Source organism: Artemia franciscana, chromosome 17 (genome assembly GCF_032884065.1).
Source record: "Artemia franciscana chromosome 17, ASM3288406v1, whole genome shotgun sequence".
In the NCBI taxonomy this organism is placed as follows: domain Eukaryota; kingdom Metazoa; phylum Arthropoda; class Branchiopoda; order Anostraca; family Artemiidae; genus Artemia; species Artemia franciscana.
The window spans coordinates 44400642-44472730 of NC_088879.1; the positions used below are offsets into that span (position 1 = coordinate 44400642).

Here is a 72089-nt window from a genome sequence, read left to right on the forward strand (position 1 = left end):
CACATTCTGTCCATTTTTGGGAGTTTATAATCTTAAACATCAACAAATAATACGATAGTTTAAAGCGACCTTGCATTATTAGAGAGGGATTTTGAATATGTAACGCCAGTGCTTCCCGTGTTTTCAAATACACCTTACAATTGCCCCAATAAAAACCTATTTAAGTCATTGCCATATCATGTTTCGTTTTTATTAAAATTGAAATTCAATCGCTAAGTAAATCCCTATTTTCTTTTTTTCACTGATAACGTTTGACTAAATGACTGAAATATTATGGAGGTAACATGTTAACAGACCCATTCAACTTGATTACAATAGCATCTTGAAAGCAAATACTTTATTCATTCGCAACTCTATGGCAAAATTGTTTTAGATGAAGCACATGTTTTCTAAAATAAAATAAAATGGTACATTTGAAAATTATACAAGAAATTGGCGATTATCGATTTCATTGTTCCAAATTATAATTTCAATTCTATAGAAACACATCACTTATGGCAAAAATACGCCAATCAGTTCGGAAACTCAGAAAAAATTTCAATTTTCAAGTACTTGAAACACGACTGTTTTCATTAGAATAGAAATTATGGCCAGAAGAAATAGGCTATTTAGAATCGCTTTAAGATTATTTTTTTTTCATTACATACATTTAAAGTTATTAATGACAAATACATCATTTTATATTCAAGATTTACCATTTACAACTACAACATTTTTTAAAACAATATTAATGTTGCAACTTTCCTTTTAATTGACTTAAAATTAAGATTAAATTATATATTAATTTCAACCGCTTAATAAGTCTATATTATTTTTTTGGCCGTTTTAATGTTTGAGTGACTATTTGAATCATTATGAAGGTAACATCCTACCACATCTTTTTATAAAATTACAATTTGAACTTGCAAATGAACGATTTATCCTTTCGCAAGTCGGTTGTAAAATAATTTGGTGAAACGCCTTTTATTTTAAGAAAAAATGATAATACAGATTTGGTATATTGCGCACATAAAAAAATTGGAATTGTATCAATTGAATTGTTCAAAACTAAAATTCGAAGTTTCTAAAACAACGCAGCACTTAATTTGGCAAATCAGTTCGGAAACTAAATAATTTCTCTTCCAATTTTTTACTGTATGAAGCAGGAATGTTTCCGTAAGCATAAATAATACGGTATGAATAATTAAGATAATTCATATCATTCTTAAATTAAATTTTTCAAAACATGTTTTAACTCTTTAAATATTAATATAATTCATTTCAAAATCAGGCTTTAACATTCGGAACTGAAACATTTTTATCCTTACCTTTTTCTCTTCCAGTCGACCAAAACTATTGGATTCAGATAATGCCCCAATCTCCTCGTCAATCTGACTTCTTTAGCCGGATTGTAGGAAATCGTCAATTAATTGCAAATTCATTTCTTTATTTTTATCATCCTACAAATTATAACAAATTGATTAGCTATTTTCTGGATACGACAATCCTTCTACAAAATGCTTAATCACGCGTTTTGGCCTATAAGAGTTCTTCTAAGGGAGGAGGGGTCTCAGGTATCCAGTCATTTAATTTTTTTGAAATATTCAACTATAAATCTAGAAAATTATTCCCAATTAGAATGTGATACCCTTTCTTGTAACTCGCAAAATCATGGAATACTTTCTATAGTTCTTAGAATTGGGGGTTATTTTACTCATATTATTTGAAATTTTAACTTTTCTACATAACATTAGCCATTAAACATTAAATAAACTAGGTACTGATGTATTGTCCCGACCCCACTCAAAAAGTGACGATATTAAACAATTCTTACTTATGAATATACAAAACAATCGTAGCTATCGGATTTAGCATGCAGTCCAGCTTTACTTTTCCCCAGACTCCCCTAATGTGCGATATATAACTTATTATTTATTTTTCTTGTTTTCTCGCATTGCATCTCTCTTACCCTTAGTTCCCAATGCTGCGTCAATCCCGAAACGATTTTTTGTCTGTCGGAAGAGACGTACGACAGAATTGGATGGAGTATTCACAATGAAACGCAGACTTTTGCGTCCCTGCGGCAAGCTCTAGCCCTTAGTTCCCACTGCTTCGTCAATTCCGATTTTTACTGGATTTTTAAGGTAAAGTAGGGGTAAAATTTTACTTTAGCTACTTTTAGCTATCTTTGAAAGAGGTTAGGTTAGGAAAATGAAACTGTTATGGATGTGTCTACAGGCTAAAGTATGTCCCAGGAAGTTATTTTGAAGCACCTACATCCACTTCTTTTCCCTCTAGAGGGTCTTGAAATTTTAGGACACCTTTATTTTGGTTATCAGTTTCTTTTACTCTGGCTTTAGTTCTGAAAAGACAATTCCTGTTGATTGAGCAGAACTTTAAGCCATAACACTGGGTTTTTTCTAAATTTAGAAATAATATTTTATGCCACCTCATTATAGGTTAAATATATGGCTGATATTATTTACTCTCCGCTAATTTTTGTTTTATTTATTTCATTGATGTCAGTTGCTTTCATTTAAAAATTAAATTTATTTTCTTACATCAATCTTCTTCTTTTGTAAAAAAATGAATTGTTTTTCTTATTACATGTTGTATGAAATGTAAATTAATTCCTGGCCCTTCATTTCATATATTTAACTAAAAGTCTGTGAGACATCTTATATCAAAAAATACATCTGACACATTTTAATGGTAATATTTAGATGGCATAGGACACCATTAATGTTTTAAATTTCCTTTGGTAAAAAATTGTCTTAAAGATTGCCAAGTTTAGAGAGTTACGTTAATATTCTTCTTGCTGATCAGTGTAATTGTTTTAAAATGCCTTCTGTTTGAAGCATTTTAGAGAAATTCTAAGCCAACCATGATATATTGTTGTCACAAATGATTTTTCTCAAATGAGCTGGTGGAAAACAAATAAAACATATAATTTTTCTTTTTTTATTATATCCAGACTAGAATATCACAAAACTAAGCATTCATATTGCTTATTGTATCTTAAGTAAATACAATCCCTGATGGAGTTTTGATGAAACCTGTCTTAAAATTTATTTGTCTAAATAAAATACATATTGTTTATGGGACAGCAGTGAAAAATGGCAGCAACTATGGCTTGAGGTGTTTTTTTTTCAAATGCTTTTTGTTCTCTTTTCACATTTGTGTTCCTTCCTGAGTGGCTGGCACTCTAGGTTAAGAATCTCTTATCCAAAGGGCACAGGTTTAATTCGTGGCATTACCAGTTTATTTGGTTTGGGACAAAGGTCAGTGATGTGACTCCGTAAGTTCAGCCACAATTGGCCCCAACCTTAAAGGGTTACCTAGAGAAATCTGGGGTCAGTAAGCAGGAAGGACATACTAAAGCATAGGATACCGGCCCCTGGCTAAATGACGTCCTGGTCCTTTACTGGGCTTCTGACTTAGCCATAGAAGCTTTCTTTTAAACCCATTAAATATAAGTACAAAGGAAGAAATGCCAGTAAGGTTCTTCCTTCTCAATGAAATGCTGATGTATAGACAAGAGTGTAAGTAATAACAGATGGCTGGTGAATGTATTGCAAGGTTTAAAAACCTAGGGCAATTGCTCAGGTTGGCAACTGAGCACAAAAGTGAAATTTTGTGTATGGATTTTCTTTTTGACACTGTTATATTTATGGAATGTCAAGTATTTAATGTTAATCTTTATTGTTTTGTTTTAATGGCCTTGGCAATAGGACTTTAGTATATAAAACCTACTTGTGTCCATCCATTTTCTTTTAAACAGACAGGAGTCCTATGTTTCCTAGCTTCAATAAATTTATGTGCAATTTTGAGACCAGAGGTTACAAAGTAGGTCAAAACTTGCAAATGGCACTGTGATATGACGAATTAATTTGTAAGAAATATATATCAATTTAAACATTAAAAAAAACAATCATGTAGAAAACAAACAAGTCAAATAAACTATCCATTTACAACCATTTAATGAAGTGTCACAAATGTAGGTCACCATTAAGATTGAAATAAACAAAGCTTCAATTATGAATCTGTTTTCTTTAAACAGACTGAAGGGGCAAACCTCCAAGCTCTGATAAATTCAATCTCACTTTTGGGCTCTTTACTTTTCAATGGGAACTTTCTTTGGATTTTTTCAACCAAGTAAAAACAATAGGGACAGGATCAGGTATAAGTGACCGTTCACTTAGCCTATTTACCCAGGGGAAAATCATGCAGCTCTAGACTAATAATTGGTAAATTTGTTGTTGTTCATATTTTTGACTTACAAATAGTGAGCATTCCCCTTGATGCCTTTTTTATGTTCTTTACAAATATGATAAGTGCTTCAATTGCAAGTTCAAATTCAAGCACTTTTTGAGTTCTTGAAAATGACCAAAATATTTCTAGTTTCTGGGTATAAAAAAAGCTTAAAACATTGGTCTCAAACTTACTGTTTCATTATCAATCAATTTTTTTAATGTTATATAATCCACAAGCACTGATTTTCCACAATTAAGTCGGATTAATAAACTTTACAATATCATGCTGTTTTCTTCTTTCTTGATGCCAAATTTTCAATTAAAGTATGTGTTTTTGGTCATTTTTGACAAAATAATTCATCTTTTTCACTGCAAAAAATGGTTAGGTTAGGTAAGGTCAAAAAGTGCTTAAATTTGAATGAGCAATATAAGCAATTATTACATTTGTAAAAAACATACAAAAAGGCATCAAGTGGTATATTCACTTGAATTGTAAGTCAAAATATAAACAACAACAAATTTACCCCTAACATGCCTAATTTGCAAATATATAGCCAAAATTATATATTTCCAATGTATTCTGCCACCTGTTACTTTTTTTTCCAGTTCTGGTTTTGCCATAGTAGGTAAAGGTAAAATGTTGGGTTAAATTCTAGTTGTGTGACTTCTTGCTATCTCAAAAAGACATTAGGTTAGGAAAATGAAACTTTCAGGGATGGGTCTATAGGCTAAATTATATCCCGGGAAAATATTTTAAAGTACATTTTATCTTAATTTTCAGTTACCAGTTGCTTTTTCTCTGCCTCCAGTTATTTGAGTAGAATTCTGAGTCATATCAATGTTTTTTTCCAAATTTAGGAAATTTATTTGCTTATCTTTAAAACCTTATAAATTTGGATTGAGTAATATAATATGGGCTGGTACCTAACAGCCATGATTAGTTTTTCAGTCACCTCCATTATTTTTTTTCTTTTTTAAATCAGAACAACGCATGCGACTTGTCGTATGCAGTTGAAATTATTGAACTCATGCGATTCGTCATATGAGTTGAAATTATGAACGCATTTGACATTAAAGTACCCACCTTTACTCCTTCTTCCTCTAGAGAGCCTTGACATTCGCCTACATGACAGGTCTATACCTATTGAAATTTTGACAAAACAACATTTTATCTTAATTTTCAGTTACCAGTTGCTTTTTCTCTGCCTTTAGTTCTGAAAATGCAATTCCAGTTATTTGAGTAGAATTCTGAGTCATATCAATGTTTTTTTCCAAATTTAGGAAATTTATTTGCTTATCTTTAAAACATTATAAATTTGGATTGAGCATAGTTGTGAAGCTGAAAACAATTTTGTTGTACTTCGTTCAAGCAGATCTATTTTGCAAGATTTCACTTTTATAACACACATATTTTTGAAGGTCATCAAAGGTCAGGGCCCTCTAGAGGAAGACGCAATAGAGGTAGGTACTTCAAAGTACCTTCCTGGAACATAATTTAGCCTGTAGACCCATCCCTGAAAGTTTCATTTTCCCAACCTAACCCATTTCCGAGATAGCAAGAAGTCAATCAATTAGAATTTTACCAAATGTTGTTTTGTCAAATTTTCAATAGGTATAGAACTGTCATGTAAGCAAATTTCAGGGCTTTTTAAAGGGAGAAGGAGTACAGGATAGTACTTTAAAATACCTTCCCAGGATATACTTTTGCCTGTAGACCCATCCCTGAAAGTTTCATTTTCCTAACATAACCCCTTTCTCAGATAGCAAAAAGTCACACAACTAGAATTTTACCAATATTTTTGTACAAGGAAAGTAAAAGATAACTCACTTATGGTTCCCCAATGATAATAGCCTACTGAGTATCTCTAGCTCCCTATAATAGCAAGACTTGTTAAGGAAATAATTGTATCAATTACCAAGTGTTAATTATTGACTTACACGAATAAAGATAATCACTATACAAGGATTCAACTAAAAGGTGGTAAAGTATATGACAGATCTTATTAGTCTAAATAATCAAGGCCTATAAAAACAACTGCTTTCTAATCTCAATTCTTTGTGTTTCTGATTCTTAGCAGTAGCTTGGCAGTGGAAAATATCAGTTCTATTGGCCTACTAGATATGGTGTAAACAGGTCTGGAGACATTTACATTTTATTTTCTCTTGATAGATTTAGTGTAGGCTATCAGGGGATATGCATTATGTTACAAATCTAGTGATCCCCCAATTTGCGTGATCAATAGATTTCAAAGGTCAAAGAAAATTCATTCCTTGAATCTACTGAAGACCTATGATCTTGATTGCCATCAGAAGAAAGTCCTGGACCCAACTTATTGTTAGGCATAGGCCTACCAAAGAGTATAGTCTAGGTATAGTAAATGCTCGATATACCCAGTGTCTGACATAGGCACTATTTTGTTGTAGAGCCTCAGAAATTTTCTGCTAGTGAGCCTCAGAAATTTGAACTAAATATAGCCTACAAAAATTAGTAGACATGGTTACCCCTAACACCAATTTCCCCTGAGACCGTTTCCCAGGCCTTTAAAACAAGGTATTTTTTGCAGTGGTCACTCATATTCTTTGAAAATAATATGGGCTGGTACCTAACAGCCATGATTAGTTTTTCAGTCACCTCCATTATTTTTTTTCTTTTTTAAATCAGAACAACGCATGCGACTTGTCGTATGCAGTTGAAATTATTGAACTCATGCGATTCGTCATATGAGTTGAAATTATGAACGCATTTGACATTGCAGCAAAACGTATGGTTTTGCTTCGTATGTCGCATGATTTTTATCATTATCATCAACATCGCAGGATTTTCGGCGAAGTCGCAGCAGTGGGAGCTAAGGGTTACACAAATTTACCTGTTAATTGAATAAACTGTTATTAAACAAACATCCAACATTTTTACGGGTCTCATTATTTATTGACAATATATAAAACGATCTACATATACAGTTTATAATTTATATTTATACATAATTAAATAATATATACTATTTAAACGATAAAATCTGACATTGTTTTGGTAATCCTCTGATTTGAGGCCCAGGATAAACGTACAAAGTATTAACCCTTTCAGGACGGAATTATGATAGAGCTAAAGAAAAAAAAATCCATTTTCAGGTTTTAGCCTTAAATGACCTCACATATGATGAGTTTGATACAAAATATCAATTTCATTCATTCATTCCAGACTTACAGTCATGACTCCAGTTGACATCTTCCGCTGTCACACGTCACTAAATCCATATAATGATCTAAAATGGAAATTTATTTTTAATGCCAATACAAAGAAGAAGAAATACAAAATAGTTATTGGGTATGAAAGATTTTGAAACAGTTTCTGTTCTTCACCAGACACAATGAAACATGACACTTGAAACACTGGATTCGAATATAAGCCGAGCAGAGCCGGCATCGCTTCTTATCAGCCACTGCCTCTGGCCAATGCTGGATGCCGTCATAGCGAACACTATCGTATGGCTTTGGTTTGGCAAGCTTTGGTCTTTTTCGAGTGGAACAGTCTTGGTCTCTGAGGGGTCTTCCACGAGGCTTTGGAGTTCCATCATTTGTAGAAGTAAGGTAATTGGCGTTTTCGCTCTTGAAATCTAAGAGGCTCTTATTGTGGGTTCGGCCTTGCTGACCCATATGACGCCGATAAAGCAACCATGCGTTGACGACTGAAAGATCCAAGAAATAGTAAAAGAGACGCATTTACCATTTTTTTCCACGTATATCTATCCTATACAGCTCAATGAGCATGTCACTGAGGTCAACACCACCCATGAATATGTTGTACTCAGCAATACATAGGGGACGGACAACGTCGACGTACTTCTTCGAACTACGGTCCCAGCGTTTGCAGTTATCTGAAGGTTCGGCGCCGACAAATGACGAAGCAATGCAGACGCTCTTGTTGTTGAACCACTTCGTAACCACTATACCGCTATTGGTCTCAACTCTGTAGTCAAAACTTCCTCTTCCCTTTTTTCAGTAAATCGTCAGCTTCGATATTGCAACCTTTCAGTCTGTTTGTCCTGACGGTGCCAGCTGAATGAATCCCGTGTAAAAGGAGCTCGCGAATCAGTGGTATACTTGTGTAATAATTGTCAAAAAAGAGCTTGAAGTTTTTGCTTCTTGGAATCTCCTCTGCTAGTCTGAGCACAACCTCTGCTCCCTGACCAAGCTCAGTGACCGGAATCGAACCTTTCCCAGTATAGACCTCAAAGTCGTATATGATTCCACTGGCCCGTGCACGACTGAATATCTTGATTTCCCAGGAGTGGGGTTTGTCCTTGAGGTATTGCTTGAACCTTAGCTTTCCTTTAAAAGGGACCATTTGCTCGTCAATACTCTGCCTTTACTCTGCAGGGATTTTTGTTAGATTTGCTCGCAGTCCGTCTATAACCGGCCGAAGTTTAAAAAAAGTCATAGCCGTCTTGACCTTTTGGAACAGCAAGATGGTTATCGTTTGCATGGAAAAATCTTCGAAGTGTTTTGAACCTGTCTCTGGGCATGACATCTGCAATGAGGGGACACCTTGTAGCTCTATTCCAGTGTTGAGACATTGTGGGCTGTTTTATTATGCCCATGAGCATATGGATTCCCAGGAACTGTCCCATCTCTTTATTGGTGACTTTCAGTTGGACACCCTACTTCTGCATCGCATACAAATTGGACTGAAAAACAAGGCGTTCGACCATGTCATCGTCAAACATCTGCTTGAAATATTCAATAGGGGTTGGAATTTCCAGAGGAGGTGGAGGAAGAGAGAAGACTTCCAGGTTACATCGGGTGATTCAAAGTTTTGTTTTCTCCGTCGAAATTCTCTGGAAGATGAAGATTGGAAAGGTGTTGCTGTACCAGAGGTAGATGGGTCACTAATGACAGGGGCAACCAAAGGGTATGGTGGTGGAGATGCACTTCGGTTGACGATGTGTACGTGAGTCAGTGACGATAAAGGTAAATCATCTTCATCAACGTCGTATTCAAGGGAGGGGTAGACAGGGGGGTTCCATTCAGGATCGTTTTCATCTTCCTCATGCTCAAGGTCCTCATCGTCTTCTATTTCCAGATCAGACAGTTCTCCATCTGGTTCATGAATATACTGAACAGCTTCGTCCCGTGAAAAGATGTGGTTCGCATTTCGTGTAGTGTGGCTTCTGAATAATCTTTCCTCCCTCTTTGACATGATAGCACTAAAAATAAAAAAAATCATTAATTGTTGAAATTAATTTAAATTGTTGTTTGATATAATGCATGTCAATAAAAAAGGAGGTGTAATATTTATCATTTTTCATTGAAATTTACAAATATCAGGCCGGTCTCCATCAAATTTGACCAAATATTTAGATAAGTATGGTTTCTTGGACAAAAGAATTGTTCAGGTTTTCTTAGCTTTCTCTATATCAAACACTATATCTTTATATCTTTCATCAGATTCAGCACACAGATAATAAAACAGCAGAAAAGAATCCAACTTTTTTGCTTTTCTGCATCCAGACATTTTGCTTCAAGTCAAAAGTTTGATAACATTTAGTCTTCTTAGCTTTCAGTAACGTTTTGACTAAAATATCCCTTATCCTATAATTAGATTCAGGGCTAATCTATTTCACTAAATTTTTTATGCTTTACCATTAAAAATTACCAGAACCATGAAAAATCACTTGTTTTTTGAACAATAATCACTAAAAGTCACAAACTAGATAGCACAACTACAAAGCTACCACAACTAAAAATTCTAAGGTTACAAAGAAATAACAAAAACATGCGAAAACTTCCGCTTCATTGGCGCTTTACTGAAAATTTTGCTTTATTACAAACATTTCCTTACGTACTTATTATTGTACAGTCAAATTTTGAACTGATGGGCTTTTCGGCAGTTGATATAATTATATGTTGAATATTTAGTTAAACCAAATTTCTTCCAAAGACCGTTCTCAACAAATTTAGTTTAACTACAAAACAAGAATTTAGCCACTGGTTCATTTCCTAACTTTAAAAATCTAAAACCTAGAGGCATTGGCTTTTCCTTATTCGATCTTTTATTATAGGAAAAGTTTTACTTTTTCAATTTTATTTATTCAATTAGAATTAAACCTTTAGCCTTTCAATGCAGCATAGGAAAGGCTGGTGGGCCGAACTTACACAGTTTTGATTCGACATCCACTTGGATGCATTAGTGAGCCTTGGCCCTCACCAAAGATAAGTTCTATTTTGTTTATCTTATGTTTGCCGTTTGGTATTACGCCACATTTCAAACAGTTTGGTGCTGCTCTCGTGAGGTTTCGGAATTACCCACTGTGGCCCGTAAAGAAAATTCAAATCGTGAAAGAGAATGCAGAAAAATCAGCCTATTTGGTTTTTGCTACGGATCACATGAAGAATATAGACTGCCCGAAGCAAATTTACAAGCTTACGACTCGAACACTAGTGTAAATTCGTCGACTTTGCGCAGTGACGTTAAAAAGGCTTATGCTAAACCTTTAACTGTACCGGAGACGTACCAAAAGTTATCTAACTTATTTCTTGGTTTGAAGGAAAAAGATAAGGGAAAGCAGCAAATTATGTCCACTTCAACTGTGAAAGATTTGATTGCTGAACAGCTAGAGGCAACTCAAACTGATTTGGAAAAAACAAAAAAAAAATGAACTGATGGTGAGCAACAGCAAGAACGTCATGGAAAAAATAACAGATGTCTTCACTTAGGGAGTCAACTGACACTATTGTTAGCAAAGTTTATTATGCAATTATGATCGAATACAACACTAAGTTTAAGCGGATGGATCAGGCTTTAAAGGGTATTCGTAACCAAATTGAAAACTTGGAAGAAAGTATAAACAAAATCAAAATGAAATTTGATATTCTTGATCAGGATAGATTGCTTGACAGTGTAGTTTTCCACGGAGTTAAACAGCAGTCGTGGATGGACATCCAACCAGCAGTATTACATACCTTAAATCAAAAATGTCCTTGCCCGAGATTATTGCGTCCTAAATCATTAATGTAACCAGATTGCATTATATTAGGACTGATAGAGAATTTTCAACTTTAGTTGTTCTGATTATTGTGAATTTTCTATTCGAGATATTGCGAGAGCTGCATACCAAGCCAAGTCTCGGTTGGCTTTGAGTGGAATATTTGTAGCTAAATGTCTCATAAAAGACGTAGAGATATTCTCAAAGCAGGTAAAGATAAGTTTTGTCAGTGAAATGCATGGTCTGACCGTGGTCAAATATTGGGAAAACCGAGTGAAGGGATTGCAATAAAAAATACGGTGTCGTTCTGAGTGGATCTAGTATTAATAGTGTTTATTTAATGTTGCGTAAATATTTAAGTTATAATTTTTATGTGCAAGTTTTGCGTGATGGTAGAAGTCAGGAATGCATGGTTTGTGGAATGTAATGGAATGGTTTTCCTTTGTTTTTGTTCCATTTCAGGAAGGAATGGTTTTCCACTGTTTTTCTTTTTTTTTACGTGATTCAATATTTTTTTTACTTTAATACCTGCTGTGCTATTAATTATTTATGTGTTTGTAATCCTTTGACAGTTTTTCGTTTGTAATAGATTTAGGTAAAGATTTCTTTTTTTGTTCAGATGGTGATTTAAATGGACTCAAAGTAAAACCTGCTTTTGTCAGTATTTTAAGTCGTGAGAGATGCATTTGCGAGCTTGAAAATAATCCTTTTGATCTAATTGGTATTGTGACTAATTCTGTGGGTCAGGTTAGTCAAAATCTGAGTAATGAAAACCCTGTTTGTAATAGTAAATATGTTTCAGGTTTCGGTGGAGAGGTTACCAAAGGAAATTATGCTCTAACTACACTTCAGCTTAACATTCAGAGTCTCTCCTCGTTAATAGATAATTCAAGACAAATTGTTTCGAATGGACAGCCTGATGTTGTTGGTTTGTGCGAGAGATTTTTGGATTCTAGCGATGAATTGCAATTGGATATCCCTGGCTACAAAATGGAACATATAAACCGCTGCAAGATGGCTAAAGGAGGTCTTAAAATGGATATACCTAGTAATTTGCATTACTGCTTGTGGCATGACTTATCAAGGAATTTTGAAAGTATCTTTGAGTCACAATTTTTAGAAATTCGAAATAATGGTATTGATCTAATCAAGGCAATATTTATCGTTCTCGTAGTGATGCGGTTTCGTTGTTTCTTCAGAATCTTGAGGAAATACTTGACATAATATTCAAAATGGGTGACTTTAATAAAAATTTGATGGATTCAAATTCTTCGGCTTCAGTTGATTTTCTGTCAACAATGCTTACCGCAGGAACTCTACCAGCTGTATCCATCCCCATACGAGTAACTAATGTTACAGCTTCTTTGATTCACTAAATCGTCTCTACTCTTAGCTTGAATGAAAACTCAATCTTAGTTACTGATATCTCCGATCATTTTCTAATACATTCTCGGTTCAGCTTTAATCAGGGAAAGAATAACTGAGCTCAAGTGTTTGATTCCTATTCTATTAGGTTTAGTAAGCATGAGTCTCAAGAAGATCTCTTCTTGGTTCTCAATTGGGAAAAAACGTGAAGCTTATTTGATAATGATGAGTATTTTTCTTGTTTATTTGATTCGTTTTATGGAACCACAAAAAAGGCTATTCTTAGCGTTTGCAAAGTACCATATTCTAATCGCAGGTATAAAAGGATTGTTCCTCTAAGCCCATGGATGACATCCGGACTTCTCAAAAGCTGGAGAAGGAAAAATAATCTGCAGGTCTTCTAAGTGCGCTACAAATTTCAGCGAGTGCGATTCGTCGTTGTCAATTCAAGATTTAACGGAATATATACAATACCTTGTGTGGGAGAGCCAAAGCTATCTATTATTTAAATAATTTTGCTGCGTGCGAAAACGACGTTCGTAAAATATGGGAGGTACTAAATTCTCTGCTTAAACCTGGTTCTCAATCTAGCTCTTTACCTACAAGTCTGGTCATTGGTGACGAACCTGTGGAGGGTGAGCTTAATGTCCAAGAAGCATTCACTTCATTCTTTGCTAGTATTGGTAAGAAAATTGCTTCCACAGCTAATTTGTTTCGACCTAGGCCGGAATTTAGATCTTAGCTCGGGCTGTCTTGTATTAATTCCATGTTTATAGAGCCAGTAAAAAAAAGTGAAATTTCTAAAATTGTTAATAGCTTAAAAAACTCGTCCTCATCTGGGCCAGATTCTATTCCTACTTAGGTAGTTAAATCTATTCTTTCGTCAATAGTTGTGCCTCTAACAAAACTCGTTAATCTTTCATTTATATATGGTGTTTTTCCGGATGTTCTCAAGCGTGCTCGGATTATTGTTCTGTATAAATGTGGACCAAGAAATGATCCAGCAAAATATTGACCAATTTCAATTTTATCAGTATTTAATAAAATCTACGAAAAGGTTATGCTTTCTCGTCTCCTTAAATTTCTAAAATCTAAAGTTTCTTCATGATTTTCATTTGGTTTCCGAATGAAGCACTCCACTGAGCATGCCTGTATGACCATTTTGAATTTTACACATTCTGCATTGGATTCGGGATTAATTCCGGCTGCTATATTCCTGGATATTCGCAAGGTATTTTATTCCTTAACCCATGAAATGTTTCTATTGGAGATGTCTCATTTTGGCATTAGGGATATTGTATTTTCTTGGTTTAAATCTTATTTGAATCATAGTTAATTTCCGTCGATCCACTTTTCCCTTTACCCTCACGAGTGAATTGTGACGTCCCTCATGGATCAGTTTAAGGGCCAGTGCTATTTTTGATTTATGTAAAGGATCTTTTTTAAACAGTAAAAAGCAGAAACCTATTAATTGCTGTAGATTCTGTCATCCTAAACCTTCCCCTGCCCATAATGCCAACTGTAGTTTGCTATCTTCTGATGTCCTTGTTTATTTTGCTGATGATAGCACACTTGGCACTTCGGAAAATTGTGAATCTGAGCTTCGTTTAAATATGGAAAATTTGTTTGAGAGAATAATTTTATGGCTTGATGCTCATTATCTTACCCTAAATTATTTCAAGTAAAGGTTTTTGATATGTTCGCATGTTTTACAGATTTATCCTCAGTTATCAGAAATTCATCTGTCAAATGGTTAGGGATCGTTAGGTTCGTTTTTGGGCATTCTTGTTGATGAAAACTTGTCTTTCAAATGTCACATAGATTGGATTAAAATGAAGATATGCAGGAGTCTTGGTATTTTAGGGAAACTTAATTATATTTTCCTGGATGAAACATGGAAATCCTTTTTCACACCTTGATCCGATCTTACGTTTCTTACTGTCTGATAGTTTGGACGTCAACCTTTCCTTCATTGTTAAAACCACTTCCTAAGGTTTATAATAAAGCTAGAAACCTCATTAAGGAAACTAACCGTTAAAGAGTTATCCCATTACTTGATCTCGAGTCACTGTATAATCTTTCGTGTGCATGTGTGCATGTTTACGCAATACAAAAAATCATATTAACGTTCCTTCTACTCCTTGTGTAAGGTCAGATTTTAATCCTTTAATTGCGAGTCATGTTGTATGGAATAAGTTGCCCGAATCAGCTCGAAGATACCACTCATTCTGTTTGTTAAAAAAAATATTAAAAATTCTTTGGCTTCCTTGAGGTTATTTATCTATTTTTATTTCAGTGGGGTCTATTTAATCTACTGATCTAATTCATTAATTTAGTCTATTCAATCTATTAGTTTATTTAGCTCTATTTCCTACACTTTTTTATTTGTTTATATTTTATTTTCTTCTCTTTTTTGCTCTTCTTTCTGTGAGTAAGTGATACAATTTTTTTCTGAGTAACTGACTTGTTTATTTTCCCCTTCTTTGCATAACAAAGAGCCTTTGGGGAAATAGTAAAATATAATGTTGTATGTGTGTTTCGTGATGAATACATCTTATCCTATCTTAGCCTCCTTGTAGTATATTAAACGCAAAATGCGTATTAAATGCGTTCAATACCATGTAGTAATTAAATTTTTCTCCTTGTACTATCAGTTTCCAATCCAGATATTTAGCCTGTTGCTAAAATAGGTTCTGATCATAACTGAAGTTACCAACAACAAACTTTACGGGTGCCTCAATTCCATTCTACAAAGGCTTTCGGCATTACGGGGCTATCATTGGTTAAGGGAGACAAATATATAGAGTTTAAGTAATTTTGGCAGGAAAAAGGAACTTTGAGAACGTTTTTGACTCCAAAAAAGGGATTCAGATGTTCTTTATCGCATAGAATGGCACGATCAACATCATGGTCGATATTCATATCGATCTCTGTAAAATCGCAAACTTGACGTTTAGCAACAATCGCCTGTAGCGCCATCATCTTCTAGAAAGACATTGGTAGTATCAAGATTATCCAACCAGCTTTCCATTATTTGTAAATTATTAATAACCGTGTTGATGGAGTGACGAAAATTAGAATGTGCATTCTTTCTATGTTAAGATGTTTATAAGCCTTTGTTAATGACGTTGTAGTTTTTACTCCAAAATACATACCGTTTGCATTTGATGACGATCCATTTGCTCAAATATTTTTTTTTCTTTTAAAAATCTTTTTGTTTGCTCAAATAATTAATTTTTAATCGGCAGTTTTTGTGATTACCATCCGTTAGAGAAAGGGGATCAAATATCTTCAATTAATTCAATATTTTCTGTTGTCAATCCACACTCTTCTGTCAATCCTAGCATTAATTGCATAGAGAATGTTAATAATTCTTGTTTTAAAAGGCAATGGGGTACTAGCCCATATAGCAGAGGTTTTTTGTAGTAATTTAGAATAAAACACCCCTGATAATTTTATTCACCAAGCAACCGACATCTAATAATTATCAGCACATAATCCTAGCCTAATAAAATTCTTTATTCCTATTCATAGAATCAGCTATATTAAATTATTCAAATACTTGTCAGTTTTTCTATAAGATTCATATTAGAAATCTCTTTCAAATTCAAGCAAATATAACCGCTACTAATGTTTTTTGAGAAAAGAAAATCAATTTTTAATTAAAAATGAATTTATTCACAGAGTTACAAGTCCGCACATTTTTCACACCAAAATTGGTAGCCTCTGGCAAGTGCCTAATATAAATCCAAAATTAAATATTTTACATATTATTTTGTATTCAAGTTATTTTTATTATACATCAAAAGTTAATATCCAAGACACTAAGTTAATATCCCTGAAACGTCATCCAAGGAAGGATACAAATATGTTATTTCGGTATATTTCTACTACCTTTTTATCCTACTTTGCCATAAGGCAATGGTATTGCATTGGGTGTCGCTGAGTCTCTCCCTCTATCCCAAGTAACATCCAACTGCCATTTACAACTTACTTCTATAGACGATGATCTTTTTTTAAGTTGTGCTTCTTTCATAATACGGTGAGACTTCACAATTAAAAAAGTACACAATTTAGTTTAATTAAACTGTTTCAGTTTATTAGCTCTTTCATATAAAATAGTGGACATTTGCAGCGAAACGATGCCCTCGCTAAAAAGTAGCTGTAGCAAAGGTCATTCAGCTAAACCGTGTTGCAGCCTAACTATGCCACAAACAGTTAATATTTCAGTATGTTGGGATTCATAGTCTTACGACAACAATTTTCTCAACATACTCTGAACAAATCACTTCAATATATGTAACTGGTACACCATGCAAGGATAATGCCTTCGCTATCGTGAATCTCTTCTTTAGCAAGAGCTTTAGCTCTTAAGGCTTATCATCTTTTTTTTCCCGCTCAATTTTTGAAACAAATCATAAGAATCTTAATAACGCCACTGCTTGTATCTCTCCGATAGCAAACCCGTTTATGAGACTGTTGACTAAAACATAACTCGTCTGCATGTTTCTACATAACGTTAATTCAGTGGGAGAAAAAAAGATATATATTTGGTAAGAGCACTTTAGATTCTACGAAGATTAATTTAGATGAATTTCTTATGATTTGTAAAAGAAAATATACCCACTGTTGAGCTAAAAATACTGTTTCCTTTTGCTCATCAAATTATAGGGTAATCCTATATTTTTTCGTGCAGAGATTTTGATTGAATGTTTATTAAGTGCAAATAGTAGAACCTGTACGAAAAATTGAAAAATCTTATATTTTCGAGGTAGGCATTTATTTTGAAATGTAAAGTGTGACCCTCCCAAACTTCTACCGAGACCGAGTCCGTTTGGAAATAAAAATAGTTTGGCTATTGGGAGAGCCCTTGGGTATTGAGAATTGCAAGCAGTTAGCCAGGTGGGCAAAACACCCACATGGCTATTTTTTTATTTTATGTTCGCAAATAATTCCTGGGCAAATTACTTGCATCAAACAATAAGTGCATAATTGGTAATTTGATGTGTATGTAGACTTATTCGTGTGTTTGCGTACGTTTCTGTGCTCCTCAATCTCATTCGGCTGAATAACTAAGAAGACTAATCCACCATTGCATCATAAATTTACTATGAAAAAGAAGTACCATATCAACAGAATTAAAGGAAATAAAACTAATTGATTGGATGGATAACAGGAGGAAAAGTTTGTAAAACTAACAACTCAATAGATACCCGTACTAATGAGTATATTTTGGAAGAAATAAATCCTCTCACAGACATACAGGTTAAAGCACATAAAAACAAATTTGTATTGAAATACAAGAAAAGTGCGGACAGTAAAAAGTTCAGGATTCTCCGGAAAGAATTTAAAAACCCTCGTCCATCGTATCTGCTCCCGTTAAAATGCAACAACGAAAACAAACAGCCTGTACATGAAAAAAGTAAACCACCCAAAGAAAAAGGTTGAATGTTTGAGAGGCTTTTTACTCTCGGAAATCATATAAATCAGGTAGGTAGTACCCAGCATGGCAGAAGTGTGCCAAGCATAGCGGAACAGTGAGAACGGTACTAAGAGTGAATGATCTGTGCCAAGTGTCGCATAAGTATCCCAAGCATGGCAGATGTGTGCTAAGTCTGGTAAAAGATCGTGATTTCATAGCAGTCTGGGAATGTACATTATACAAACTGGCTACTGAGTTAAGTAATCGAAAATTAAAGAGTAATTTGAAACAAACGGACAAAAAATAAAGTCCTTCAATAATCTTAACATGAAACAGTCAAACATTACCGTCCATGCATAATTGACTGAAAATGAACAGACATAAAAATAAATAATCACATCAAGCATTAAAGTAATGGGTACTACTATATACAAAAATTGAATCCTAAACGATTGAAAGTTAAAATGAGCGCTAAAGTTAAACCAAATCAGATAAAAATTTCTACCCATAGGAGTTGGGCTACAGTTCCCCTTCTAACCTTAAACCAAAATAGAAATTGTCGCTGAATAAAATCTGTAAACTTTAATTGTTGATGCTTTCTGTAATTAGTATATTAAATATCAAACAATTATAAATTAAATATTCCGGTCATTTTCAATAGTTTCTTCCAGTCAGCTTGGTTTTTATAGGGAGTTTATTATTTACTTCTTGTAATTATTTTGGAAACTGAAGCACACTGTGTTTCAAACAAAAAAGACAAATAGTTTCATTCGTTTCGGGCGAAAACTCTACCATTTTTGACATCATTTTCGAGGGGATTTTAGGATATATTTTTATGTCCGTAAGTTTTGTGCACTTTTTTGTGCGAAAACTAAGCTTAGCTAGTGATATCTAGCGCAATGAGAGAGAAACGAAAAAATGATTGCAAATAATTTTACAACGGAATCGTACCATGCGCGGAACAAGTGTTACAAAAGTGGTAGAAATGGGTCAAGTTTAGCTTAGGTGTGCCAAGAGTAACATAACTGTACCAAGCATAGCGGAACTGCACCAAGAGCGGCAAAACTGTTCGGTACACGGCAGGTTCCAATATGTCAAGCAGGTGGTGAAAAGGTGTGCCCATCGTGGAATAGTAACGGTAAAAGTTCAGCCACTTCAACAAAGAATTTAACAGTTTCATTTAGCCAATCAACTGCACTATCTAAGATATAAATATTAATAAGATGAAAGCTATTTTTCTTATAATAAGATTAGGGCATTAACGTTATTTTGTGTTCGGAAGAGATGCACAAGATTTTGGAAAGAGACTTAATGACGCTTCAATTAAATACCAAAAATGAACGAATCGTACAGAAGACGTAAAAATTGTAGAAAAAAACTATAAAAATCTAAATATTCAGCCCAAGTAATATACAAAAAATTTATCAAAAACTAAAATTGTTTGTTTTAAATCTATTTAATATACTTCTGACCAGATAAGAAACTTCATTATTTTTGCACATTGACGAAGAATGAGACAGAAATCTATTGAGGAAAAAGGAATTTTCCTTACCAACATTTTTTAACATATTTTTTTTATTAAACATGAAGACTCATCTATTCTAAATCAAACCAAATTATCTCTTCAGAATCACTGTTTTTATGTATAGAGTTCCCGGTAAATTCACTGTTGTCTCCCCATCCCTTGTCTGCATTTTTTTTCTTGCTGTTCACTTCAACTAGACTCAATCTTCTTTTTTTCCTCTTTTTCTTTCTTGAGACAAGCTTGTGTCCTTCGGTTGGCGGGCTGTTGTACATTTTCAAACACAGGCTCTCTGATTTCCATATCCCTTTCAACCCTTGAGTCAAAATTTCAGTAAGTAAGGATTCATTCCAGAAGGCTTCAAGCTTCGGAAACATTTTTCCCAGTATTCTTTCGATCGGTGAACAGTGATTATTTCCTTATCGTCAATAGAGTTATAAACTATTAAGTGGCATATCATTTTATCCAGTATCTCGAGTTGGCCTTATATCTGGGCGAAATACTTGTGATTTTTTTAAGCTGAAGACCTTCACAGGATGATCCAAGAGAAAATCCTTTAATTAAATTTTTTGACTGAGTCACATCAAAAATGGTTTTGAACACTGGTATACTATGCAGTTTTTCTCTATAGGTGTGCCATTAGGGAGCAATCCATTTACAGATGCAGCAAGATACTGATGCTGTGGATGCACACTGAGTCTATTTGATCTTCCTTTATGAATTTTAACTAGAATTTGTTTTCATATGCTTCTAGTGCCATTACTTCTAAAGCCCTTTTTCATTACAGCTGAGTAGAATCTAGGTCCCAAGTTTCGAATTTTCTTATAATTGGTGCAACTCTGGTGCTGTTTTTCTGGTTGCAATTCTGTAGAAGTGACTGCTAGTTATTCTCTTATATCTTTCTTCAACCCAATTGTCATTTTTGGATTGGCCCTTGGTAGTGTTAAACAAACAGCTTATACTAGCAAAATTCGATTTTAAATACTGGTCAGTATATTTTTATATACCCAAATTTATTTCATCATAAGTCATGTCTGCTTTATTACAATTTAGTCCACAGTCACGATCACCAAAGTTCCATTTTCTATTTTTTTACTTAGCATCGTGTTTTCCTCCAAGAGCAATATTATAACTGGTCAAATCACGTTTAGATCTTAAACGAAGTTTAGCCATTTTATTACAATATTTTTTTGTTTCTCTAAAAGGACTAGGCCCAAAAATATTTTTCCAAGTTAATTGATGTCATTTTGGACCTGAATTATAAGCAAGACTCGCTCCATTAACTCTTCCATGGTATCAACCTTGTTTAGAACGGCTTATTTGCTTTCCTCTGATGAATTTTGCAACAACTGATATGAAGCTTTCAGCTCATTTTGTAGTTGCGTCATTTCGAGGCTGCTCTGCTTTTCGATGAATAATATCGACCCTTGTAATAACCTCTTCAAACACATACAAGGGAAAAGTATTCCACCGACCCTCTATTTTACTGTTCACGGTCAATTCAGCAGTCTTAGGAAAGTCAGAATCACATTTTGTGTGGTTTCCGAATGGTACGGACCTCTTTTTAACAAGTTTTTCAAATCTTCCGCTTTTCCATTGTTTTCAGAATTTATTTTTATCGCAGCCCTTAAATTTTGTCTCAGTTACTGGATAATTCCTTTGGGAAATTTTTTGTCAGTTGCTGGATAATCCCTTTGGGAAGAAATTTTGTGTACAAACTTTTTTTTTTGCACAAACTATATAGATGGGTTGTGTATTTTTTTGTGACGTGATTTGTACATTTATGTTTCCGCATGTTGGAACCGTAAGAAACACTTTGTTTTAGCTTATAAAAAAACAGTAGAGTCACTGTCATCGATAAACTCTAAAAACTTTAATCCCTGCAATTCCTCACTGGAACGAAAGCCTTCAACTAGAATATCTGTATCAATGCTCCTCGAATTTCCATTTTAATTCAGAAAGCAGAAATGATCTTTGGGAATTGCTGTGGCGTCTTCAGAAGAAAAACATATATAACAGTAATTATTTTTTATGCCAACATGTAACAGTTTTTTCGTAAACGGATCTATGATAACTGCAACACATCCTTTCGCCGAATAAACATGTCCTGTGCTACGCTTCTTCCAGCCTCCATCACATATCACTTATGTCCAATATGAGTCCTCATTATACTAATCATTATGAATGACTGATTTTAAGGCCTCTCGTCCATTTTCTAGCAAAATTTCCAATAAACTATTCATCCAAGCATGACCAAGCTGCCTTTCAATACGGGAATAAACTATTTGTGACATTGGTTTCACTGGAAGCTCCCCAGAGAATTCAAACAGTGTAGAATACCCTCCTCCACTATCCATGGCTCCCCAAAAAGCCTTCAAATTCAAGCAACCTTTAAGACTTGATTTTTTCAGAAAAGCAGCCTGTGTCTCGTCTGTAAATTTACGTTCTTTTACGTTTGTTAATGGACATTCTGCTTCACCTTTAATTTTCTTTTCCCAGTTATACTTATTACAATTAGCGTTCAGTTCAGTTTTCAGGCTTTTCTTTTCTAAATTCTTTATAATCAATTGTCCATATGATGATTGATCGCAACTGATTTCGTGTGTGAATGCTAAAATTACTTCAGTAAGGAAACACCTTAGATTCACAATGCAGTTTCCATCTAGAATTTCAGATAAGTCTATATCGGTATTGGTATCGGGGCAATCAATACCGTAAGAACCACCCCCGTTTTCTAATTTATTTGAATCGTTTATTAGAGGATTTGCTGAAAATTCTTCTGAAATTTAAGACCCATTTGACAAATTATCTATCTTTTCCTCCAAGCAGTACCTTCCTAAAAAAATGAAAAGAACCATAGAAAAAAACACTTGTTGATACACCAATCATTTGTGAAACATATACACATGAGAGAAATATAGGTAATTATTACCATATTGGACTACCTTATACAGCTTATGAAGTACAAGGTAAAGTTTATCAGAGGTAGAATATGACATTTGTTTTTACTCACCTTGAAGTTTAGTTGATTCATGTCTTTTCAGACATGCACACTTATGGGTGGCACAGTTTCAAACAACTCCCCCCATAAATATTTGTATACTTGTGATTTTTTCATATTTTTTTTATATATGTCTAAAATGACATCTTACATCCAGCAGGCCCCTTCCCTCCAAACAATTTCTCCTCTGTTTAGTATCCCGGAGACGAAAAGTTAATGTCCCTCCAAATAATGAACACGCAGCCATCGGAAGCGATTTTAAAAGCTCTTGGACAAGAGGAAAAGAAACACACTTACCGGTGTTTTAAATTCAGCTACCTTCTGTTGATAGTTTTCTTCCTCAAAGCTCAAATGTCTTATTGACAAGTCAACAGTTTCAATCGGAAACACAAAATGCCTTGCGGGAAAGAATCCAACCTTTTTTTCTCTGGGCTGATGAACAACGCTATTAAGCCGGAAACAGGGTTAAAATAAAGTAAAAAGCAAGCACATTTTGAAATTGTATTTTTCTGATTTTGCTTTCATACTATTTGTGATAGACATCAGAAATTTGCTGTAATGGTTGTAGATTATAAAATCTACACATAATCCAAAATTCTACCCTCTAGAGCCAACTTCATACCTTCTAGCAAGAAAAATGTTGAAAATTAAAAACAATTTTTTGCACCATTAAAAATAAAAATATAACAATTCTTCAACGAACATTTTTTTAAATACTAGCAGAATGAACTTAAAAAAAAATCTACGGTAATTTCCCATCCACTAAATTTTCATTCAACAAACTAAAATAGCTTGATTTTACAAAAAAAGTGAAACCAACATTTTTTTAACTCATCAAATATATATATATATATATATATATATATATATATATATATATATATATATATATATATATATATATATATATATATTATATATATATATATATATATATATATATATATATATATATATATATATATATATATATATATATATGTATATATATATATATATATATATATATATATATATATATATATATATATATATATATATATATATATACATATATATATATATATATATATATATATATATATATATATATATATATATATATATATATATATATATAAAAGGTAAAGGATACGGCATTAGACTTTACAGTCCCTACCGGCGGTGCTGATCTCCGTTTCATGGCCCTTTAGCCAGGAAGTGCAATGGGGGGTTGGGGGCCAACCATCCTGTGCTTTCGCACACCCTTCCTGTTTACCTTCCCCAGATTTCTCCAGGTACCCATTTAAAGCTGGGTCGACTCTGGCTAAGCTTACAGAGTCACGCCAATGACTCCCGTCCCAAACTGAACAATTGGTTACACTGGGATATATATATATATATATATATATATATATATATATATATATATATATATATATATATATATATATATATATATATATATATACACATACATACATATATATATATATATATATATATATATATATATATATATATATATATATATATATATATATATATATATATATATATATTATGTATGTATATATTAAAAAATCCTCGACGCTCACCTTCATTCCCCCAGAGATCTCCGGCAATAACTATTCCCGTTCCCAGCGGATTCGGCAGTAACAATTTTCCCGCTGGGAACGGAGATAGTAACCATTTAGTTTCTTTAGATGGCGCCTGGAACACACCCTAAAATTGTCATTTAAAATTGGCACTAACTGAAAAACTGGATAATCATGAGTCAAGAGCCTAGGTATTTTTTTATTGAATTATAGGCTTATGAATCTTTAAGCAACTTTAAGGAATGCAGAAAAATTAAATAAACCTGCCTAGCCCTATCTACCTTATAGGCTATTGGACGTGTAGACTGGCACCTAACGCTAACTCCCTACTAACAAATTTTGGCAGTGGGGCAACTTTCCTTAAGGTTAATTCAAGCTTTTTGTTAAAGGCAAACAGGGCAAAATCAAGCAAAATGCTTCAATCTAGTTGCCCCCCGAGTCTTGATACAATGTAGACTCAAGGATGATTGAGCCAAATAGAAAGGAAAATCCTTCATTCAAATTTCTTTCAAGCTTGCACTTTTAACAAGATGTTTTGAAACAAGCAAATAGTAATGCAGTTCCTCAAACACCAAGCAACACTAAATTATCTAGTCTAAATTACAGTTTATGGTAAAATTCTAGTTAATTGACTTCTTGCTATCTCGGAAAGGGTTTAGGTTAGGAAAATGAAACTGTCAGGGATGGGTCTATAGGGTAAAGTATGTCCAGGGAAGGTATTTTAAAATACCCACCTTCACTCCCTCTCCCTCTAGAGGGCCCTGAAATTTACCTACATGACAGGTCTATGCCTATTGAAATTTTGACAAAACAACATTTTACATTAATTTTCAGTTACTAGTTGCGTTTTCTCTGCCATTAGTTCTGAAAATGCAATTCCTGTTATTTGAGCAGAATTTTGAGCCATATCAATGTTTTTTTTCAAAATTTAGGAAATGTATTTGTATATCTTTAAAACCTTATAGAAATGGAATTGAGCAAAGCTATAAAGCTGAAAACAATTTTGTTGTACTTCAATTAAGTAGAAGATCTATTTTGCAAGGTTTCACTTTTATAACACACATATTTTTAAAGGTCATCAAAGGTCAGGGCCCTCTAGAGGGAGAAGGAGGGGAGGTAGTTACTTCAAAATACCTTCTCGGGACATACTTTAGTCTGTAGGTTCATCCCTGAAAGATTCATTTTCTTAACCTAAACTCTTTCTGAGATAGCAAGAAGTCAATTAACTAGAATTTTACTGCAGTAGCTTTAGATTCATCTTAGCCAAGTAATTTTTGTATCCTTTAAAGCTCTATACACCAGGATCTAGCTAAGGTATGGGGCTCAAAATCCTTTTTATGAGCCTATTTACTCTTTAGATCTATTTATGAGTTTCATTTTTACAACACAAAGTGAGTCTAAGTTCAAAGGCCAGTGACCTTTAGAAGGAGAATAGCTAGGGGTAGATGCTTCAAGACCATCCCAAAGCACAATTTAGATTGTTGATCAATGGTCTTTAACCCACTCTTTAATTCCCTTGGTATCTGACTTAACATTGGTCTCTTCTGAATTAAACACTACCATAACAAAATTTTTACTTCATTAGATTCAGAAAAATTTTAGGAATCTAATTTTCAGAGTTACTTCCAGTTTATCTGCATCCCAGACAAAAATATTACTAGTTTATTTTTCATTCTGTCTTAATTTGACTATCTATTTTTATGAACCAATATTTGATGAGAAATTAGTAAACACAAAACTGCACATTATCAAAACCAGAAATTCTTGGAGTAAAATCCTAGATCAGCTTATTTTTCTTTATGATCAGATAGCTGATTTGACAGTGTATACATACACTAATCTATAAACTAGCCAACCAGTATTATAAGCCTAGGAGCCCAGGTGAACATAAGGAAACATGTTAAGAAAACAACTCTTACTCCATAATGTGCAGAGTTATCATAGTTAGCACATTTTGCAGGTTGAGAACCTTTATCTCCCTTTCTTTCCTTGTTTTTCTAAGAAATTCATGAATTTCTTAGAACCAATATATATACAGAGTATATAGTCCAACAGCCCTAATATACAAATATATACCCGAAATTGCATCCTGAGTCTAAATATAATGTTCATTTGAATCACAAATGAACTTTACCCCTATATTAGCCATATAGTGGATGTCCTTTTTCTTATGTCTGAAAGGAGTTCAAGTGGAAAAAATGTGAGCCTTTTAAAATACTTCCAGAGTCAAGAACATTCTACACAGAGCTCTTTTTAAGCATCTAATAACTCATTCCCTTCCCTACAAAGGGCATAGATCTTTGACAAACTTTGAAAAACTAAATATTACAAAAATTGAAACTTTTGTGTGATAAATTTACAGCATATACATAAGGTCCAAGACTGTTGGACCTTGTAACTTTTTCAAATCCTGATTTATTAGGTTTTAAAGAATTTTTAAAAATGTCTTTTAAATAAAAAAAAAAAAACTAAGTGGCCAAAGAAATCTAATCAAGTCATTAGAATTGTGAGTTTAAAACCTAAAGTCCAAGAAAAGCAGACACAGACAAAATTAAAGAAAAACATATGTTTTCAAATATTAAGACAGTTCTGTTTACAATTTTCTATGTCATAAAAATAAAAAAATATATATATAAGAACTATTACTTTTACAGGTTCTAAAAGCAGTTAAAAAATGAATTTGAAAGAAAAGCAATTGTCATACTCAAAAGGGGCATAAAAATGGCTTCAAGTGGTATGTTTACTTTATTTGTAGGTCAATTAAATGAACTGCTCTATTTACCTAAATTTTAATTAAACTTTTTCACTGATTTTCGAGCACTAAGAAACTACTTAGTAGCATTATTGTACATGACTTTTTCTGAACTAGCCTATATGCTATAATAATAAAAGAGTAGTACTATCCATTTCTTAGCCAACTCAACACTGTTTGAAAATATAATAGTTGCTACTGCAACCATTGTGGGAGACTTTCCACACACACACCCAATGGAACCTAAAAGAGCCCTAGGCTATAAATAAACTGTGTAAAATTCTAGTTAATTGACTTCTTGTTATCTTGAAAAGGGTTTAGGTTAGGAAAAATGAAACTTTCAGGGATGGGTCTACAGGCTAAAGTATGTCCTGGGAAGGTATTTTGAAGTACCTACCTACACTCCTTCTCCAATCGTCCATTCTAGAAGTCAATTAACTAGAATTTTACCAAATTTAATGTTGCTCCTTACTTGCAGTTGAAAAAATGCTCTTTTTTCAATTCATCACTGATTAAAAGCTATCCTTTGGCATTCAACACACAGAAAGATGAGAAAAATAGCGAAGCAAGTAGAATCTCATCAAAAATAAGTGCAATATCTTGGTAGTAAATAAGCCACATACCTAGAACTAATTCAATGAAAAATCTTTGTCTAGTATTCCATTTTAAAATACTTTCATAAGTTTTAAAATTTTATAGATACGGAAGGACATGAAAACGGAACACTTCTACTCTAACCAATAATAAACACTTGCCCAAAGGAACCAAATGTATACCCATATTACAAAATAAATTAGTGGATACGCACTCTCCAATAAACCGTAAACGAGTGTCTGGGTTTATTCTTCTGTCAAAACGTAGTTTTTGCTACTTAAAACTGATTTTGGCACACTCCCTCCCCCACGCATTACCCAACTTTTCTATGCAAAGTAAAACCTGATTTTACCCCTTCATAAGTTTGGCCTAATTATAAAATTGGGCTAAAAAGTCAAACTTTAGCATAAACAGTGAGGCAATGAGGAGGGGGCAACCCCTCCCAAATACAGAGTAATTTCTGTTTATTTTCAGTTAAAATTTTATTCCTTACTTTTAGTTGGAAAGCTTGTTTTTACTTAGTTTCTGATCGTTTTTTAAGTAATACTAAAAGGTAAGGCTTCACTTCATGAAAAATTCCACCCCCTCCCCCCCACAGAAAATGCCTAAAAGTAAAGTTCTTCCCGCGAAGAATTCCGTCCTTGCTGAAAATCCCCCAGAAAAATTTCTCGAGGGCAATTCCGCATGAAAAATTCTCCTTAGCATAACTTAACTTGAAAGACTTAATTTCTGATCGTTTTTCAAATTTTGTTGGAAATTCCCCTTCCTGTCGAGAAATTTTCACAGAAATCCCACCACTCCCAATGGAAATTTGCTCCCGAGAAATATTCCCCCTTGGAGAATTTTTCCTGCGGAAAATTCCCCCATTGCGAATTTCTCCCACAGGAAAACCCTCCAAACAATTCTAACCCCGCTAAAAATTATCCCAGGAGCATCTTTACACGTAACATTTAGTCGGCAAAACAGTGAGAAATAAAAAAAAAAAAAATCGTAAAGGAATTCTTGCCAATTCCCCCACTTTTTGCAGGAAATTTTTCCTGGAAAGGACAAGTACCAATATTTTTTGCACAATTTTGTGAAATAGTTTAATTTCCCCATGGTTTCTTGGGATTTCAGGCAAAAGTAGGACGATTATTAAGAATCTAGATACATATGTGAAGCCTTTTTTGGGATTTTACAGCATGCAATTATCCGGTCAAGTCACTGCCCAAGTATTAACCCATTTTCTGTCTAACATTTTACCCTCTTTGAAGTAATTAGCGATTGTACTGTTTTTATTTTTTTTTTCGTAAAGAGAGTTTGATTTCCACAACAAAATAGAATTATCCTTGATATTAGGGCGTTTATCCCCCTTTTTCTGGATAAAGTACAACTTTTAATGGATCAATTTTGGAAACTATCATTTTTCATTAAAATCGACGTTTTCACAATAGAAGAACTACCCCCCCCCCACAGCACCCATATTGCACTGTTAACCCTAAAAATTCCTTTCAGTGGGATATAATAGATTAATCTCTGGTTCTAAATCGCTATGAACATAACCTGAGCCTAAAACGTACTTTTGAAGCTTCAGTCTTCTTCCCCCCACCCGCTACAATACTACAGATTAAAGTTAATCTGTATTTTCCTATATACGTGCTTTTTGCATTTATTTAGTTACTAAATAAAAAAAGGGGCTCCTTTGCATCTGCTGTAAAAGGTTTCGCCCCCCCCCCAAAAAAAAAAATTCTGCGTATGTGCCTGGTATAGTTTCTCCCCTATTACGCATAGTCCCAAAGGTACTTCTTTTAGTTGATAATAAAGCACTGAATCGACTAAAAAGCAGAACAGTGATTAATTTTAGCATGGTCCAATTTTTCCACTGCATGATCAGATTTAAGTTTCCTACTATCTAATAATATGGATGTATTTCTACGAAAAACATTTTTATATGGTTTACAACAAGGCCAGAAACCTCGTTCAGGAGACTAATCTTCAAGGAGCTATCCTTTTACTTTATCTCGAATCACTGTATGTTCATTCAAATCCCCTAAGTACTCCACCGTCTTTTAGTTCGGATCATTCTAATTGTCGTCTTTACAAAATGAATCATACTCATTCCTGTATTTCCCCATCTAAGGTAAGACTTCACTCCTGTAATAGTGAGACATTACGGTTCTGTATGGTGCTCGAATCAGCTTGAGGGTGTCACTCGTTTAGCTTCTTTGAAAAATTGTTATGATTGTTGATCTTCTCTTTATAAGTTTTTTTCGTGTGAAGCATTGATTGGACGGTATTTATTATTTGTCTTTTAATTTTGATTTTTTTTTTTTTTGCTGACTGATCTTATAATCTTTATAACCCTCTTTCCTCTCATTCCTTTCTTTGGATTCATTTTTAAGTGACTCGTTTATCTTCCCCCTCCTTCAGAGGCCAAAGAGCTTTTGATAGGATTTGTACCGTATAAATATTATAAGTTTGATTCATTATGTTTAAATTTTATCTACATTTAGCTGAATAATTGGCAACTATTCGGACGGTTTTAACGCCGATGGTATTAAAAGCCTTTTCTGATCACCTTACTAAAGTGGAAACAAGATATGAAGAAACAATATTTTTAGTAGTGAGTTATCGACTTAGCTTCCTTGAATTTCCCATTGCCAGCTCGAAAAAGTGTCAATTCACTGTAAACTAACACAAATTTGAGGCAAAATTAATGGATATAGGCTGCCATAAAATGCCGGATTCAGTCTACATAAATTACCGTTGTGGCGACCGCAAATTTCATTTGTTCGAGTATTAAAGCAAGAAATGCTTATTTTGCCTACTCAAGGAATGTAGTAACTTTTGTTTCGCCCTTTTTTTGTTATCAGCAAGCGAATTTAGAGTACGGTTTGATAGTTTGCCGTTAACTGAAAGTTATTTTCTATCTGAAACGGGAAGGGAATGCGCTCTTTATTTGGAAGAATAGGAAAATTAGTTTGGAAAAAAAGAATTTGGAAGAATAGGAAAATAAGTCTACGAACCAAGATTAGAATATTGGAAGCTACAGTGATGACAGTGGTTAAATATGGTGCTGAAGCATGGGCATTTTCCAGAGAAATTACTTACAGATTGTTTTGGTCACCAAAATGACTGATGGTATTTTAAATAGAAGGCTCTACGAAAAGTGAAGTGCTCTTTTTAAGATTCAGTTTGATCACAGTGGGTACCCCACCCCCCTACTCCTTGTATTTTCCCAAAATGTATCTGATAGAAATTTTTGAGATTGCCATTTATTGGCATAGAAACTTTGAAAAGAGCTTGTTCGACTGGAAATTCAAAGGGCTAGTGCTATTTTTAATAGTTGGATGTGATTTTAGGGCAACCAAGACCCCTCCCATGTCCACCATTTCTTCAGGATTTTTTCGTTGAATGGACTTCCCATAAAGGGATTTTTTCACTGAGGTGAGAGGGGATTTCCAGCATGATTTGAAAAATGATCAGAAATTACTTAATGTATTTTTTTACGAAAGTAATTAGAAATTTCCGCGGTATTTTCAGCGAGTAGGGAATTGTCTGGGGGATTTATATAGGGGGAATTTTCCAGGGATCTTTTTTAAGGAGATGGAGGTTAGTGCCCAGTATGATTTTAAAAACTATCAGTAATTTAATAACTTAAAACGTGGAGGTTGTCTGCATTTAATAAATTAGAATTTCACCATATATTAAAGTACTGGCTATGCTTTCCCTTGTTTAACTATTAATTGTAATTAAAAAAGAAGAAGAAAAGAACACGAAGAAGCAGCTTATCAGACCTTTGTCTAACTATTAAATGTAATTAAAACTGCACAGCTGAATTTCATACTGACTTTGTCAAGAAATAATCCTCTTCCAATGCTAGTATGTTGCGCTTAGAAACACTCTTCTTTTAAAGAGGTACAGGAAAGCCTTCAAAAAGATGGATCAGTTCTTGTGACGATAATGCGGAAATGTTGAAAAAAATTTCTTTTAAGGTTGACAATTTCTATTAATCACTAATGAAAGTGTAACTGCAATGCTAAACCTTCGAAAAATTGTGATGTTTATTTATTTTATTTTTGCAGGTATATACTACTTTAGTATTTAGGCTAAATAGAATAGATTGTGTTTCAAGATCTATAGCTCAAGCTGTTAACATATACATCATACCAGCTCATCTTTTTTGTTCAGAGCCCCACCCTAGACTTTACGTACTTGTCGTCCTGTAAGGGATGGGTGAGGATAAGATAATTCTTCTGCAAAGGGATGGGTTAACATTGAGAAACTGCAGTTTCTCATTAATGAATGGTGAAAATACAGTTTGAGAAAATGTTACTTATAGCAATGAAGTGGTAAATTTAAGAGAAGTATACTTCCCTCTCAAACCTTCCCTCTCGTTCTACAGTATCCTCATGTGACAAATAGTGTCCTCAATTCTACTAAAGAACATCGATATCGCTCATGGTAATAATGTATTTTAATTTTTGCAGCCAGAAATAAAGGAGCTTGAAGCGTTTTCCTTACGACTGAAAGAATGTTTTGTGATTGAATGATTTAGAAACAAGTGATTTTTTTAACTGAACTGATGTTTCTTCGGAGTAGAAAAAATTCAATCAAGGGGGGTAAGGATTCTGTATATTGTTCTCTATTGGCTTGTTTGTTTTCTAAAAAAAAATTCCGCATATGAAGGGGTTGACCCCCTCCTCAATCCCTTGCTCTCAACGCTATTATTCTTGACACTTTTAAAACAGCTTCCTATTCTAATCAAAAAGCCCTCTTATTTCAAGAGTTATTCTTAAAAAATGAAGCAAACGGTAAATTGGGAAGGGAGGAACGTCAATTGGTGATTTCAATGAGGATAGGCCTAGATGGTTTGCCTGTGGGTTAAACATGGAAATATTTGGAGAAAGTAAGAAAGATAGATGATCATAACTATGTTCTGATGTTTGGTGAAGATGATTTTTTTCACCTGATACATGAATGTCAGGAGTGGAGGGACTTGGGAGAGTTTTTTAAGAGGGTAGAATTTGGGGAGGATAAGTAGGTAAAAGTTATGGGGACAAAGAATTAAAAGGAATTTAGGGAATTGGGAAAGTTCTAGCCTAGGAAGATAGCTACAGCACATCAGGATATTTTTTTTTAGTCCTAGTAGCTGCAGCAGTAGTTGCAGCCTAGCAGGTGAATTAGTAGTAGGCTAGTAGTCTTAGATTTAGAAAAGGCGGTAATAAACTACTCGTCTTATCATTTTCTAATTATGTCATTTTCAAATTTACATTAATGCTGAAGAGATTGTATTTTTACGCTTCTATTTCCTTTTAGAGATTTAAGTTCAGGATGCAATGATTCTTCTGACGAAGAAATATCTGATTATGGATCCATTGAAAGTGATAAATCATTTTGGAAAGAAACGTAAGAATAAACTGTTGAATAATCATATTTTGAATAATCATAGTTTGGATAGTTGTTTCTTAATTATAGCTGTGCATAAAGACTGTATTTTAGAAGTATATTTAAATTAGGTTTTAAATTTACTACAAATTTTGGTTGATCTGGAAAAACTAATTAGGTCTCTCTTATTGATGAAATATTGTAATTTTTATGACACTTAGTATCTACTAAGTGACATATAGCGAACGGAAGTTCTGTTGGTCGGATTTGTCGGTCCCGATTTTGCTCGACTAGGCACTTCAAGGTAAGCTAGGATGATGAAATTTGGCAGGATTTATTTCTCTTTCCTATATTGAACTGTAAAATTTCATAAAAATCCCCCTAAACCACAGTTTATTGCTGGAGCAGCTAAATGTCCAACCCGCATTGCTGTTCTCTTTAATTTTAAAGGAAATTATAAATAAACTTAAAACCTATTGTTTTGGTATTACAAAATTTTCGAATTTTAATCCATACTTGAGTGTTAATAATTCACTGCAGGTGATACTCTTTAACAATGGTTTCAGCTAAAAGAATTGAGTATTTCGATTTTGCGACAATGTATACTAATTTATCACTTAATGCAGTGTTAGATAATTTAAAACCGGTTATCAAAAAATCTTTCCTCTTATCTAGTAAGAGGTTCTTAAAAATAGACACTTATAATAAAAAAGCTATATGGACAAACTGCTTTAAGACTACAGTTAACTCGAGACGTTACAGCTTAGATATGATTTTTGATTTATTAGAATTGTTAAGAATAATAAAGCTCTTGAATATAATTTTAAAGTAATATGCGAAAAAATTAGCATTCTAACTAAAACGAAATTTATTTAAAAAAAAAATAAGTTTGATAAGATTGGTAATAAGGATAACAGATTATATTTACCTATTAATTTTACTTGTAAGCAGGTTGAAAATATTAATTTATCAGAAATTTTAAATCAGCGAGATGTGAAACAGGCCCTTCCTAGTAATTTTAATTATAATGATAGTCCAGTTTTAACTTATAAATTTTCAAAACTGTTGGGAAAATGATTTTTAAATATAATTTAATATCCAAAAGATTGGATAGTGATATAAATTGGAAACCTGTTTGTAACTGTAAGCAACTTGGCCCATTTGTAAATCCTACTTACCAACATGTTATAACAGGGGCTTGTCAATAATAAAACAAGATGATCTTGAAATTATAATGAATAAAGGGGCTAATTTCTGTCTTTCTCGTCATTTGAAACCATCGAGTATTCTTGATAGCTTGGAAAATGATTTTGATTTATTTATTGATAAGTGGTGTAAGAAAGAGAATAAAAATAAAGAGTTTTCAAAGTTGGAAGAATTTGATTATTAGTAGAATACGAAATTAAATATATATTAACTTAAAAAATTGTAACACTAAATCATTATTTTAGAATGCTAAGATAAAACCAGCAATTGCTAATCTACAGAATGAACTTGTAATTGTGCCGGTGGATAAAGCTAATAACAATTTTGCCATAATTTGTCAAAAGCTGTATGGTGATGTCTTAACAAGGGAGTTATGCAAGACTAATCTTTACGAAAAAGGTGAATTTAGAGGATGGGAATTTAATTGAAAAAACTGAAGAAATACTTTTTGAAAATTTAATATTAAAATTAATGACAATGATAAAAAGTTCCCTTTCCGATATTGGACTGTAAAATTTCATAAGAATCCCCCTAAACCGCGGTTTATTGCTGGAGCAGCTAAATGTCCAACCCACATTGCTGCTACTGACCTCTCTTTAATTTTAAAGGAAATTATAAATAAACTTAAAACCTATTATTCTGGTATTAAAAAATTTTCGAATTTTAATCCATATTGTAGTGTTAATAATTCACTGCAGGTGATAGACTTTTTAACAACGGTTTCAGCTAAAAGAATTGAGTCTTTCGATTTTGCGACAATGTATACTAATCTATCACTTAATGTAGTGTTAGATAATTTACAAACGGTTATCAAGAAATCTTTCCTCTTATCTAGTAAAAGGTTCTTAAAACTAGACACTTATAATAAAAAAGCTATATGGACAAACTGCTTTAAGACTACAGTTAACTCGAGATGTTACAGCTTAGATACGACTTTTCATTTATTAGAATTTGTTTTATATAATACTTATATAAGATTTAATGGTAGTTTGTACAACCAAATCGTGGGAATTCCCATGGAGGGGAATGGCAGCCCATTTATACTGATTTGTTCTTAAGTCAACTCGAATATAAATATATAATGGTTAAGAATAATCCAAATAATTTCAAACATGTTTTGTCAAATAATAAAAGATATTTAGATGATATTTCGGTTTTAAATTGTAAGGAAATCATTGATATTTGTAAAAATATATATCCATCAGAGCTTAGTCTTGAATCTAGCCATGGCACTGGTCTAGCAAATCATTTCTTAGATTTAAATATTTCTGATAATAATAAATTAAGTTTTAAAATGTATAATAAAACGGATGATTTCAATTTTGAAGTGACTAATTTCCCGTTCCCTGAAAGTAATATACACTCAAATATCACATATTCGGCATTTTTCTCACAGTTACTTAGATATGCAAGGATTGTAGTAATTATATTGATTTTAAAAATAGATGTAAAACTTTAAGCCATAAATTGATTTTAAGAGGTTTCCTGAAAATAAATTAAATTGGCAATTTAAAAAACTTAGTTTTCATTACAACGAACTTTTAAATAAATACCAAAAGAATTATCTTGAAATACTTAGCAAAATCTTTGGTTAATTTTGATTTTCCTTGTTATTGAGTTTGGCGTGTCCCTAATTTTTGACAGTGAATTTCCTGAGGATTTTGTATATATTGTCGTTTCAACTGGTAATATTTTACATTCATTTCCTTGATCTTTATCAAGGTCATATGAAATACTTTGAATAATTGTTTGGTTTTAATATAGATTGTGAATTGGTAAATTAAATATATGAGAGCCAAAATTAAGGTAGGATAAAATTGTTTTGTTGTTACTTGGTTGTTCTACATTTGCTTGTTTTTTCATATATTTTGGCATATATTTTGGGGGTGATACCTAACACGAGGACCATAGGGAATTTATGATAGGCACGCCACTTGCCTGGGTAGAGAATTTAAAGTGCTGAAACCCTATAGAGGTGTGTGTTCTCCAGATGTGCCCTTGTGTTCGGTTGTTGCCTCTGAATTATTTGTCTTTATAGTCTTTATTGTTTGGTAAATGACGACTTATACTCATTGATGATACGACTGCCTGTCCATGGATTATTCATTATGGTTGATTGTGTAAGGCATGCTTTTTGACCTATGTAATTGTATGGATGAGTAGGGTTAAGGCCTCATTCAAGTGCTGATCTATATTGATCACTAATTTAGGAAAACAGTCTTCCTTTTCTCCTTCTATATTCTCTTTTTTTTTAATTTGTTTGTGCTGTTGCATTGGTGATTTCTCTTTTCATTATAAGATTTAATCGTAATTTGTACAAACAAATCGTGGGAATTCCCATGGACGGGGGGGATGTCAGCTCATCAATAGCTGACTTGTTTTAAGTCAACTCGAATATAAATATATGATTGATAAGAATAATCCAAATAATTTAAAACATGTTTTGTCAAATAAAAAAAGATATTTAGATGATATTTTGGTTTTAAATTGTAAGAAATTTATTGATATTTCTAAAAAATAGATGCATCAGAGTTTACTCTTGAACCTGGTCATGGCACTGTTCTAGAAGATCATTTCTTAGATTTGAATATTAATATTTATGATAATAATAAATTAAGTTTTAAAATGTATAATAAAACGGATGATTTCGATTTTGAAGTGATTAATTTCCCGTTCCCTGAAAGTAATATACACTCAAATATCACACATTCGGCATTTTATTCACAGTTACTTAGATATCCAAGGATTTGTAGTAATTATATTGATTTTAAAAATAGATGTAAAACTTTATGCCAAAAATTGATTTAAGAGGTTTTTCTGCAAATAAATTAACTTGGCAATTTAAAAAATTTAGTTTTCATTATAACGAACTTTTAAATGAATTCTAAAAGAATTATCTTGAAATACCTAGCGAAATCTTTGGTTGATTTTGATTTTCCTTGCTACTGAGTTTGGCGTGTCCCTAATTTTGACAGTGGATTTCCGGAGAATTTTGCATATATAATGTCGTTTGAAATGGTCTTATTTTACATTCATTTCTTAGATTTTTATCTAGGTCACATTTACATTAATAGAAAAATTTTGACATAGTGAAAAATTTTGAATAATTGTTTAGTTTTAATATAGATTGTGGTATATATATATATATATATATATATATATATATATATATATATATAGCTTTTGTCACAATGGTATCACAGGCAGCTCACACTGGCAGCTAATGGTATCACAAGATACTTAGGGCGAAGGAGAGATATCAACGGCAAGCAAAACAGGTTGCTGGACAAAGGAAATAGTACTATGAGAGAAAAAAGGATGTTCTCAAATTTAAGCAGGATGAGAAAGCAGCAGATCTAAGTAAACGTCGAGTTTAAAACAATATAACACTGACAAGGAGTATCGTCTGAGTTGCATCAATTAATCATCAGAGCATATGAAGGACTAATAAAGAAATGATGAGGCTTATCACATGAGGAGTATAAATTTAGTATCAAGAAGTGTGAAGGATAATTGTGAAAATGAAGAGAATTATTACCTGAAGACTATCAAGTTAGTATCAGAACGTGTAAAGGATAGATAAAAAAATAATGATACTAATCACCAGAGGACTATCAAAGTCTGCGTCAATCTAGAGAAATATCAAATACAGAGAGAATGAAGAGTATAGTCAAAATTACATAAAGTCAGCATCAAAATGTGTAAAGGATAGATAAGAAAATGATGAGACTTCTCACCTGTGAACTATCCAGTCTGTATCAATTCAGAGACATATGAAATATAGAGATAATGATGATTATCATCAGAATTACGTCAAGTCAGCATCAGAACGTGTAAAGGATAGAAAAAAATTATGAGACCTATCGCCTGAGGACTATCAAGTCTCCATTAATCAATAGAAATATCAAATATAGAGATAATGAAGAGTATCTCCAGAGTTAAGTCAATTCAGCATCAAAATGTATAAACAATAGATATAAAAATGACGACTTATCGTCTAAAGACAATCAAGTCTGTATCAATCCGGAGAAATATCAAATATAGAGATAATGAAGTGTATCGTTAAAATTACATCAAATCAGTCTCTCGGAAACCAAGAACCAAATAGAGGAGTGATAATGTATCAAAGAAATCTTATTGAAAAGGTTACTATTTACAATAAGTTGAAATCATACAAAGGGATTGATTTTTCTCATGAGGAACAGAGGAGAAGAATATAAAAAAAAGGCATCAAATTCTAAAAGAAATTTTACAGAGGCTGCAATTTGACGAGAAAAACATGACAAAAATTCTCATATACCTCAACTCTGCCTGATCATACACTGAGATCATACATAAACAAAGTGAGATACATAAACTGAGATCATACAAAACAAAGTGAAAATTTATCCTCCAAAAATGATAAAGAAAAGCCAGAGCCAAGCACAAACCAGCGCCATGCCTTTTGATACGTCCTGCTTCATAGGCCAGTTCACGCACAATTCAACTCTGACTAACAACAGGCATTTCAGTTTATTTGTAATAAATTATAGACAAAGTTGGGCATATAGGTCCAGGACTGTAGCCAATACGAAGTCAGATTTAGAAAATTTAAATACTATCTATGATATGTAAAAAACAAAATAAAAGAAAGAATTCAACCATTGAAATTCAGCTACTGCTACAAAAGGCTAACATAGACGTTAACAGAGCTTCAAATTCATTAGGAAAGCTATATGCAAGCATCCAAAAGCAGTGTTCACAATTCTTGGAGCATCTACCAAAAAAAGATCATGTCCCTGATATTGAAAAATTCATCCTTGTACTGTAAAATGTCAGTGAAAATTTTGTGTATAATGAAGCTTATCATCTCGAATTAGTGTATAAAATCTTTGATGTTAACCATTGTTTGAGGTGTGGCCTAAATAGTGACCTTTATGCTGCGATTCCAATTGATGAGAAAGGAAGAGCCATTTTTTTACTATGGTAATAACCAAGCTGTAGAAGTTGGTAATAGATGCTTGTGCGTGACAATAAGACAAAACCAGCAAGATAATGAAACTGATCATAGCTTTCCCAATTTTGTACCTCCTATTCTCAAAAGGTTAGTTAAAAGATCTAAAAACGCAATTTTCTAAAAGTTTGACGATGAAGACTGAAACACTAACGTACAAAGTAAAATTCTTATTCATATTTGCCAAAGATATATGGTAAAGGATTTGAATAAAAATATTTTAGAGAGTAGGACCACCGAAACATATTCTACTGTCAAGGTGTGTTGACAGACGAAAATCACACAATTAAATAGAAATATCACCGAGATTTCTGCAAAAATGAGCCAATTGACATTAAAAATTGTCATATTCTTTTCTGCCAAATTCTCGAGGTGAACAATGAAGGTTCATTAATGCATTTTTTGTAGAATTATATTTGGATAAATTCAATTACTGCGCAAACAAGTCAATTAAGCATGACAAAACGGGATATTCAATTTATTGTCACCCATGCAAAGGAAGTTAGCGATTTTTTTTGTACAATACGAGCATGAGCGCCAAATTTTCCTGTTCTAGCAAACTTTACTAAAAGCTTGTAAAAGGCTGTAGAAAGATGCAGACTCATAAGTGGTGTGAAAATAATTAGGACCAAAGATAGTATTGCATAAATAAAATCAGTAGTAGAAGCTACAATTTCGAAATTAAGGATTAAAAACTTTACAAGCTTTCTGGAGCCTATGTGTCCTCGGGTATCTACAGAAGAATCGGAAGTTATGAATATCTTTGCGGAAAAGCTGAGATAAAAGACGCACACCCATCAGTTCCTTGCGATTGTTGCAAGCAGTTGAAACTGCCAAATGAGGTTAAACTTCTTGACTATTTTTCGAAGCAAAAGGGCTTCAATCATATGACCCAAATTCTTCAAGAGAAGACTTTAAGTATGTACCAAAAGAAGAGAGATATGATCTCTGTATGTCAATTGACAGGATGGAATATTTTTTAGAAATATTCAAGTTGTGTGAAAATTGTGCAGAAAAAATGCTCTCTAATAAAGAAAATGTAGGTTCTGTTGGAAATAACCTTAACGTTTAAGCAGCTCAAGATTGCATCACGAATTTGTATCAAATAGAACTGGAAATGAAATGATGTGTCACCCTATGGCTAACTGTTTTTAGGCTTGGACAAGTTATGGGATCATAAGTATCTGCATATAAATTAACAGAAGCTCTTACATTCAAAGCTTTGTGATACTTGTCAATGCACAAACAATCTAGAACAAGATAATTGGGGTAGCTTTAATTCATTTAAGAGAAAAATATAAACCACTACTTTGGTTAAAAGAAAACAATTTTGTGCATAGGAACATTAAAATATACACACTAGAAGAGTTGAGAGACTCTTGAGAGTTGTTTATTAGAAAAAGAAAAGGGACAAGAGCAAACTTATGAAGTACCAGAGTACCAATATTAGAAAAACTTAAAAATGATACCAAATCACACTTAGTAGAGCATTTCTCTATACAAGCACTTGACTCGTCAGTACCGAAAGACTTTATTGATGACTTCAAGAACAATAAAAACATTGAGAATGAACAATTTTAATTGAAAAGATTAAAGGGTTTAGGGGAGGATCTCTTTCAACAGGAATTGTAAATCAACGTATTTTCAAATCTCTTCCCTTATGGCAAAGACCATATGCGGGGCATAGCCCGTCAGTTTTTAATGGAAAATGCTGACTACATTAAGCTGCGTCGTCTTAGTAGACATCCACAGTTTCGTCTAGACGAAAATTATCTATTTCACAACTTTCTGCATCAAGAACTTTCTTACTTTTATAACAGTGTTGCACATATGATTAGGACTGTCAGGCCTAATCAAAGTGCGATAGATTTTCTGGATCGACTTCAACACAGAGACAGTGAAATCGAAACGTAAGTTTTGTTCAGTTTAGTCAAACGTGAGAGGATCTCAAAAATATGTTCATGCTTTGGTGGGAAAGGTCAAGCCTACGATAGAGCACAAAAGGCCACCGACAATATTTATTACAGCCTCTTGTGCAGAGTGGTATTCTCAAGAGTACGAAAAACACTTACGTGACATCAACAGTCATTAGGTTGGCGTCAATAAAATGACAGTAGCTGAATTAACAGCAATGGACCCTGTATCTGGGGTTGTACATTTTGACAAAAATGGAGCGTCATATTCAACAACCTTATTTGTGCAAAGTTGAATCCTGTCTTTGGTAAAATCAAGGATTACTTTTGGCAAATTGAATATCACACGAGTGGTGCCCCAAATGTAAAGTGCATTCACTGAGTAGAAGATGCACCAGTCACAGGAAAATCATCACTGGATGATGTTACACGGTACACTGATAGAATTGTCACATGCCAATTTTCTTGCAAACTATCGAGTCCAACCCTGCACAAACTTGTTGTTGATCTCCAGATGCACCGCTGCAGACACTAAAGCCGATAGAAATTCAAAGAAACCTCGGCTCATGGATTAGTGATTACAGATTCGGCATTCCTCACCCTTCTAAAACACAAACTGAAGTCCATGATATGATTGATTGGTTGGCAAATAGGACAAACCGCAAACGTTGAGATGCCGTACCAACCAATTTATGAACTCTTTCTTCACCAGTGCATTTAATCGTCCCTGAAATATGTATTTCCCCTGAAACATTTTTATATTTATTATCGAATCTTTTATCCAGTGTTTTCCATTAAATTCATTTTTTTAACAATCTTCAAGTGAAAATAATTTCTGTAAACGTAGCTGTACCAGAACCAGATTGAGGCTTTTTCACAATATAAGAAAAGGAATACCAGTTAATTCTCAATTGAAAGCTTAGTTTCTCGATTTGTTAATGTAAGATTCCTTAATTTTAAACTTTCAATTACCTTTTTGAATTGACAGGAGTGATACTACCTCGGTCAAGCTAAGATCTCTGCCAGTTTTTAGTGCAAAGCGCCAATGTTGACTGAAAGAGGCCAGGAATTCTTTTGCGACAAATTAATTTGATGCGTCTCAATTACCTTATTGTCAATTTCATTTCAATTTTTGTGTTATTTTGTTGTTGTTTTTTTTAGGGGAAATATTAGACTCCTCATTGTATCCTATTAAGACAATATTGGGACCAGGTCAAGAAAAAAAAAGCGAGCTGTCGAGAAGCTAAAGGAGGCTGAGAAGAATCTTCGTCAGGCTCACAAGAAATAATTAGAACTTTGTGGAAATATGAAATTCGTTTACCCACTGAAAAATATGAAGTGTTTCTTAATGTCTTGACCTATTCAGATAGTTTTCGATTTGTATAAACTAACCCACAAGTCTGGAGAGCATACACATCTACAAATTCTCACAAAATATTCTTTCGTGGTTTCCTGGCATAAATGTAATATTTTGTAGTTTTTTTTGTGCGTTTAAATAAAAAAATATGAAGTGTCAGTGTCAAGGTTAAATTATTATATTCCATTAAAGTAGAACAGTTCGGAGTTACCATTCAGGGGAACTTATTCCATTTTACTCTTCCTGCTTGTTTAAGCACGTTTATGTCAGATTATCAGTATGAACTGAAGTAGAATTATTGTTTATTATATTGCATTTTGAAAACAAACTAAAACTGATCTGGCGCAAAGGTTAATAAGATATAAAAGATATATAACTGATTAGGTTAAATCGTCACACGATTTTTCAATTTTTACTTCGAGTTATTCAATTTTTTAATAAAAGGCAACATAAACCCAATTAGGTTCAGAAAAAAAATACTATTGAGGAAGAAAACCATACTTCCTCTACAATAAAAAAAACAACTAAATTCCACCTTATGAGCTGTAAAAAGTAAAATAGGTTAATTCAAATAACTCCATATATTAGATCCGTGGTCCGATAAAACAACTTCAGTTCTGAAAACAAAATAGCCTGATTGAATGAGTGATACGTAGACATTTGTTTACGTTATTATTCATTGGATTGAAAGTAAACAAATGTAAGCCTTGACACACTCCAAAACCATCGACAAGCGACAAGAGAATGGATAATTATGGGGCCACCAACAGGCGTGCTAATTAGACCTATTCGGCATCCCCTGGTTCATACAAAATAAATTCAAAAAATAAAAGTTAAATACATTATAAAAAATGGCGTTAAAATAACACATAAGATAAAGTACAAAGACTCACAGAAACAACTTGCAATGATGACCAAATAGTAAAATGTATACACTGTATTTGAAACCTCCTGGAATGTAACTGAATAATATTTGATAATTCTTGATCACCCTGACAAATATCCTTGATCTTTCCAATGTCAAACAGTATAAAATTACAAATGATTCCACTGATAAACCTATATTAAGAAATAAAAATTTCTATATATAAGCCTGTGTTTTTATATATACTCTTCATCAAACTTATTAGCGATAAAGTCAGTATTAGTACCGAGCCCTATTTTTACAGAAAACAAATTAAATACGCAATTCTTTCTTTTTTTAGGTACCGTTGTTCCTGTTTGGACACGAGCCAACTATATTTCATTTGGCAACCGAAAATACCTCCAATCGAGAGACGAAATCCAACAATTGATGAGAGAAATTAAGCCAAACGGTGGAAATACCACATCAGTTCTAATATTTGATGCAACCGATATAGCCGAAATAATGTCCCAAAATACCTTAGACAATTAGCCTTAGAGAAAAGTTACATGTTAATTTTTTACTAGGCAAGATCAAATTCGCGTTGAATAGACTAATTGTAAAAACAAAGTCCAAACATTTGCATTTCGAAAACAAATTAAAGCTAATTTGGCGCAAAGGATATTAAGATAAATAAATAAATGGGTTAAAACCTCAATTTTTTTCCAATTTTAACTTCGAGTTATTCAATGTTTTTAAACTTCGCTATAGGAAGAAAAATCATAATTCCTGTGTAATTACAGAATGCTGAATTCGACCTTATGAGCTGTAAAGAGTAAAATCGGTTAATTCAAATAACTAAATACATTAGTTCCATAGTCCAATAAAAGAATTTCAGTTCTGAAAACATAATAGCCTTATTAAATGAGTAATAAGTAAAAATTTGCTTGCATTATTCCTCGTTGTTTAATATGTTAACATTTGTAAAAAAAGGTAAACCTCGACACACTCCAAAACAATCAACTCAGTGACCTTAAAGAATAAACAAAGTTCCAATTCACCAAAAAAAATCCAGCAGAACAAAAAAAAGATTAATCCAGATACGGAATTGGTAAGAGTTAGTGAAGATTACCTACAATATTCCTAATTTACATGAGCCTTGTTAGAGTAAAAAACTTTCAAACCGTTGGTTAACAACTAAGACAAAAAAAAACATTCCTATCACATTGCAGTCATCATGTAGCAATTTGTACTAAGACGATATTTTAAGAGGCCAATAAATGAGCTAAAACTTGAAACAGCCAAAAAAATGTGCAATAATCATTCCAAGAAACAGAATGAGCCTAATTATGCCTAACTGACAATTATGACATAACTGACATTAGGACGCACTGACATATTATTAATCATAGCCAAAAACAAACTTCGTAAAAAGGCTATTTTTTTATTATTGTCTTAGATCCAATAAAAAAAATAGAATGTATTATTATTGCACCACCAAAAGATGTGCTAATTAACCTATGTGAAGTCCCTTAGTTCATGTAAAGTAAATTCAAAAAGTAAACTACTTTAATAAATTAAAAAAATGGCGTTAAAAAAACTTAAAATAAAGAACAAAAACAAACAGAAACGACATGCAATAAAGACTAAATAGTATCAGGCATAAATCGTGTTTGAAACCTCCTACATTGCAACTGAATTGTATTGGATAATTTAGCTTAACCATCCAGAAATATACATACTATTAGAAAAGGTCTAAAGTCCAGTTGTGACATATATGCCTGCATTTCCCCCTATAGAATTCAAAACAAAACTCCTTATTTATTTCGCTTTCAAGAATTTATGAAAAAGCAACGCATAAAAGACTGTGAGTGAATGCTAATTTTTATAAGAGAAGGACTTTTCAGGACAGCTCGTTCAACTGTGCATGGTCTGGAGGACCTGATGGATACTGTAAATACTGAACCTAACCTAACCTGAAATACTATATGTATGTATGTATGAATGTATGTATAAAATTTTATTTCTCTTAATGGGGTTTTAGTTTTTTTATAACAGTGGTCTTTATATGACTTAAGGAAGAGTTTTGGACTTCATTTATTGATCTCTTTCGTCTGTCCTTTCCTATGGTTTGTCCTTTCCTCTGGCCATCAAGAATAATGAAAGTTACAACTGAGGGTGACGGAGATTCCAAATACCTTGTTTTCTGCTACGGTCAGCATAGTGAATATATAGTCGCTGAGTCAAATATCACGTCCGAAAAGGCTAATTTTCAACAGGCCTCAAAAAACAAATCAAAAGGAGTAGATAAAGCTTTCGCTGGGCTAGAGTCGATGCCCGATATATATCGTAGAAGTAAGACTTTTGCCGCTATGAATCTTACTCTGGCTGACCCTGAACCTGCGACTTCAGGTCTACTTGGCGAAGTGGCTACGGTGCAGGCTGAATTGGAAAAAACGAAGTTGAGTCTAAAAAATGATATAGCCCGTAAAGTAGCGGAAATGGGTACTGGCGGTGGCTCTGTGGATACAATTGTCAGCGAAGTGTACGACTCTATTGCGGTTGAATAGAATCCTAAATTTGAAAAGCTTGAAAAATCACTCAAAACCCTAAAAACACTTATTGAAAATCTTGAGGTGCGCGTTAATCGCATAGAGATGAGGCTTTATGATTATGAACAAGAAGTTCGAATTAATAGTCTCGTAATCCATGGAATGAAACAACAGCCAGGTGTTAACCTGAATACCACTGTGATTGATTTGGTTAAGCAGAAGTTAGTGATATAACGGATGGGCATATTGCAAGCGTATTTCGATTTCGGCAGAATATGATCAGCGCTGATGTTTCTGGTAAAGTAGCTCCCATAATGGTGAAGTTTCAGAGCAAAGATATTGTCCGAAGAGTCTTCAAAGAAAAAGCAAAATTAGCGCGTACCGGTGTATACATCACTGAGGCTTTAACAAAGCGTCGAAGAGACATTTTGAACATGGCGAGAGACAAATTTGGTGTGAAGTATGTTTGGCAAGACCATGGTAATGTCCTTGTGAAAAGGCCAAGCGACCCTTCTGTTCGCAGAATAAGGTCACTTTTTGATTGCATGTGATTTTGTTGTTGATGAATTTTTTTTTTATTTTTCTTTTTCAGATATTTTTTGATTTTGATTTTTATTGTTCGATAGTAACACCAACATTTACTATTTTTCGTTTTAATGGGTACTGATCTACTAAGTTTGCGGCTTAAGCGATATGAACAAGACCCATTTGATATTGACAAATATTTATTATATAAGCTTGTGGCAGAGCAGTCTACTTTAAGTTTTCGGCCGGGTCGTTTTAGCACGTATATTAATGGACCTGTAGACATTAATAAAAGAATAAATGAGTGCCTTGTGTGCGCATGGAACTGCCACATTACGTCATCTTATCATGATATTGTTCAGTTTATGTATGAAAATGATTCTATTCAGCTGCTTGCTTTATGTGAAAGTATTTGGGTAGGGATAGTCTTCTCTCGTTCTATAGTTTTCCAGGGTATTGTTTAGAATCAAAAAACCGTTCAAAAATGAGCAGAGGAGGCCTGGCATTTCTAGTAAGGGACTCTCTACAGTATAAGGTGCGTGATGATCTTGAGGTTTGGCTAGAGGGTGAGTTTGAAAGTTTTTCTGTTGAAGTTAGATTTGAAAAAAAAGAATTTTTTATTTTGTATTATTTATAGACCACCAAGTGCTATGTTTGATCGTTTTATATCTGGTTTTGATGATTTAATGCTGAATGTAAGAAATTCAGGTTTGGAATTTATGATAATGGGTGATTTTAATTATGATTTGAAAATACTAGCTGGTATGAATCCTGATTTTTTAAATTTCATGTCATCTCACGATCTATACCCTGTGGTCACAGTTCCAACAAGGATCACTGAGCATTCTGCGACCTTGATTGACAACATATTTGTTTCGTCACGTCAAGTAGCAACTACATCCGCAGACGTTATAGTTTCGCCTATCTCCGATCACCTGCCAGTCCTAGCTAGATTAGGACTTCACACAAAAAAAACAAGTAGTGAAGCGTAATATACAGATCCGAGGTCTGAAGCTAGCGAACGTTAGAATGTTTTCAGAAGAGCTAAGTGCTGTAAATTGGGAGAGTATATTTAGGGAGAATAACCCATATTTGGCTTTTGAAAAGTTCAACACCATGCTGCTAAGTATTTATGACTTGACATGCCCACTGAAAAGCATGAAAATAAGAAAAAAAGCAGCGAGAAAACCTTGGGTTGATGATGGGCTTTTGCAAATGATTGATATGAGAAATGCTTTGTATACAGCAAACATCAATGAACCAAATGAGTTTAGTTCTGCACAGTTCAAGGATCAACGTAATCTAGTTAACTCTACTAGACGAAAGAAAATGAGAAACTATTGTGGCGAAGAATTTAAGAAAAATGCATCAAACCCTAAAGCCACTTGGAAAATTATTAATGAAGTGATCAGAGGTAGTCCTGCTCCACAACAGTATAGCCTAAATGTTGGTGGCGAAATAGTTCGAGATTTTGACAAAGTATGTGGTTTGTTTGCTTATCATTTCTCGAAGATTGGTGAAACTGTTCAGAGTGAAGCAGCAGTGAACAACGAGTTACTGATAGAAGAATCAACTTTTGAAGACCTAAGAGGTCAAGATTTTGAAATGAAATTAGAACCATGCGATTCTGTAGAAATAGCGAAGATTGTTTCTTCAATAAAATCAAACAGTGCTGGGACCGATGGCCTCAACCTACGAACTCTAAAATCACTGCTTCCGAATATTCTTCCAGTAGTAGTATTTTTAATAAATCTGTCAATGGCAGAGGTTCAATTTCCCTGTTCGCTGAAAATGGCCAAAGTCATCCCGCTTCCGAAGTCTGGGACTCTAAGTGACCTTTCAAATTGGAGACCTATATCAATACTACCCATCATTTCAAAGCTATATGAAAAAATAGTGCACAAAAGACTATATGAGCATCTAACAAATTGCGGATTTCGGTCTGAAACTCAAGTTGGATTTAGAAAAAGATATTCAACTATGCATGCCGCTTTAAATTTAATTGATAAGGTAAACGGTGCACTGGAAAAAAATTATTTTTGCACGACAATTTTCATTGATTTTAAGAAAGCTTTTGATACTGTTGATTTTGGAATTTTGTTGGATAGATTGTCGAAGTTAGGTGTTAGGAATAAGTGTTTGAGTTGGTTTGAGTCGTATTTGCGAGGTAGAAGTGTAAAAGTCGTAATAAATAATGAAGTTTCACAAGCTTACCCATTGAATTGCGGAGTGCCACAAGGTTCTGTCCTAGGTCCTCTTTTATTTTTAATTTATGTAGATAGTATGAGATTTTTTTGTCCCTGGTTACTTAACGTCTTTTGCTGATGACACTGCTATAACTGTTATTGCCAAATCGTTGCCGGACTTGATAGACCGAGCAAACAGTGCTTTAAAGGGACTACATACGTTTGTTACACTCAGTAAACTTGCTGTTAATGCTTCAAAAACAAGTTATATGGTTTTTAGAAGGACTGATGAGCCCTAAAATTTACCTTCAGATATTAAGTACAATGGTGTTTCTTTAAAACAAGTCCGAGAAACGCCATGTAACGCGTTTCTTCTTGACTTCAAACTGAGTTGGAAGGCGCAGAGTGACTTAGTTTCCTGCAAAGTGTCAAGGGGAGTCGGAATGCTGCGGCGTCTAAAAAATGAGCTTCCTTTGAAAGTTTTAATGTCACTGTACCATACTTTAATAGCGTCGTATATAAATTATGGTTGTTTAATCTGGGCTAGTAACTTTCAGTCTAATTACAGGAGAGTTCAAGTGCAACAGAATTAGGCAATTAGAATTCTAGGAAATTATGATCATGGAAGCGCTAGCACTGTGTCTATCTATAAGAAGATTGATATTTTGGATGCTGGAAAAATCAGAGACATGCACATTGGTATTTTAGTGTATCAGTGTCTACATAATTTAGGGCCTGATATTTTTAATGATTTTTTTAGTTTGGGTTCTTCCTATCATGATTATGACATGCGAAATTCAAATAATCTTGTTCATGAGTTTTGGAATACTACCCGGTCGGCTCATGTCATCAGATACATGGGACCATCCGTCTGGAATCCATTCCAACAGCAAGTTAAGGAATCAGAAAGTTTGCCTCAGCTAAAACGACGCCTCAAGGCCCATTTTCTGAACAATTAGTAATGTTGAGTATTTTAGATTGAGAGAAGGGTATCTCCCTCCATTTTGTTAAATTGACCATTAGTTTTTGTTTTGTTTTCTTTTTTTGTGTTTTTTCCTTTTTTATAGTTTATTTATCTTATTTATTTTTCTTTTTGATGTAAGTTAAATATTTTAAAGAAATGGATCGTATTTGATGTCAGCTATGCTTACAGGCCATTGCGGTCTATTTTTTTTAGCTGATGAATGAAAGTTTTTTTTTGAAAGTTTTTTGAATAAAATTACCTCCCTACCTACCTACCTGTTAAATTCAGTCATTTTTCAATCAAAATCATCTATTAGTTATTTTGATTTGAATTTGGGAAAGGTAGGAAGTAGGATAGCCTTTTCCTCCTTATCTGCATCTTCACTTGAATGTAATCCCTTGTCAGATTTTAGGGATTGGAAAAATGGATTCTTTTAATTCGTTAGTATTTTTCCCCGGTCTAATTACTAGTTGGAATAATGCTTCAAATGGTTTAGGATCCGGTGTCATGAATTTAAGATATTCTGTCTATTTGTATGAATAAACATGCTCATCAAAATCGGTGTGATCTTCCTTTCCTTTATAAAATTGCCAGATAAGGTACATCAAACTTCAGCTTAAGCTAAGATTAGATTGTCTTACAAGTTGACTAGACTGTATCAATGTTGGAACTCAACTATTTTAAAAACTAAGCTTTCCCTCCCCACGAGAGCCTTTAGGTACGGGCACGAATCCTGTTCATGTGCGCAGTTGGACCTCTTCCAAAAAGGGTATAAAATTTACTTGACAGATTGACTGAATTATTTACCAAACAAAATTTGGGTTTGTATTATCCAGTATTTTTTCTTCAAAACCAACGACCAACTAGTTGTCAATAAAACAAAATGATAATTAAATAAAATATATACACATATTGAAATAATTGAAAAGAATCAACATATAAAACTTTAACTAACTAATAAAATATTATTTAGACACCAATCCTTCTCTTCGGACATGATGTTGTTGTAAGTTTATGATATGGCTTTTGCGGGGGTGCCACCTAAGGAAAATGTAAGGAGGAGCACTGGAATTTAAAAAAGTTCTTTTAAGATAAAAATACAGAAAAGGCATTTTATAACTCGAGGGAGAAGAGAAAATTGAGTATTTTCCATTTCCTGTGAAATTAACACGAAAAAGATGTTTTCAAAATCGAGGGGGGGGATCTTAGTAATGACGAGAGCATGCAAACATTGATATAAATAAAGGAAATAAAGATATTATTATTTAATTAAATAATAAACATACCATTTAAACAAAAATTTTTTATTGATATCGTTTTCCAATACCCATAGTTGGCTGCTCCAAATTCCTTCTATAGACAGCTATTAGTTACTATGATAGTTGGAGTTTTCCTTGATCGCATTTCTTTAGCGCTATTATACTACTTCATTTCATGATTTTCAGTTATCTCCCACTACAGCAGAAGCTGCATGGGCCGTCCAAAATAAAAAAAAGGGGAAAAGAACATCTCATCACATGCATTTATATTAAAGTATCTTATTTAGCCATTCTAGGGCTTACCCAATCTGGATAAAAATCAGGTATAAAGATTTTAGGAACTAGAGCAAAGGCAAGAAGATTCCTTTGGTTCTACTATTCAATGCATAAGAATGTGTAGGCTAAAACTAGAATTGGAAAAAAAGATGGAGAGAGGGGGAAAGTTGGAACGTACTGGTACCCGGTACCTAGACATTCTAAGAAAACAATAGATTGACTAGAACATAATGTAACCCCATAATAATACGGAAATGTTAACTAAATTCAACGCTAGGGGCCAAAGATTCTTCTTCTCTACTTACGTGCTTGGAACCGGCTCGTAGGTGAGGCTCCAAGGCAGAAATTCTTACGGAAGTGGGCACTATTCGTCAAATTGCTCCTCAGATATAAGGCGTATTATAAGACAGGACAATTAGGAGATTTTTGTATAGATCTTTGATATATATTTCGCAGCTGTGCCCCCCCCCCTAGCTGGGCCCATATGATGCCATGCCATATGCTCTTTCAGAAATCGCAAACCACTGCTGAACAAAATTACATTTCGAACTATCAAAAGGACGAAAAGGGTTCAAAACAGCTCATGATAACCGAAAGTTTAAAAATGTGTTTAATAAAAAGTATCTAGTCAGTGGAAATTGCCATTTATACAGTTAGTTTACGAATGGTATGGCCAAAATAACTTCGAAGATTTAAAGAACATGAAAACTGGAACTTGATATGTTACGACGTTAAAAAAAAACTATGACATCGACATTTTGACTGACGAATTCCGACGGTTTGAACTGGATTTATTAGGGGTTTCAGAAACTCATATTCCAGGGGTGGGAAGCATGAAACTAGGTGACATAGAATTTGTTTACTCAGCCAGGAAGGATGGGGTACATATACAGGGAGTAGGGCTCATGATGAATAAGGAAGCTGCTAAGTCTTGTTTAGGCTGGGAAGGTATTAATAATATAATACTTATTCCTCATTTTACGACTAAAATTTCAGGACATCAGTTTTAGTAGTATTCGCCCCATTATGCCTATCAGTGATTCTTCAATCAGTGATAAAATATTTTGAAAAAGGAAGAAAATAATAACAAAACAAATATTTACCTCAATACCAAAAGAGGCGCAATATGATGCCAGAACTACAAAAAGTAATAAGAAACAAGAAAAGTTGCTCCGTGGCCGTTACTGTAGACCTATTTAAGAGTTGCAAACACCTCGAAGCCAAGAAATAGAATATTTTCATTACAGTTCTAACTACAAATACGTGTTATGAGTAACTGCAAACACAGGAGTTTATTTTGGAGGAGGGGGTAGTGTTGTCAATTCAAAAGAATGTATGGTGGGGCAAAATGTATTTTTAAAAATGTTAGGGGCTGAATTTGTTTTTCAGTTTTTTCCATCAAAATACCTAAAAGACATTTTTAAGTGAAAACACCGTAAATAAACTCATTTTTCAATACCTAAGGAACAAAACGCCATACGAATGGTATGGCCAAAATAACTTCGAAGATTTAAAGAACATGAAAACTGGAACTTGATATGTTACGACGTTAAAAAAAAACTATGACATCGACATTTTGACTGACGAATTCCGACGGTTTGAACTGGATTTATTAGGGGTTTCAGAAACTCATATTCTAGGGGTGGGAAGCATGAAACTAGGTGACATAGAATTTGTTTACTCAGCCAGGAAGGATGGGGTACATATACAGGGAGTAGGGCTCATGATGAATAAGGAAGCTGCTAAGTCTTGTTTAGGCTGGGAAGGTATTAATAATATAATACTTATTCCTCATTTTACGACTAAAATTTCAGGACATCAGTTTTAGTAGTATTCGCCCCATTATGCCAACTGACGGAGAAACTAGTGACTCAAGTGAATTTTACTTACAGTTACAGGAGCAAATAGACAGGGTACCAGGTAGAAGTATGGTGTTTTTCCCAGGAGATTTTAACGCGAAGGTTCGTATAAATAGGGATAGATGGTATCCTAGCCTAGGTAAATTTGGTGTAGGAAAAGAAAACAGTAATGGCTATAGACTTTTAAAATTTTGTAGGTATAACAACCTAGTTAAAACCAATGCAGTGTTTGGTCACAAAATGGTCCATAAGTTGAGCCCCCCTAGCTGGGCCCATATGATGCCATGCTATATGCTCTTTCAGAAATCGCAAACCACTGCTGAACAAAATTACATTTCGAACTATCAAAAGGACGAAAAGGGTTCAAAACAGCTCATGATAACCGAAAGTTTAAAAATGTGTTTAAAAAAAAGTATCTAGTCAGTGGAAATTGCCATTTATACAGTTAGTTTACGAATGGTATGGCCAAAATAACTTCGAAGATTTAAAGAACATGAAAACTGGAGCTTGATATGTTACGAAGTTAAAAAAAACTATCGCATCGACATTTTGACTGACGAATTCCGACGGTTTGAACTGGATTTATTGGGGGTTTCAGAAACTCACATTCCAGGGGTGGGAAGCATGAAACTAGGTGACATAGAATTTGTTTACTCGGCCAGGAAGGATGGGGTACATATACAGGGAGTAGGGCTCATGATGAATAAGGAAGCTGCTAAGTCTTGTTTAGGCTGGGAAGGTATTAATAATATAATACTTATTCCTCATTTTACGACTAAAATTTCAGGACATCAGTTTTAGTAGTATTCGCCCCGTTATGCCAACTGACGGAGAAACTAGTGACTCAAGTGAATTTTACTTACAGTTACAGGAGCAAATAGACAGGGTACCAGGTAGAAGTATGGTGTTTTTCCCAGGAGATTTTAACGCGCAGGTTCGTATAAATAGGGATAGATGGTATCCTAGCCTAGGTAAATTTGGTGTAGGAAAAGAAAACAGTAATGGCTATAGACTTTTAAAATTTTGTAGGTATAACAACCTAGTTAAAACCAATGCAGTGTTTGGTCACAAAATGGTCCATAAGTTGAGCCCTCCTAGCTGGATATAAGGAAGATGATGAATAAGGAAGCTGCTAAGTCTTGTTTAGGCTGGGAAGGTATTAATAATATAATACTTATTCCTCATTTTACGACTAAAATTTCAGGACATCAGTTTTAGTAGTATTCGCCCCGTTATGCCAACTGACCGAGAAACTAGTGACTCAAGTGAATTTTACTTACAGTTACAGGAGCAAATAGACAGGGTACCAGGTAGAAATATGGTGTTTTTCCCAGGAGACTTTAACGCGCAGGTTCGTATAAATAGGGATAGATGGTATCCTAGCCTAGGTAAATTTGGTGTAGGAAAAGAAAACAGTAATGGCTATAGACTTTTAAATTTTTTTAGGTATAACAACCTAGTTAAAACCAATGCAGTGTTTGGTCACAAAATGGTCCATAAGTTAACATAGTATTCACGTGATGCTAAGACTCCAAACTTTATTGATTATGTTATTGTAAACCATAGACTAGCAGGATCAATACAAGATACTAGGGTGTATAGGAGTGCTGTTACTGATGTTAAAAGTAAAGATCACCATTTAGTAGGTAATTTAAAGCTGAAATTTCGGGGGGTAACTACCTCCCGGAAAGTTATGATTTTGGTAGACTCCAGGATGAATATTCGAGAAAAACCTTCCAGGATAGGTTGAATACTAAACTTGAGAATTTAAAATTTGACATTGAGGAAGATGGAAGATGGATCGAAATTGAATAAAATCAAATCATACATTGTAACACGAAGAAAGAAGATGCCAGAAATAATAAAATTTACCAAAATAATAGAAATAACGTCAAATGCTACAAAAAATATTAGTAAACAATACATATATTATAGAGATTAGATTATATAGATTATAATCCATAGATCATAGAGATAAGATAGCCAGGAAGATCAACTACTTGGGTAGGGACATCCTCAAGATAAGGAAGAGAACAAGTTAGATGGAAAATCCCTTTTGTTGATACTCAACTCTGGTAGAATAGAATGCATGGATGGAGTCTAATATTGCCTTGCTAATATTTATAGAAGAGTGTTGGACAATTGATGGTAAAAATAAACCTGTGTAAGACTGGCAATGGCTGACAAACCGGCATAAAATGAGTTCGAAGTTCTTCCAGATTTAACTATGGAAAACACTTATAAAATACCTACTCACCAAGCCTTTGTAATGCTAAACAGGTTGGAAGCGATATTTGAGCTATGTAATACAGAAATACAAAACCTCAAACCAACCACAACACGAATATTTAAAGTATTTTTTCGTAGAAATAAATATCGAAGATAGACAAGCCTAATTCCCTTAATTGGCGAACTTGCATCTCACTTATTCGGTTTGTCCACCGAAGAAAATTCAAGTATACCAAGAGAAAATGTTAAAATATTAAACACAGCCATGAATACCACGATTCATGATTTTTGATTCAGATTCCCCTGAAACTAATTCAGAAAGTGTAAAATACAGTACAAAATACTTTGTTAGTGACAAATTTCGAACCATTGGTTGTTTTACAATTGACAGTGAGATCAGTAGACTAACCAAGAACGCTGTAAAGGATTTAAAACGTTTAAAAACAAAGGAAGACGTTTTTAATTATATTGACGACTTCGGCTCCCACTACCCTGCCCCCAGAAATGTGTTTCATTATGGAGGGATACAAAAATCTTATAGATCAGAAATAGAAAATTCAAGATCCATTAATGCAGAATCCTTGTCATGTGATTGGATGAACTATTCTTCAGAAGATAAATTCATAAAGCAAGTCTTATCACAACCGAAGCTTGGAAGAATCAGCAGTAGAGGACATCAAGTTTTGCCAGTCTGGGATCTAATTAAAGAGCAATATACGGTCCAGGCTGAAATAATAAGAAAGGCATGGATTGAAAATGAAGAAAAGATGAACGATGAAAGTGAGAGAGGGCGTCTGGCAGCTTCTGAAACTGTTCTGAATTTGAAATTGAAGCTGCTTAATATGGGATCTAATTAAAGAACAATATCCGGTCCAGGCTGATATGATAAGAAACGCGTGGATTGAAAATAAGGAATCAAAAGAAAAATGAGTGTTGAAAGTGAGATAAGGCGTCTGGCAGCTATTGAAACTATTCGGAATTCGCTAATGTCAAATTATTTCTCCTGATAGTTAGGGTCTTTTACTACCTAAAATCTATCATCTCAAGATGTGTGTTTATTGTTTTTAAACTTCAAAAAACGGGTACGAATCCACCCTCTACATCTACCCGCAAATAGCGAAAAATGGAATCACTGAATATATATATATATATATATATATATATATATATATATATATATATATATATATATATATATATATATATATATATATTAATTTTTTTTTGCAATGTGTTAATATTTGTAATTTGGTGAATTTTATCATATTTAGTTTACCTATTGTTGCTAAAAAGAGGGATATATTAACAGTATAAGCTGGATATATTACAGGATAAGGGATATACTAGCAGGATACTGTTTTGGTGTTACTTGGTTGTTTTACATTTGCTGTTTTTTTCATAGACATGTATTTTGGGGGTGATACCTGATACGGGGATGCCATGGATATTCTGTGGTAGCAACAACACTTGGATGGGTAGAGAATTTAAAGTGGCGAAACCCTATAGGCCAGTTTATTCTCCTGATGAGCCCTTGTGTTGGGTTGTTGCCTCTGAATTATATGTCTTTATTATTTTTTCTATTGTTTGGTAAATGACGACTTATACTTATTGACGAAATGACTGCCTGTCCATGGATTATTCTTTATGGTTGATTGTGTTTGGCTATGCTGTTTGACCTATGTGATTGTATGGATGAGTAGGGTTAAGGCCTCATTCAAGTGCTGGTCTATATTAATCACTAATTTAGGAAAACAGTCTTCCTTTTCTCCTTCTGTCTCTCTTTTTTTTATGTGTTTGCGCTGTTGCATTGGTGATTTCTCTTTTCATGATATATATATATATATATATATATATATATATATATATATATATATATATATATATATATATATATATATATATTATATATATATAGTAAATACATAGTTTTAACATAGATTGGATAAGCTTGTTTTGGTGTTACTTGGTTGTTTTACATTTGCTTGTTTTTTCATAGGCATATATTTTGGGGGTGATACCTAACACGGCGATACCATAGGGAATTTATGGTAGGCACGCCATTTGCCTGGGTAGAGAATTTAAAGTCCCGAAACCCTATAGGCAAGTGTGTATTCTCCTGGTGGGCCCTTGTGTTGGGTTGTTGCCTCTGAATTATTTGTCCTTTTTTTAATGTTTGGTAAATGACGACTTATACTTACTGACGAAACGACTGCCTGTCCATGGATTATTCTTTATGGTTGATTGTGTATGGCTATGCTGTTTGACCTATGTGATTGTATGGATGAGTAGGGTTAAGGCCTCATTCAAGTGCTGGTCTATATTAATCACTAATTTAGGAAAACAGTCTTCCTTTTCTCCTTCTGTCTCTCTTTTTTTTATGTGTTTGTGCTGTTGCATTGGTGATTTCTCTTTTCATGATATATATATGTATATATATATATATATATATATATATATATATATATATATATATATATATATATATATATATATATATATTATATATATATAGTAAATACATAGTTTTAACATAGATTGGATAAGCTTGTTTTGGTGTTACTTGGTTGTTTTACATTTGCTTGTTTTTTCATAGGCATATATTTTGGGGGTGATACCTAACACGGCGATACCATAGGGAATTTATGGTAGGCACGCCAATCGCCTGGGTAGAGAATTTAAAGTCCCGAAACCCTATAGGCAAGTGTGTATTCTCCTGGTGGGCCCTTGTGTTGGGTTGTTGCCTCTGAATTATTTGTCCTTTTTTTAATGTTTGGTAAATGACGACTTATACTTACTGACGAAACGACTGCCTGTCCATGGATTATTCTTTATGGTTGATTGTGTATGGCTTTGCTGTTTGAACTTTGTGATTGTATGGATGAGTAGGGTTAAGGCCTAATTCAAGTGCTAATCTATATTAATCACTAATGTAGGAAAACAGTCTTCCTTTTCTCCTTCTGTTTTTTCTTTCTTTTTCTTTTTTTTATGTGTTTGTGCTGTTGCAATGGTGATGTCTCTTCTCATTATATATATATATATATATATATATATATATATATATATATATATATATATATATATATATATATATATATATATATATATATATATATATATATATATATATATATATATTGTTTTTATCTGTTTGTACCTCCGTTAATCTATACTGCTTGTACCTCTGTTAATCTACTGTACTTCTTTACTTCTGTCCTCTAAAAAATCTACTGTGGTATTTTTTTAAGCGATCAGCAATTGCAATTCAAACTGCAAAATTAAAATAAGTGTTCATTCAAGTCCCAGATAAATGCAGGTTCTTACGGCAAACTGCGAAATTGAAATAAGTGTCCATTCAAGTCTCAGATAAATGCAGTTTCTTACGGACTTTCCAAAAAATTTGAAATCTCGAAAAAGAAAGACCTACCTTGACTGCAAAAGAACATGCTTTTACTACATGCAATATGTAATTACATAAATTTGTCAAACATGTAGAAAAATTGAAGATTTTTGTGCACAAAAAAGTTATATTAAATTGCTTAGAGTAAAAAACTGGCAATTGCAAAAATATTCGAATATACTTTGATAAGGGATTAAAGCAATTCAAAAACCTTAACAAAGAAAACAAAAAGTTTGAAGCTAAGTAGAAATTGTTGTTAGGAATTTGAATTGATTGAACAATCAAAACATTTTGAAAAGCTTCAAGAATGTTACAAGTTAAGAGTTTATTTGGACGTGATAGCAGAGAAATAGTGATTTCGATGTCGAGCAGCTTAATAAGGGGTTACAAAGAGGTAAACCCCTCATATGCGTAATAATTTCTATCTGTATTAAGTTTTAATGCTGCTCCTTACTTTCAGCAGAAAAAACTTCATATTTTTTTTAATGGTTTTTAAAATAATACTAAGAAATCATGCACCCTAATTGAAATTCTCTTCCCCCATGACAAATTCCTCCATTTAAAGATCATGCCACGCAGCCCCCCACCCCTCTACCCCCATCACGATTCATGATTTTTGATTCAGATTCCCCTGAAACTAATTCAGGGGAATCTAATTCAGAAAGTGTAAAATACAGAACAAAATACTTTGTTGGTGACAAATTTCGACCAACTGGTTGTTTTACAATTGACAATGAGATCAGGAGACTAACCAAGAACGCTGTAAAGGATATAAAACGTTTAAAAACAAAGGAAGACGCTTTAAGTATATAGACGACTTCGACTCCCACTACCCTGCCCCCAGAAATGTGTTTCATTATAGAGGGATACAAAAATCTTATAGATCAGAAATAGAAAATTCAAGATCCATTAATGCAGAATCCTTGTCATGTGATTGGATGAACTATTCTTCAGAAGATGAATTCATAAAGCAAGTCTTATCACAACCGAAGCTTGGAAGAATCAGCAGTAGAGGACATCAAGTTTTGCCAGTCTGGGATCTAATTAAAGAGCAATATCCGGTCCAGGCTGATATAATAAGAAAGGCATGGATTGAAAATGAAGAAAAGATGAACGATGAAAGTGAGAGAAGGCGTCTGGCAGCTTCTGAAACTGTTCTGAATTTGAAATTGAAGCTGATTAATATGGGATCTAATTAAAGAGCAATATCCAGTCCAGGCTGATATGATAAGAAACGCGTGGATTGAAATTAAGGAATCAGAAGAAAAATGAGTGTTGAAAGTGAGATAAGGCGTCTGGCAGCTATTGAAACTATTCGGAATTCGCTCATGTCAAATTATTTCTCCTGATAGTTAGGGTCTTTTACTACCTAGAATCTATCATCTCAAGATGTGTTTATTGTTTTTAAACTTCAAAAAACGGGTACGAATCCACCCTCTACATCTACCTGCAAATAGCAAAAAATGGAATCACTGATATATATATATATATATATATATATATATATATATATATATATATATATATATATATATATATATATATATATATATATCATATACCAACAATATAGTCATTTTTCATATGGGGGTCCCATCTAGCCCCTGTCTCCTGTATAGCAGTCAAGCTTCTCTCTCGCTCTCTCTTTCGCTAATAAATACCAGACAGTCAGACAGTCATCCCATCTAGCTTATGCCCCCCGCTTAAAATACGAATGCTTACAGCCGTTGAATGGATAGACTCGTTTCTTTAGCGGCAATCAATGGCTAAACAGTAGACCAACAATATAGAACCTTTCTTAATCCCATGTTTTACCGCTTAAAGAAAGGATGCCTTCAAGCCGAGGCTAGTTAGACCCGTTGCTCTAGCGGTAGTCCATTGCTCTAAGCCCATACCAACACCATATCCCTCTTTCATCTGGTATTTCATTGAGCCTACGTTTGCCGCTTAAAGCACAAATCCTTAAAGCCATCAATGGTTAGACCATTGCTCAAGTGGTAGTAACCATCCGCTTCACACATCTAGCCCATGTTCACTGAACTTTTTGTAGTCAATTACAGACAGTTGAATTTTTTGTTTCTGGCCCAAATCTCTTGGTGTATAATTGCAAGTTCACTGGCATAAGAGTCAAGGCAAATTGCAGGAGGCCCTTGTAGGCTTTGAATTGGTTGGACTCTTATCTCCATTTATATTCATTGCCAAATGTGTCAATATATTGCTTCTCCCACCGTGAATGAACCTGTTAGAACTTCCAACAAGGTTGAACCCAACCCACCGTGAATTAGCATGAGAGGGTGGACTCTAGTTCAGCATTGTGGAGTGATATGTCTTGGCTTTTTTCTACAATTGGCCATGACTTCCACTTTTCCCACAACTATTCACTTTTTTTTAAATTCAATATATATATATATATATATATATATATATATATATATATATATATATATATATATATATATATATATATATATATATATATATATATATATATATATATATATATATATATATATATATATATATATATATATATATATATATATATATATATATATATATATATATATATATATATATATATATATATATATATATATATATATATATATATGAATATATATATATATAATTTTAATATAGATTGTGAATTGGTAACTTAAATACATGAGAGCCAGAACTAAGATAGGATAAGCTTGTTTTGGTGTTACTTGGTTGTTTTACATTTGCTTGTTTTTTCATAGACATATATTTTGGGGGTGATACCTAACACGGGGATATCATGGGGAATTTATGGTAGGAACGGTAATTGCCTGGGTAGAGAATTTAAAGTCCCGAAACCCTATAGGCAAGTGTGTATTCTCCTGGTGGGCCCTTGTGTTGGGTTGTTGCCTCTGAATTATTTGTCCTTTTTTTATGTTTGGTAAATGACGACTTAAACTTACTGACGAAACGACTGCCTGTCCATGGATTATTCTTTATGGTTGATTGTGTATGGCTTTGCTATTTGACCTTTGTGATTGTATGGATGAGTAGGGTTAAGGCCTAATTCAAGTGCTGATCTATATTAATCACTAATGTAGAAAAACAGTCTTCCTTTTCTCCTTCTGTTTTTTCTTTTCTTTTCTTTTTTTTATGTGTTTGTGCTGTTGCAATGGTGATGTCTCTTCTCTTATATATATATATATATATATATATATATATATATATATATTGTTTGTGTCTGTTTATATTTCCGTTAATCTATACTGCTTGTACCTCTGTTAATCTACTGTACTTCTTTACTTCTGTTCTCTAAAAAATCTACTGTGGTATTTTTTTAAGCGATCAGCAATTGCAATTCAAACTGCAAAATTAAAATAAGTGCTCATTCAAGTCCCAGATAAATGCAGGTTCTTACGGCAAACTGCGAAATTGAAATAAGTGTCCATTTAAGTCTCAGATAATTGCAGTTTCTTACGGACTTACCAAAAATTTGAAATCTCGAAAAAGACAGACCTACCTTGAATGCAAAAGAACATGCTTTTACTACATGCAATTTGTAATTACATAAATTTGTCAAACATGTAGAAAAATTGAAGATTTTTGTGCACAGAAAAGTTATATTAAATTGCTTAGAGTAAAAAACTGGCAATTGCAAAAATATTCCAATATATTTTGATAAGGGATTAAAGCAATTCAAAAACCTTAACAAAGAAAAAAAAAGTTTGAAACTAAGTAGAAATTGTTGTTAGGAATTGGAATTGATTCAACAATCAAAACATTTCGAAAAGCTTCAAGAATGTTACAAGTTAAGAGTTTATTTGGACGTGATAGCAGAGAAATAGTGATTTCGATGTCGAGCAGCTTAATAAGGGGTTACAAAGAGATAAACCCCTCATATGCGTAATAATTTCTGTTTGTATTAAGTTTTAATGCTGCTCCTTACTTTCAGTAGAAAAAACTTCATATTTAATTTTTTTAATGGTTTTTAAAATAATACTAAGAAATCATGCACCCCTTAATTGAAATTCTCTTCCCCCATGACAAATTCCTCCATTGAAATATCATACCACGCAGCCCACCCCACCCCCTTCAACTTCCCCCCAAACGAATATACTAAAAATACTTTGGCGAAAAGAGCAAGGTATTACGAGGAGGTAAACCCTTCATATGCGTAGTAATTACGAATAGAATCATTTATTTTTAAAATAATACTAGAAAATCATGTGCCCCCTTCATTGAAATTCTCTTCCCCCATGACCAATTCCTCCATTGAAAGATCATCAATGTAGCCCCCTTCAATTCTCTCTCCCCCTCCCTTCGACTTCCCCCACTCCAACAAAATATACAAAAATAACTTTAGCGTTAAGAACGAGGTATTACGAGGAGGTAAACCCCTAATTTGCGTAATAATTTATGTTTGTATTAAGTTTTAATGCTGCTACTTACTTTCAATAGAAAAAACTTTTCATATTTGCTTTGTTAATGGTTTTTAAAATAATGCTAGAAAGTCACGCACTCCATTAATTGAAATTCTCTTCCCCTATGACAAATTCCTCTATTGATAGAACATACAACCTAGCCTCCTCCCCCCTCAACTTCCCCCCTCTCCCCAAAAAAAATACTAAAAATACTTTAGCGTATAGAGCCAGGTATTACGAGGAGGTAAACCCCTCATATGCGTAATAATTTCGAATAGAATCATTTATTTATAAAATAATACTAGAAAATCTTGTGCCCCCTTCATTGAAATTCTCTTCCCCCATGACCAATTCCTCCATTGAAAGATCATACCACATAGCCCCCTTTCAATTCCCCCCCCCCCTCCCTTCGACTTCCCCCACCCTAACAAAATATACTAAAATAACTTTAGCATAAAGAACGAGGTATTACGAGGAGGTAAACCCCTAATTTGCGTAATAATTTCTGTTTGTATTACGTTTTAATGCTGCTACTTACTTTCAATTGAAAAAAAAACTTTTCATATTTGCTTTGTTAATGGTTTTTAAAATAATGCTAGAAAGTGACACATCCCCTAATTGAAATTCTTTTCCCCTATCACAAATTCCTCTATGGAGACATCATACCACCTAGCCCCCTCCCCCCTCAACTCCCCCCCAAACAAATATACTAAAAATACTTTAGCGTATAGAGCGAGGTATTACGAGGAGGTAAAACCCTCATATGCGTAATAATTTCTATTCGTTTTTTTTACTACGAATATAATCATCGATTTTTAAAATAATACTAGAAAATCATGCGCTCCCTTCATTGAAGTTCTCTTCCCCCATAACCAATTCCGCTATTGAAAGATCATACCACGAAGCCCCCTTCAAATCCCTCCCTCCCTTCAACTTATCTCCCCCCCCACCCCGCAACAAAATAGACTAAAAATACTTAAGCGTGAAGAGCGATGTATTACGAGGAGGTAAACCCCTCATTTGCGTAATAATTTCTGTTCGTATTAGGTTTTAATGCTATGCCTTACTTTCAATTGAAAAAAACATTTTATATTTGTTTGTTTTAATGGTTGTTAAAATAATGCTAGAAAATCATGCACATCCTTAATTGAAATTCTCTTCCCCCATGAAAAAATTTTTCTTTTGAAAGATCATACCACGTAGCCCCCCTTTTACTTCCCCCCTCTCCCTTCAACTCCTCCCCCCCTCCCAACCAGATATACTAAAAACATTATAGCGTAAAGAGCAAGGTATTACGAGGAGGTAAACCTATCGTAGGTGTAATAATTTCTGTTCGCATTAAGTTTTAATGCTGCTCCTTGCTTCGTCCCGCCTTCACGATCGTGCCGATTATATAAAACTGCCTAAATTTTTTTTTGGTTTCCAATATTAGTCAAGAAAATTAAGGGGGGGATGTGAAAATTATAGAAAACAATTTTAGTAGCCAGTCACCAGAAATTCATTATAGTTTTAAGACATTATTAATTAACTGACACTATTTTCCCTTTTTAGATGACCAGAGAGATTAATAGCATTCTTCGCCAAGAACCATCGAAAACGACCTTGCCTGTCCAGGGACTGCCCCTGCCTGCCCCCGAGATGACCTTGCCTGCCCCTGGACCGACCTTGCCTGCCTCTGAACCAACCTTGCTTGCCCCTGGAACAACCTTGCCTGCTGCTGGACCGACTTTGCCTGCCCCTGGACTACCCCTGCCAGCCCGAGAAATGACCTTGCCTGCCCTTGGACCAGCCTTGACTTCCCCTGGACCGCACTCGACTTCTTTAACCGCGCCCGAAGATGACTCCCAAAAACCTTCCACGTCCCATGCTGTCTCGAAGGATATGAAAGAGCAACAGAATTTCTGGAAGATGTGTCAATTTTGCCATAGGTCCTTCGAGCACGTTGAAAGACAATATTTGTCGAAAAGGAGTTCCTGTGGTAAAAACCTTCATTGAGAATTTTGAACCGCTAAAGAAGCAAAGGAAAGGCAAAATATGGCTAAAGATGTGCTTGCAGAGAAGACGCAACATAAGTCCTACTTCTCAGCGTCACAAATGAGAGATTTGATGGAAGATTCAAAAGCACTTCACAAATTCTGTAAATCTTTGACAGCTATGACTGGTTTATTCTTTGACCCAAGGAATGTACAAGACTGTTTATGTCCATGACAGCGAGCCAGCAACTATAACTTCCAACAGACCAGCCATTCCTGATGCACCACCATCAGCCCTGGCAAAGCCATCAACGTCGGCGCTAGCACAACCTTCGTCGCCTGTCTCAGATACAGACATTTTCTCCAGCAAGCCACTGAGGTTGCCTTCTCAATCCCATCAACAACTTCAAAAGACAGATGTCATAGACGAGTCAGACCCAGAATATATTGTGGGTAGCGACGAGGAGGGTATCCTCTAAGCCCCAAAGAACTCTGTAATCTTCTGAGTCCCACCCTGAAAAATCACCAGAGCTGTCACCACCCTACTACAAGAGAGATTGGAAATTTACGTCTGAAGTGCGAAAGAATATGCAAAGACACTGTCTGTACGATGTCTACACTCTGAATACCAAATGATTAGAGGAATCCAAAAGATGGCCTACGGGGTTGATTTAATGCGTAAATTCGCGGAATGGTCTGCAATCTGCGGAGACGAAAACACAGAAAAGTACAGAAATCTATTTGGGTGTGCCAAAAAGATTCTGTACTTTGCGCTGGAGGGCAAAAAGTATAAATGGGAGAACTTCCATTCCGCACAAAGAGTGGAGCTGTTCTTTTCAAAGTTGGCTGATTGTGGGGTGCAAGGGAGCTCTAGAAATAAATACGCTCAGGGCTCTTGCAGGTTCGTCAAGTATATTACCTCCCGTGGTAATGAAGCACCGAAAAACCGGAACATAGCTCACGTTAACTCCGTCCTGTCGGCCTTGAATTATTTGGACAAAAAGCAGAAATCACTTGCGATGGCAAAAGTGAGGCACCGAGAACACCAGCAGGCTTTCGATCCACACTCTTTCACCACAGAGGATTATAGAAAGTCTCTGAGAAAGTTCAAACAGAGGATGTTTGAGAGTTCATACTGCAAACACCTTTTTGGATATAATCATTAATACAGTAAGACAATTGTTATTCTCTGGCTAATCATTCAAGGTGTTAGCATCTCGCTAAAGTCCACCGTGCAAAACCTGTTTTTTGCATAAGATTATTGTTGATAGCAAGGAATGATCTAAGGTGATTTTAACTAGATCGTAATTATTGATTTATTTAATGATGGCAAGCGTCAGCAAAAAGGATTTTGAGGACTTTAAAGTTAGCATTAATGCCAAGCTGATGAAACTTGATAAACTTGATATAATTTTGGCAAACCAAAACGAATTGTCACTAAAGTTTGTGAGTTTGAAAGCTGATATTGAAGTCATAAAATCGGATGGAATAGAACGTGGCAATAGGGTTCGTGAACTTGAAAGTCAATTGAATGCTCATAAAGCTTCCTGCGAATTACTTTCGAAAGAACTATTGCTAATTGACTTAAAAAGCAGAAAAAAAACCTCATCATTCATGGTCTACGAAACGAAAAGGGTAACCAAACCCTGGAATCTAACGTGAAATCATGGATCAGTGATACTTTGGGAATTTCTAGCCCTATTACAATTGACAATTTGTATAGACTGGGGTCTAAAACAAGCAATAACATTACCAATAGGCGAGGCTCATCGAAAACTGAGACGTTAAAACCAGTTTTTCTTTCCCTTAGCAACGACAAAGATGTGCAATTAATTATGCGTAATGTGGGGAAGCTTAAAGGGTCCGGAGCTCGCATTGTGTCTGATCTTCCTCCCAAACTTAACGATATCAGGAACAACCTCCTTGCTAAGGCTAAAGGTCTGCGCGAAGCTGGAAAATGGGAGTCCTCCAGGATCAAACGAAAGGGAGCGGATCTATGGTTAGAAGTATGTCACCTGAACTCTGATAAGTGGATAAAATACGATGACCAACATGAAGCTTAATAGTTATTATTGAACTCCAGTGAAGATTATAATGATTATTTAAAATGTCTATTATTCCTTTTAAGTGACAACAGTTGAAAATTCTTCTTTTCTTTTTTTTGATGGGGTTTTGTCGAGATAAGTGATGATTTTTGCTGTTAGTATGGGTTATATATTAATTTGAAGGGAAATATGTATGTGTATGTGTATATATGGGTATATATATATATGTGTATGTATATGTATATGTATATATATATATATTTGTTTCTTTTTTTTCTTGTCGTCATCATGGTTTGTTTAAAATTTAAATACGATCTAGCCGTAATAATCATGGTCCTTTTTTTTGTCTTTTGTTGTCTTCTTTTTCTTTTTCTTTCATTATTTTCGAGTTCTCACTGGTTCAGTTGTTTTTGCTACTTTAAGACTCAGACGGTATGTATTTTGCGAAAGTTTCTGTTAGTTCGGATCATAATTCTGATTTTGCACATTGGATGATAATTGCATTGGGGATAGACTGAGATACCTTGAGTCTAACCCTTTTGGTTTTTCCATATTCCAGAGCCATGATAAATTTTCAGGAAATAAGATAAATGACGGTGGGCTAATTAACTTTCCAAATTGTAAATATAAATTACCTTCCGAAGTTTCTGATCTTCCCAGTACCGGTGTTGTGAGAACAGGATTTTTAAATTGTAGGGGTTTTTTTAGTTCACAGGATGATCTTATTGATATAGTTCATAAATTATCTTGTCATGTCGTTGGATTCTGTGAGACTTTTCTTACAGACCTGACTCCTCAGGTTGTTTTTCCTGGATATCAATTTATTTTTAAAAACCGATTGACTAGGCGCTAAGATGGTTTAGCAGTAATAGTTAAAGAAGGTATCTCTTTTCGACGCATTGCAAATCTGGAAGGTTCTCATGAGGAAATGCTTTTTGAAGTAATGGTGACTGAAATTAGTCTTGGAAAAAACGATGTTTTTTTGCGTAGTATACCGACCGCCTTCTTCTCCAGTCAAATCTTTCCTCTCTAAACTCCATGATTTTTTGCATCAACCCCATTTTCAAAATAAAGATGTAATCCTTTCCGGAGATTTCAATATTGACCTTCAAGAAGCTTCAAATGAATCTTCTGTTGAGTTATCCACGGAGGATACAGATATGGCAACTGATTATTTTCTAAGAAATTTCAATTGATGCCTTGATTCTAGTTGCCCATTTGTTACGATTAAAATTTGCAGAGAAAAATTTCCTATAAGGCCATGGATAACGTCTGGAATTTTGATATCAGTTAAGAAAAAAAATCAGTTATTTAAAAAGCAGTTAAAGAATCCAACTGATTATAATATTAAAAATTTTAGAATTTTCAAAAATAAATTAACCACAATGATACGTTTGTCGAAACAATTGTATTATAAAAAGTCTTTCGAAGAAGCTCAAAATTCTACTCGCAAAACGTGGTCTTTAATTAATTATTTTATAAAAAAAGAAAGTAAGTCTAATTTTCCTGAAGTTATTAGTTTAGAAGATGGTTCGACTACTAATAAACCGGAGAAAGTGGCTGATATTTTAAATACTTATTTTGCTAAAATAGGAGAGAAAATTGTTTCATCAGTAATGAACCAGTTTGATTCACGTGGTAATAAACATTTTTCTTCATACCTTCCATCTCCTCAAAGTAATTCAATTTTTCTCGGGCCTATTTCTCATTCAGAAATAACAAAACTAGTGTGTGATCTAAATCCAGGTAATTCAGCGGGAATTGACGGGTCTAGTTCTAAAATTGTTAAAGAAATACTGTCTGCAATAGTATTACCATTACAGCATATAATTAATCTTTCATTTAAAACCGGAGTTTTCCCATCTGCTTTTAAAGAAGTGCGGATAGTTCCGCTTCACAAAGGTGACTCTCCTGAAAATCCATCAAATTACCGCCCTATTTCTATTTTGTCAGCATTTTCTAAAATACTTGAGAAGGCAATTTATAAGAGCTTTTATGACTTTCTTAAATCGTCTAATTTCTTCACAAATTTCCAGTTTGGTTTCCGGTCTGGACACAACACTGAACAGCTCTCATCCAATATATTCATGAATGCTTAGATAGAGGTGAAATTCCAGCAACAATATATTTAGATTTTAAAAAAGCATTCGATAGAATATCCCATTGTATTCTTTTTAGTAAATTGGATAATTGTGGTGTGCGTGGACCGGCGTTGGATCTAGTTAAATCTTATCTTGATAAGAGAAAGCAACGATTAGATGGAGGCAATTTCCTCTCTTCACCTGTACATCAGTCTTCGAAGGTTGGGGTACCTCAGGGCTCTGTCCTAGGTCCTCTCCTTTTTTTAATTTATATAAATGATTTTCACCGCGCTTTTACATCCCCGTGTCTCAACACACATTTTGCTGATGATACGGCAGTTTCAATTTCTGAAAAGAATGATGAGGAGTTGGAGACAAAACTGAATACTGCATTTTCTAATGTTCTTGATCGGTGTTCTTCAAATTTTATTGCTTTGAATGTATCAAAAACAAATTTCATAATTTACGGCAGAAATTCAAATATCTGCCCTCGTATTACCCGAGTTACTTCTTCAAAGTATCTATTATCAATATCTCGGGTGAAAATGACAAAGTACCTTGGACTTGTGATTGACGAAAGCTTATCTTTTAAAACACACATTCAAAATCTACGATTAAAGATTTCAAGGTATGTTGGTTTAATGCGAAGGTTAAACCTTGGTTTGCCCTACTCTGCTTTACGAAGTATTTATTTTGCTCTGATTCAGACTAATATTAATTATTGTTCTCTAGTATATTTATCTACATTTAAAAACCATAATAAACCAATACAGATTTTACAAAATAAAGCCCTAAGAATCCTTAAGCTTTTTATTCCATCACCTATTGAACTTCCAAATAAGTCTTCTACTGCATCTTTATATACTTATCTAGATATACTTCCAGTCTCTCAACAATTTGCTTTTGGAGCAATTATTTTCAAAATCAATTATGACATTAAGAAATTACCGCCATATTACCTCCATCAAAGTTTGTTCTCCCAATCACAAGATTTACATAATTATAACACTTGACAAAAAAAGGATATCTACATTGACAAGTATACTACTGAGAGATCTAAATTCGCTCCGTTTGTGTCAATAGCTCGGTGCTGGGATGCTCACAAGGCTCTTATTGATAAATTTTCCTCTATCCATTTAATAAAAAGGAAACTTAAATTTCATTTAGTTCAGGATTATTTTTAATTAAGTATCTTTTTAGTAAGGCAAAGTTTTGTATGGTTCGTTGCTCTGGGTGATTATGGGCCTCTCAGCTATCTTCCAGTATTAATTTATATTTAATAATATTACATTCTTAATTTCTTAAATAGTATTGAATGATCCTGAGCTAGCTGCTACTTTCATATTATTGTTGTGTTATTGTATCTTTGCCGTCATGTTTATCTTTGTATTGTAGTGTGTTATTATTTTATCTTTGTCTAGGCCTAGTTTTTCGAGCTTGTCTCCCCATGGGCCTATGTCATATATATATATATATATATATATATATATATATATATATATATATATATATATATATATATATATATATATATATATATATATATATATATACATGTATGTGCGATTAATAAATAAATGAACTTGAACTTGATAGCTGTCGTCTAGGACTTCATGGCTCCTGTGCTCAAACGGTTGTCAAGAAATCAGCTTGATGACGAGGATCATGTAAACCTAACAGCCTACCTCTGCTTATTGGTGTCGTTCATGTTCGGTCATCGGCCTGGCGTTCCTGAAAACATGACCGTCACAGAGTTCTTGAACCAGCACTTTGTCAAGAAGGAGGACAAGTTTGTGATCCTTGTTGAGAAACACAAGACCGCCAGCTTAAAGTCCGCAGGTGTTCCGTTAAGCCTCCGTGAAGAAGCGATTTCCTGAAATTACTAGTCGTTTGTTCGGCCGGCTCTGATGACGCCTGGCAGAGAGGACCCACTAGGATAAGATAAGATAATATTTATTTCAACAAAGCGACTATCACAAGCCCAAAAGGGCCGAATTCGCACTTCAGCGTCAGTACAACATCATAAATTGCAATCAATAGAAAGTCTTGTGATAGACTTTTTAAAGTCTAAACTTTAGACTAAACTTCTTATTGTCGATGACAGGAAGAAAGTTGCATAAGACGACTACATCCATGCGCAGATTTCTGGAAGATTTTCCCGGACGGCATGAGGCCGGGTGTTGGTTTGCTCAATCAAACGACCATCCGCCACCTAATCACCACAATAAACCGCAAGACGAAAAGTGTATCAAAGGAGGAGCGGGATAAGATGTATGAATGTCTTTGTCAGTAGGGTAAGTTTTGTTCATTCTACATAATTAGGGCTGTCTTTTGTTAGAATGTCTACCTCTAGTTCGTAAAAACTTGAAATCTAAATTTCTAGTTCCTAGTCACTCGGTTAAGTTTCGCTCATTCTAAATAATTAGGGCTGTCTTTTGTTAGAATGTCTACCTCTAGATCGTCAAAATTTTACATCTAATCTTTAAATCTAAACTAAATCTATCTATTTCTTCATGTAGGATTTTTTTAACCATTCTGTTTTATGTTTTTGTTTTTTTTCAGAAATAACATCAAAGATACGCTACGAGGCATACGAGTTTCAAAGGATCGCCGCAAGCAGAACCGTGATGGAGAAATGTACAGAACAAGCAGAAGCATGTTCTATTTCAGTACACATTGGGAATCCAAACGAAGAAGAGGAGGACAATAAACACAAATACATGGACGAGACAACTAGAAAAAGGGTGAACAAGAACGTAAGTTTCACCTTAAATTCTGTGATATAAATCTCTTAAACAGTCTTATTTAACCCTTTTCTTTCTTTCAGGCTTTCAACTTAACTATGCGTTAATCGACCCTTTTCTTTCTTTCTAGGCTCTCAACCGTGTTCTGGAGAAAAAGTCAATAAACGCATCCATCGACTTGTAGACAGTATCTCTGAAATTGATTAGGCAATGCAATCCTGAGTTGACACATACAGCCCTACTGAAGACAGTTAAGGACCTCTACAGGAAGGAACTGAGACGGTTCAGACTTCAGGAGATCCTAAAAACAATGTTGGAGAAGCGTGGACTTGGATCAGACATTACAGAGGCCCTCACGAAAGAAAACTTGGATAAAGCTGTTCGTCGACTAGGATACAAGTACACCGTGCCGTCTCTTGAACAGGTTCAGCAAACATACAAGAGCTACAGAATCCCCAAAACCTATCCTTC

At 33.9% G+C, this 72089-nt stretch overlaps 1 long non-coding RNA gene across 1 annotated transcript; it reads left to right on the forward strand.

The window, feature by feature from the left end:
• Positions 1–24212: 24212 nt before the first annotated feature.
• LOC136038285 (uncharacterized) lies at positions 24213–44532 on the forward strand. The gene is made up of 3 exons (XR_010620171.1): positions 24213–24293; positions 32747–32836; positions 43490–44532. It is a non-coding gene; the product is annotated as an uncharacterized LOC136038285 (long non-coding RNA).
• The last annotated feature ends 27557 nt before the right edge of the window (positions 44533–72089 follow it).